The sequence below is a fragment of the Acanthochromis polyacanthus genome, chromosome 7 (genome assembly GCF_021347895.1).
Source record: "Acanthochromis polyacanthus isolate Apoly-LR-REF ecotype Palm Island chromosome 7, KAUST_Apoly_ChrSc, whole genome shotgun sequence".
Taxonomy (NCBI): Eukaryota; Metazoa; Chordata; class Actinopteri; family Pomacentridae; genus Acanthochromis; species Acanthochromis polyacanthus.
This window is the reverse complement of record NC_067119.1, coordinates 27,674,929-27,747,017: the sequence shown is the minus strand read 5'-3', so window position 1 is coordinate 27,747,017 and position 72,089 is coordinate 27,674,929. Positions and strand designations below refer to the sequence as shown.

Sequence of the window (72,089 nt, the reverse complement as noted above, 5' to 3'; positions counted from 1 at the left end):
GTTCAATCAAATGTGTTGCATTTGAAAGCACTGAACCTTGAAATTTGAATTTGTGGTTCTTCGCTTTTAACTAGAAACACAATTGAATCTGCATATCTTTCCAGTGATACGGTAAAACACAATAATGAACACAGCAGGTAAAGCTGACTTGTTGTAAAGCTGCTTTTGCTATTTTATAAAAAAAAAAAAAAAAGAAGCTACAGCCACAAAAACCGGAGGAGGAAAAAAAAAGGAAATCACAATTATAGCGCTCAACTGACCCACCTGCCATTAGCAAGATGAATTAGCTGGGTCCATGCTAGTGACAACAGCTACAGAGGGAAAATGATCTTGGTGCCTCATAGACCTGGGCTCCCAGACACCACCAGGAAGCAGACAGGGGCCGCTCGGACCCCAGAGACCCACAGAGAGAGAGAAATAAACAAGATAAACACATTTACTAAGGCTGCGATTGTGTGGAAGAGTGATAGGGGTTTACTTCTTGTGCAATAAAATAAATTATGCAGCACACTGGTGCATAGTAGCCACACTGGTATATTTCCTTCTGAGGTGATTCCTAAAGCACACTGAAGCTTAATGCAGAGAAATGTGAAAAGTGTCAAGAGGTTTTGTTGAACGCAAATGTACACAGCATTATTTGAAAGATTTTACCAGTGAGCTCATATTTATTTTTTCTCTTGTTTAATCGTTATCAGGAAGTGCCAAGGACTCCTATGTATGTAGCTTTTCACAACATACAGTTACTGTGTCTGTGTGTGTGTGTGTGGCTATAAAGCAAGCTTCTGCCAAGGCTGCTTGAGGACTCTGAGACTAATAAAATATAGAGAGCCTAAGATAATAGCTAGATGTAGATAATATTTGTCAACCACCTGCATACAAGAAAATCCGCATTGGTCCAACATGGAGTATAATGTTGTATATAAAGTAATGTTTCATGTCTCTAAAGAAAAGTGGCTTGATCCACTTCAGCACAGTGGTTCCTAGTTAGATTCATTCCTTATTTATTTTAAGACTCAACAACTGAACACTGAAAGATATACTTTCAATAAGGCATTTTGATTGCATCTTTAGTTTGACTCATCCTGCCTGGTAAATGACTAAGTTTAGTTTGTAACTCAAAATTTGGGTTAAAATTTGTATCCAAGCCCAAGGATGTTAACCCTGATGACATCATTCGGGTCATTTCTTCAGGCTTCAGACTGCTCCTTCCACAGAAACAAAAAAATATTAGAAGTTAGATTAAGTGAACTTCATGTGCGAAATGAATTTAGGTGCCGGTGACATCACTTAAAGTGTTACTAAGGGATTGCTTTGAGGGCCAGATGTGCACCACAGAATGTGTTTGACGATGCTCGCCTTGGGCATGTTTTGCACATCATTTGATTAAAGTCACAAAAAAGCGCAAAAGTCGTGATCAGAAATCTGTTTTGGTACAAGATACGACATCTGCAGTTCTTCATGACAGCATTCTTAAATGGTCAATATCTGCATGCTCATCAGATTTAATGGCCAGAGGTGGTAGAATGACTGATGGCATGTAAAATATGACATCATGCAAGTAGGCAGCTTTCTTGAACTCTGCACCAGTAAGGTCACTGGTCTATGAATGACTTCCCGAGGTTTCAGAATGTCTTTCTTCCTTGTAGCTCAGTGTCTTCCTCCCCGTCCTGCATGGCCCTTAAAGCTCAGCTAAAGCCTTTTCTCATACTCCCCTTAATCAATAGTTGAAGACAGAGGCAGAATGAATGTAGAATGTGTTATATTTTTTTACTATTTCCACTCAAAAGAGCTTATGAATGCTCAAATATTGTGCGCTGAAATACGATTGAAAACACAGCGTGTGTTACTTGCCTCAGTATGGCATCAACTGATTCATATGAAAGACTAAGATATATACATTTCTTTTTCTTTCTTGTTTTTTTCTTTTAGCAGTGAATGATTATACTGCACTATATTTTGTGATGCCTAATGTACATTTAAAACACAGGATATTTCTGCTTTATTTTCATATTAGCAATGCAAAGACATATTCTAGTGAGCTGCGTAAGATTAAAAGTCTCATTCAAGTCTCTGTGAAGGAAAACTGTGTGATGGTGTTTGCCAGCTAAAGCTCTGGTTGCTGGACAAATATGTCCTCAGTATAACCGCCTCACATCTGTATTTGTTCTGCTCTGAATCATAGGTGGCCCAAAGCTGTCTTGATAAATAGCTACTCCAGGCAAGTATGGTGTATGCTCTCTGACACTATAGGTCACATAACCTTGTTGTTGGGACTAAGACTAATGCAATGTGAAGTGTCAAGTTATTATACTGAAACTAGACTGTGGAGCGGAACCTGAGCCACTGTGGTGATAGCAAGTAGGTGAAACAAGGCAAGGTGAATGTAAAAAGGTCATAAAAGGATGAGATACTGAGCAAATGAGAGGGTATGGAAGGAAAAATATTCAACACTAAGTGGGTCTTGTTGGAGGTGAAAAGGGGCACTGAGGTTCCTGCTAGTCAAAACGTAAATCATAATTGGCTGCTGCGAGCTGGAGCGATGCAAAACACAATGCTGACTTGCTAGTCGCACATGATGCCAGGAAGGGAATGTGTTTGTTTATTTCAGGAGAACTAAATAATGCAGTAATAATCCTCCTCACCATGTCTCCCGAGCAAATGCCTCAGCACCTGTCAAGAATTTGCAGTATGTTGTCTATTGAGAGAGTTGCAAGAAGAAAACATGTTATTATTACAAAGCCAAGTAAACTAAAGTAATTGTCTGCAGATGGCAAAAACAAGCCACAGCTGTTAATACAGTGTGAAACATAAGATATGAAATATAAATGTAGCAGCGAGGGACTGAGAACAAACTGCATCAGACCAAAAGCTAATGACTTCCCATTAAACAATGTAGCCTATAGCTACACTGCACTAGATAGTACACTCTGGATGGAAAATGTGCTGTAAAAATTAGTGGTTATTTCAAGTAATTACCAGAATCGAAGCAGCTGGGTGGTGGATTGCAGGTTTGAATCGATTTCAATAAAATTACAACATTTCACCAACTTGTTATATGTATTTTATAATGACATTGTGCTCTGTAAATTATCATAAGGAGCATGACAGCATCTCAGCAAAGCTATCAAAGTTAGTTTTTTTTTACAGAGAAGTGAATGAAAGATGTGTCATGCTCACACATCTATTCTCTAAATATGAGGCTAAAGCCCAAGACAGTTAGCTTAGCATGAAAACTGGAAACAGTAAAATGAAATAATGTGTTTGTTAGTTGCCTTGCAGTTTAAAAACAACAGAAAGCTACTGCGCCCAACAGTCAAAATTAGTGCAGCACATAAACTACAATTCATTGCATTTTTTTCATGTTTTGGACACAGCTGGGCTAGCTATTACCCTTTATTTCCAGTCTTTATGCTAGCTCATGCTAAGCTAACTAGCTGCTTGCTGTGTATTTAGCAGACATTTGGGAGTGTTAAACACAAATTTTACTGTGGACCTGTTTTTGCTGCTTGTGCTTCTTTGCTCAAACAGCTATTATATCAAGCAAGTAAAAGACACACCCAAATACACATCATAGAGTTTGACATATTTCAGTGGATTTTGTACACAATCTTACTGACTATATTTGAAAGAATACAGTCTGAACCCACTATCTACCTCTTACTGTATCTGTTTAAAATTTATCATATATTTAACCCTAAACTTAAAGATCACTATCAAGATATTCAGACTAAAGTACACTGACAATAATGATGTGTGAGTACATGTTTCACACCCTCAAAAACTAAAATGGCCATTTTATTTATAAAACACTTACAGTGAGCCACAAGACATGGAAATGTATAACACACTGGGCACCCTGGTAAACCATGCACCAAGGCTGGTGCCCAGCACAGAGGTCAGGGTTCGACTCTACCTCTTGCTTAATGTCGTCTCTACGAGTAATGCAGAATCACCATAAAAAATCTTAAAAATGAAAAAGACAGAGGAGAACACAGAGGCAACATTTACAAGTATCTTAACAGACTGTAAACAGTCATCTGTTTCTGTGCTGCTGGAAATAAGCACTCCGATGATGGGTGAGGTCGAGGCTGGATTATCCATATATGGGATCAGACGAGTGCCGGAGGGAACCAAATGATTAAGACAACGACTAGATCTTTCAAACATTTGCCATGTTGTCTATAGATATTATTTACTGGAAGAAATGCAAACGTATGAAAACGAGTGAAGAATGATCTCAGGACTAGAGCTGGCCATCGGATGTAAACTAGTTAGGGTAAAGGTTTAAGATTTAATTCAGGACTTTTCATGCACAAAGTCAAGACAGAAAATGTTTCTATAAAATGCAGACTTATTTATCATCATGTGTAGATGGCAATGCTGTGTAACACTGTGGTTGATGTAATCCATCCTACTGTGTACCTGCAGCTTCACATGAGTTCTATTAGATTCATTCAAACACTTCTTTTATTTTTGTTTTTCAAAAGCAATAAAAAAAGTGCTTCATACATGTTGTATGTGACTTAGAATTTTAATCATTTTATAGATTTGTAATGAACAATAAATCACTATTCTGTTTTCTTCACCTGGTGAACTGTGATCATTCATGTTGATGTAATTGTTCCTTTAGTTATTGAAAGGGTTTTGCATGTAATCCCCATATAGACGGTGATTGATAATGGAAATATTGATATTTAGAAAATGTATTGCATTGGATGTGAGCTGCATTCACATTTTAGCATTAATGTAAATGCTGCTATAACATTTGCAAGCCTACATCCATCTGTAATGGCACAGTTTTTGGTTAGGTTTCACATTTATTAGCAGTACATGTGGTGCCCATATGCTTTATAATTTCATGTCAATTCTATAGTCTTTACAGCCACAGTAAGTATCTCTTCAAGTGTGTTCACCTCAGGGCACCCCGCTGAGTTAATCTGGTCCTGGGTTAGGCTTAGATCCACATAGTGCAGCTTCTAATTTATGAGTCTAGTTGTACTAATAGCTTAACAAATAACTGCTTCAGTCTGTTTGTACGCGTTAGCAGAGGCAGACCTATTGCTGCAACAACTCCTGTTTTGCTGCAGCAAACAGTGACAAGGGTGAACGATTGGTTCATCCGGGTTGGAGACCTCAAATATAATCAAATAGAACTCAGACTGCAGAGCTCCTTTAGTAGCTCAACACGACTCCGAACACTCGAAGAAGCTTTTGATAATCTTTCTCAGCATGTTGCCGTCCCTATTTTGAATCATCCCACCTCCGGCATGTGCAAATGTAGCAAAGGATATTTAACGGAGCATTTTATGTTTTAAGAAAAAAGAATAAATAAAAACATCAGAGGCGTCTTGTCGGAAAACATGTTGTCACGTTAGGTAGACTTGTCACTTTATAACTTTTTTAAAGCTTGCAAATGAATTTACCTTGTTGTCTGTATGCGCATTCAATGACCCACTTGCCTAATCTTGAATAACAAATTGGTTCAGCCGCTTTATCTTTTTTCCAGAAGCTGACAACAGGCTTGTTTGTTTTTGAATGTCAGGATATACATCCAAGTAAAGATGAGGAGACAGAGACTAGAAATGAGACAAAATCCTGGATGGTATGCAAATGCAGGGCTTTAACATTATTTTTAATGTGTCTTTGAGTCATTTGGAGATCAAAATGTTGGCTGCACCAGCAGTTACTGTATTTTTATAAAAGTAATTATTAACTTAAAGACTTTTTCTGACATTCTGACATGAAGGAGGAAAAAAATCTTAAGGATTCAAGACAAATTCCCAAAGCACATTCTGCATATCATTTCCAGTGGCATTTATGGTAGCCTTAATATTACTAATATCAGTGTGTTATTTTCAGAAGTCACACCACAATTCTTCTTGCCACAGCCAATGCCAATGCTCTTGATTCTGCATTTTTTCTTCTTCTTTCTACCTTGGCCTTCAAATCAAATCTAGCATTTTCTATTCCTCTTAAAAGTCATACAATTTGCTACTGGCATTCTCTACCAGCTACTAGCTGACACATACACAAAAAAACCCAAACATTTGTAGTAAATACCTGCAGCTTTCAAGAAATGTTGTCCTTAAATTTTCTACTCTAAGAAACGAGTGTTTCAGAATAGCTGATGCATACAGGTAGAGAAAGGTCTCTATTGTACACTGTTCTTAGGACATATGTTTCACTTTTGTGATGATATGCAATACATATTTTATTATAGATATGAAGGAAAATTAGATGCTATAGTAAAGTAAAAATAAAACAAAACTGCACCATTCAAAGTGACCTTTTATTGTGGGCAGTCTAAGGCATACCTGTGCACTAATCATGGTGTCTAATCAGCATCTTGATATGGCACACCTGTGAGGTGGGATGGATTATCTCAGCAAAGGAGAAGTGCTCACTATCACAGATTTAGACAGATTTGTGAACAATATTTGAGAGAAATGGTGATATTGTGTATGTGGAAAAAGTTTTAGATCTTTGAGTTCATCTCATAAAAAATGGGAGCAAAAACAAAAGTGTTGCATTTATATTTTTGTTGAGTGTATTTATTAAGCAACATAAGTAGTGAATTTCAGGGCTGAGTTTTGCCTTGGAACTGCCGTGCACTCATCACAGTGTCAAAAATACACATTTAGACAGGATTTTATAGGTAATAGACTGAAGGATGAGCCTTTCAATATTATTATTTTCTTTAGAATTGGTTTTGAGTTCAAACGTGTGGCTGAATAACAAATATTATAGCTTGCCACTGTGCAGAGTAGTTTTGCAGTTTTGAGCAGAACTGAATCTAAGCCTTGTAAAAGCATGAGCAAATTATTTTCATGAAAACCACTACAACAACAAAACCTTCTAAATATAGAGAGATTCATTTTGGGGTGTTTAAGCAGTGAAAGGAGAGAAACTTCAAATTGTTTACATCCTTCTTTACTAACTTACGGTCTTCTTGTTCCATTGCATTTGTTTGTAATATACAGTTTAAGCAGTTGTTGGACTCTACTAAGGTGACTACTTGTTTCCAGTCTTGTTTGTGATATTCATGGACAGGATCTGTCGGCTTTTTTGCAGATGACATGGTTCTATTGGCTTCATCAGACTTCAGCACGTATTGGGGCGATTACATCATGACGCAGTCAGAATGACAGTCAGCACTTTAAAAACTGAGACCATGGTGCTCTGCTGAAAACCAGTGGGTTGCTTCCTCTCAGTTGAGAATGAGTTGCTGCTGTAGATGAAGGAGTTTAAGTATCTTAGGATTTTGATGACAAGTGACGGAAAAATGGGCAAATAATGAAGATGGACAAATGGATTCTTGCATTGCCAGCAGTATTCTGGGAGTTGTACTGAACTGTCATGGTGAAGAGGAAGTAGAATTCTCCGTCTACCATCAGTCTATGTTACAACCTTCACTCATGGTCATGAGCCCTGCCTAGTAACCAAAGGAATGAGACAGTGGATACAATTGACCGGAAAATGTTTCCCTCATAGAGTGGCTGGACTCAGCCTCAGAGAAAGGGTAAGGGTCATTCCGTGTGGTTTCACCAGATGGTGGTTGCCGCACCATTTTCAAATTAGTCCTAAATTTGTATGCCATTAGATAGTCACTAAAGTACTTTCTGTGCAAAATTGTAGGCCTGTAGCTCAAATAGTTTCTGAGTTGTAGGGGTCTGAAATTTTCAGAATTTGGGCTATAAAAAGCCTCGCCAGCGTTTTTTGGTGCAGCAACACCCTCAAGGAATATCTGGTCATTTCACCTGGAATGACCCGAAAGGAACTCAAACATCTGGATGGAGTTCGGAGTCATTGACTGACATGATTGAAACATCTGATTAAGATGTCTACTGGGTGTCTTTTTCTCAAGAGTTTCTGGTCCAACTGGGAGGAAATCCCAAGGTAGACCCAGAATTCAATGGAGAGATGAAATATCTCATCTGGCCTGGGTCCACCTTGGGATCCCAAAGGAAGAACAGAAAACATTCCTGGGGAGACTGATGGCTAAAATGCCTGAGCAACCAGTCTCTGGACCTAGTTGAACGTTGTAGTTTTTTGTTTGTTTTGCGGTTGAGTGTACATGTGCATCCACATGAATGCTTGTTATGGCACGTTTTCAGCTTGCATTGCATGACTACATTCCTGCCTTTATCGAAATGTTACATACATTAAAATATTTGTTTCTTAAAACACAGTACAAATTAACGATAAATGAGGCCACAAAGGTCCAGATGTAATCAAAAGCAGATGCTGCGCCTCTATAGATCAAACAGATTTAAGAGCAGGGTCACCACAATCAATTTTACATCACTATGCTTCATATGAAACTGCACTCCATACCATATGCTGCATCTATCATCTGGTGACTTGCACCTGCTCTGTAAGTCATGTAGTCCAGTGAATTGTGGCATGTTTTGCTCAGTAATGACATCTCTAGGAAGTCAAATTCTAAAGTTCCGAACTCTATATAAGGGCAGCCACTGATTAAATGAAGTTACAAGATGTGGTTTGTGAATTTGTAGTGTGTGGTGTGTATGTGTACGTGAGATGGAAAGAAGCAGCTCGTGTTTTTTTTTCCTGCTTTCTATTTTTCTCTGACTTGGTGTCAGTGTATTTGAGCAGCACAAAGGCAGCCCTTGCTTGCTGACGCGCGTCTGCTAAGAGGTAAGGCAAACATCTGTCTCCTGTCACAAGCCTTCACGTGGCTGCTTTTGCCCAACTAGCTATGATAAGCCACCATCAGTTCAGACTACATGCGATCTTAAAGCAATCTTGCGGCACCAAAATGGGTGAACGCGTTGAAATGAAATTGAAAATGGACTTCTAAAGATGTAGGGAGAGGTAGGATCAAATGTTAATTAACTCCACTGTTTTAAGCTCAAAGGCCACTCAGGACTCATCTCTTAATAGTGGTCGGTGCTGCTGCAGAGATCAGTGCAGCCGGTCTATGGCCCATTATACCTCTGCTCAGTAAATCAAACTACTGTATGCTACTCTCAGGCTCATGTCTCTTTCTGAGCATCTCTCAAAGCAAGTTGTAATGAAGCATTAAGCAAGAATGGTGATTATTAAGTTAACCAGATTTTACATCCAAATTCATGAGAATCCTGAATTTTCTTTTCTAAATAAGCCACAGTAAACTCTTAAACCTATTTAATATAACTCTCGGTAAAACTCGCTTTTGTGTTTTAAAGCTAGAGTGTTGAATGCATCAGTGTTGCATTCAAGGCCTGGCCGAACAAGTTCACAAAAATTTGTCTGTTAACCTGGCAGAGTTTTTAGTCCAACTTCAGAGCTGGTGTACAGGAAACAGTGGGTTTTATATTAACTAGCAATGACGGGTTGGACTGAGGAACGGAGCAACAATAGTGACAGAGACAGAGACGGCAATAGCAGCTGCAAATGTGGCAGAATAACAGAGGAAGCATCTAAGAGCTCTGTCTGAAAGAAACTTGGTGTTCAGACACAGTCTAAGAAAAAAAGAAAGTGGTCAACAGCGAGGAATCCATTATAAGCACACATCGACAGCATTTGTGTAATTACTCCTACTTCCAGAAGGGGGAGACACAAGCTCCGCACTGCAGGTATAAATAATTAGCTGGTTTTTACTGCTACGCTTACCACAGCAGTTACATAAAGCAGATAAAATATTAGTGCATAACTGATATAATATTACTTTGCTATTACCTCAGATGTTCAAAGGCACACACGGCAAGTCTCAGCGCGTTAATAGTTCTTGCTCTCACATTACTGTTATATGACATCAATAAAAACACTGTTATGCATCTATAAACTTTTCATCTGCCTTTTAAGACAAGCAGTGTGTTATTTCAAGCTGTTGATTCAAAATAAAAAGAATTTAAGCCACCGCACATTTTAAGTCATAAATGTACTTTGAAAAAAGGTGTGTGAGCGATGATAATGATTACAATACAGTAAAACACAGTTATAGTAATCTTAAAAATGTAGGTTGACATTTTGTAAATCTTAGAAAATACATAAACACTTACATTATATGTGTTATCAACAAAGAGGTGTGTTTTAATACCTGTAAGCTAAATCTTTGGAACCATCCACATTAGTACTCAACCCTTGAATTTAGAATAAATCAATCTACACACCTAACAAATCTGAGTTTGGATGTGTGATGTTGCTGCTGATCCAGAACAGAAAACAACGTAGTGGCTGTAAACACTGAATCTGCCTCTTAAAGTCTCTTCATTAGGTGTAACTTGTTCTCAACACGTCAGATTTCATTTTAAAAACAGGGGCAGGTGAACTTAATTATTGACTGTACATGTTGTTTGATGGGTGTGTAAATACACCTTGAATGTATAAGCTGTGGTTCCTCAGATCAGCTTTCACAATATCTCTCTTTCTGGAACAGTCTTCTCATGCAAATTCCAAAGAATTGCAGTTGGTTTCTATGTTTCCTCGTATTGCTGCAATCTTTGATCAAGGATCAAAGCTAAAACCTTTTTTATATTGTCTTGGACTCCACTCAGGCTGATTTATTTTATTCACTGAAATCACATTCCTAAGTCTTCCAGAAGGTTTAAATTATTCCATAAAAACTAAAGTGAACCGCATAATGCTTGCACACACTGCTTATGTTTCAGGGCAGTTGTGTGCATGTAGAGTCACATTTAGGAATGAAATATAGATATACACCAGGTTATGAATTTCTGTTTGAACGTCCTACCAATTTAATTTAGCGAGAGTGTGATGCAATTACAGCTTTTTACATTTTAATCTAAACAATCACTCTATTGAAATACAGTGTAACATGGGTCTGTGAACAATGCACCATAAGCAATAAATCAAATCGTGACAAAATTACATTTTATATTTAATCTAATATGAACTCTACCTTAATAATATAAATGATATCTTTCTCTAATTTAATTGGCACTAGCTCGGTGCCTATTGCTAATATAATTCTGGATTTCCATATTTAATGATGCATGCTTTTCGTGGTGAATTTTACTTAGAAAATGTCGTCTTTAATGAACCTTAGAAAAACCTCTAATAGGCATAATCTCAGAAAATGTAACTTCTTTATTTAAAAGGTTTCGCAGACCAATTTCGCTGAGTGCAGTGCTTAAAATCAAATAGTTGAAGCCTTGAGGAAGCAAATGTATGTATTTGTAAAGGTAGAATGAGTACAGCGCCACTGGAATGAACTGCATATGCTTCCATAATTCCTGAGAGCAGACATTTGTATGCATATGCACAGTCTATTCTGTCAGGAAAAAAATGGTCCCCATTGCCATTGGGGAAGCCAGCTTAAGTGGATGCACTAAATGTGGAATAAAAATCACCTTTGCAATACGATGATAACAAAAATAATGGCATGCTTCTTTTTGATTCACCTCCAAGTCAATAACGCTCTTTTAAAATTCGTTTTGGTGAGAAAAAGTAATGTATCTCCATTCATTTTGAAATCTGTGGCACATCTGGATAAAGATATGATTTCCAGAGAAAGGTGTTCAATGAAGTTCTGCACTGGTTGAGTGGACAAATATGCTCTCCCGGGAAACCGTCTGTGCATTGCGTTTGAATTAAACTTGTGCTTTGCTGTTACATCTCTTTTCTTCTTCTCTTCTTCTCCTGTCTATCAACACTCGTACGCAGAGATTTAAAAAATGAAGATACAAATACCACATGTGCACGCTTGCATGCGCTCGTGCAAAACCTTTAAACCTGAGGCTCATCATGTGTGATATTCTCTACTTGGTGAACACACTGCGTTCAGGCGGTTTTTACATTGTCGAAAATCCGGGGGGGGGTGTCCATGACAGAGACCGAAACACCGGACACGAGCTTAGGAGGAAGACAGGGATGAAGAACTCTGCTGAGAAAATGAGAATAAATGGATGTCAATTTCCATGTGGAATTGGTAACCAATGATCCATTAAGGCAGCCTTTCCACAACAGACAGACAAAATAGCCTGAATTAGAAGTGCCTGACATTTCAGTTAATTGCTCTAACCATGTCAGCTCCACAGAAGCTGCAAACCAGGTTAAGTCCTCACCCTCCACCCACCATGTGAGAAACACATTCATGCATTGTGAATAAATTATGTGAGATATTATCCTGGATTTCTATTAGATTTGGAGCATTCTTATACCCTAAAAACACACACCAGCGCGTTGTCGTATCATTGATGAGAGGAAGGAGCTTGCTTTAATGGCTCTAAATTAATACCAATGGACAGGTGCAGCCTCCTTGCATTAAAATGTATCCATCGCTGGCAGTTTATGATGGAGAAAAGTGCCGAGCTTCTCCTCCCCACTCGGCAAACGTTCAAATGAACACGCCTTGTTGTCATGAAAGCAAAAGGTTTATTCATGTTTGAAATTACACAACTACCACAAGGAAGACTTTTCAGTCCAGGGTGTAGTCTGGTTAGAAAGTAACACTAAACATCTTTAATACATTAGAATCACTGCCACAAATCATTTGTCATGACTTTTCAGTTTCAGAATCACATACAATAGAAAAAAGAGAAAAAGAAGTCTTGAACCCTGTTGAACAGAGCTGGAAATTTACAGTTCTGAATACTGAAACCTTTATGCATTACAGTTTTTATAGTGATTTTTTTTCTTTTTTTTTGCATGATTTAGTAACAAGATGAGCAACATTCAAAATGTTTTTTTCTTCTTCTTCAGTATTTACAACAGTTTTACTGTTCGGTGTTAATTTATCAACAATGTTCACGCACCCCCTCGTAAAAGCCACAGACCAACAACTTCTCAGCCCCCCTTCCCCGTCTAGTTTCCCATGGTATTAATATTGTTATCATTTTCATTTTTTGTATTTTTGTCATTTTCAGTTGCACCGCGGCAACGTCATTTTATTAAAAGATTAAAATATACATTAGATTACATAGAGAATGAAGAGTTTACAGTGTTACAAGATGTAATCAAAAATAACTACATAAAAACATTGAATAAGGGCCAAAGAAACTATGGTGGTGATATTGTTTAGAGGTAGTAAGTGAGCACTCTAAGCTACAGAAATGTTGGAAATTATTGGTTTCTATGAATGAGGTAATAAAGCTGTGTATTGATTGGTGGGATGTATAATTACTCTTAAGCTATATTATGTACAACTTTTCCTGTGTAATGGGGCCTGCTCCTGTGTGCCAGGACGGAATGATCTACTGTGGGGGGATTTGTTGATTTCCATAAGGAGTACAAAAAAAAAATGTTTACATATGTACATACTAAACATCAAATTATAAAATATGGAATGGTGTCATGTTATAGTCAAGCAATCAATTACACTTCTTTATGTTCCAGAGTTTGAATAGTCATTTCCTTGTACTAATGTATACAGCTGTAAGGCAAAAATAAATCTTGAAAGTAACTACAAAGCTGCCATTGAGCTGTCAACAGCAGCATTGTTGAGTCGCTGGACACGACTGTGAGCACATTACAGTCGAAGAAACAGCTGCTTTAATCTATGCATTGTAAGAACGGAAGGACAACCCAATTATCAAAATGGAAAGTGGTAACTAAATCAAGAATCAAACAAATGGGCATTTAAAATGTCACGAAATGTCGCGGAAAAAATACACGAGTGTCATCGAGGATTTGGAGCTGAGAGGAGATAATTATCCTGAAAGTTTACTCAGTAGCATCTGAGGGCTGTTTCTATTTGTACATGTGTTTACCCCTACAACAAACAAATAAAAGCGTGGTGATTACACTTGATTTATGAAGACAGAAAGAAAACACTGCGCGATCAGGAAACACTTGGTGTTCATAATGGAGGATGCAATTTGCATGTGTGCGGCATGGTCGTGGGAAATTTGAAGGTAGAGGAAAACCAATCTCTTGTGAAAAGTTTTTTTTTCTTCTTTTTTTTTTACATCCTCTGCAGTTGGTCGGCCAGTTACAAGGTCCATGCCCATCTCTAGACAAAGATGCATTAATAGTGGATCAATTCGAGGTATCGGAGTGCACACTTCCAGGTCCTTCTGTTGGAGATATTACAGAAGACGGAGTCGTTGCATCTTGCCATCCTCCATTAGCCTGGGACACAAATGGGAAAAGGTTAAGATTACAATCACATACTCTGCAACACGAGCCCAGTAAACTCCAGACACTCCCAAAATAGAAGGGAAACGAAGAAAGAATGCATTCTGGTCGCTCTAATGTGTCAGCTGGTATTAAAATGTTGCGGATGCGGTGATGCTGTGTGATTAGTCCAGTCTTTGCATTACAGTAGCATCAGCAAAGAGACTCTCAGAAACAAATTTGTCTCGTGTCCCGACCAATGGGAGCAATCCCAGAAATCAGTGTCTAAGCAGATTTCAGCAGCGACCGACAGCTTGTCGCTACATATTCTCCTGTCAGTCAGGAAGAGGGAGGGCTCGGGCCGCGTGAGGTGGGGAGAGCTGAGTGAAAGTGACAAGGCAGGGCCTCTCCAAGAGAGCCAGTCTTAGCCAGCCTGACTTTGCTTTGCTCCAGGCGTGACCTAGCCTTTACTGGATCCCTCTACGTCACCACCAACAAAGCTAAAGGTTAGTCTATGCGAATATATCTACAAGGCAATTTCTGGGTTATTAAAAAAAAAAAAGAAGAAGAAGAAAAAAGAAAGAAATAGGAGCCGTGCCACAATTTGTTGTTCAGCGTATTTTATTACTGCATTGCTCTTTTGTTCTGATCCTCATTTTTCATGTGTTAAGGTTATCCAGTGCTGTCAGTTAATGTTTTAGCAAGGATCATACTGAGCTCTGGTGAGCCACTAGGCACAGGTCTACACTGCACATGGAAGTGAGAAACCTTGTGAGAAAGTGAAAAACACTTGATCCTGCTAAGAGTTGACATGTCTAAAGAGCTTATAGCAAGAAGGCTACAGCAAAGCCAAAATGACAGCAAACAGCATTGAACGCTGGCACCATTTGTTTACATGAAGCGTGTTAATTTTGTTTCACAGAATTCTTTTTTTTTTAAATTTTCAGTTACCTCTCTGTAAATTTAATACCTTATTTTGATGCTTAAGCTTTAAATAATATTAGATGGTGAATATGCATGCATTTTACCCAAGAGGCATAACAATATAAAGAGAGCAAATGCTGCGGTTTTGATACAGTGCAGGGAGAGAGAGAGAGAGAGAGCTGTCTGATAGCATTCCTCCCTCTCTTTCTCGCTCCCCCTCACTCTTCATCCTCTCTCATCAACGAAATTAATCTTTACTCTGATAGCTCCAGATTATGCGCTGCTTTACAAAAAGGCGCCGTATCAAACCTCATCAGGGAAGATGGAATTCATGTCTGGAAAAGGCTGCGGGCGATCACATGTTCATATTTTATCATGAAGATAAGTCTACGGAAAATTCTGTGAAGCATTTCAAAACAGCCCAAAATGCAACAGATACGGTGCTGTGAAACACCCGCTTTTTTCCCCCCGTCTCGTTTTCGGTCCGAGTCAAACAAAGTGTTCAAAGACATTTATTAAAAGAAAACCGGTGATCTTATTCCCCTGCTGCGTAATGGGCTTTATTAAACGCAACTTTTACTCAGATCAGGTGACAAAGCGATAAGATACAGTCTAATATTTCAGTGCATGTGCTTTGGAACGCTCATGCCAGGTTGTATAAAGCAATAAACTGCACTTATTTCATTAAATAAAATTAAAATGTAACCATGCAGAATATTTTAAAGATGAAAAACAGTGGCAACAAATTTCACACTGCCTTTCTCTCAACATGTGCAACCCGTAAATAGCTCTACTTACATTTAGGCCATGTGGACTATACATTGTGTTTCCCCCCAGAGCATCATTGTATCCTGCCGTCTGACTGATAACATGGCGCAGGGTATCCACCTGAAGGGACAGACAAGGTGGACAAGCTGGTCAACCGGGTGTCTCACAGCAGTCCAACACTTAGTGTAAACATGCTAACAAAAGATACTTACTAGTGTAAGAATTTCTGAGTCAGTAAGTGCACTAACCAGAAAATATAGATTTTCTAGTGAAGAACAACAGCTCTACTAATGCTACAAGCATGCTTAAATCTATCATTTTTTCCATAGTGGCTCTGGACTGATACACAGATTAAAACAATAATAATAATAATAATTAAAAAATCCAAAATATAACTGAAAATAGCATTACACATACACTATGGTTGCTTTAAATGAGTGCTTTATTTTATTTATTTTTTACCTTACTGATTAATAGGCATAGAGTTTTTTTCAAAAGTGCATGGAGTGTGTGCTGGTTGTGTAGCTGCGTTAAACTCACAAAATGGAAGACATCAACAACAAACAATAACAAGATGAGACAGGAAGATAGCAATATAGAGTACAGAAAAAAGGGGGGAAACATAGTACCAAAAACCCAATACCAACCCAAGAGCTCAAGTCAAAGCCAAATGCATTCACAAAATGTTTTGGAATAGTAACCAGGAAATTGCTTTGCGGCATGATAGCAGTGGGGTGGGATTATATTTTGGCTGCCAAAATATTCCATCCAAAGCGAAATAGTCAGTAAACACTTCAGGTCAATCGGATGTTAGCGGAGACCTCACTTGGTAATTTGAACTGCCCTCGCATGAGCAGCGTGTTTTCATTTTGTCTTTCTCATTTTCTGTTTTTGGTTTGTTGTGCTTCAGACTGCACTGTGGATGGCTCAGTACACAGGCAAGACAAGGACAGCTCTCTGCACTGGTTGTCAGGAACTGCCCCTGATTGTTGATCCTACCTGTGACTGTACATTGGCTCCGACTTGTGCCCCTTGGTAAGAATCCCCATTCAGACTCTGCATGCTCAAGAACATGTCCCCAGAGTTTGGGAGGTTAAAAGAACCTGAAGAACCTGGAAAGGGAAGATGTAAGTAGCTGAATACATGAGAGGGCTATAAAGGGAGAGCACAGACACACACGCAAACTCACGAGTAACGCAGACACACAGTCTGCATAAACAGACCCAACTCAAGCAGACAAATACACAGAGGAAAGACTCCCATAAAGCAAGCAACTACAGGGGTGAAGGAAGGGAAAGCAAGAAAACCAAACAGAAGAGGACGATATGCGGAAGGACTGGAGGTCTTTGTACGAATGCGGTGAACACAAATGAAATGAGCATCACATGACACAAGGGGACCGGTTCTATATGTGGCTGGTTGCTTTAGCTCCCATTTGAACCACATCGCCTACTTCCAATCTAAAAGTTGGCAGGGAGGTATCACATGGTAAATGACAAGGACAATAAGAAGCTTATGAAAAGACCAGTACCAGTAAACATGTTGCTTAAAAGAGTGTTTTTGCTCTCTGCAGAATCCAGCTGAAACTCTTCATCTTTCATCTGGAATCCTGGGTGCAAGAAAAAGGGACCACTTCATAAGCTTACCACATCCCGACGCAGGTCAACCTAGTCCAAACTCAGCATGACATTACTCATTAAACTGGACTAAACATGCCCATTTAGGCTCTCTGCTTTTATACGATTCAATATGAACTGCCATTTTGATATAATATCACTTTAGATAAAATGCTCCCAGCAATTATGTTTCACAATAAAAGCTCTACCATTCAGTGGGACTACATACCATTACATTACAAATGACAGGAAGTTGACAGAAAGTCAAGGGAAAACAAATCCCATGGCATCATTGTGAATTCTCTCTCTCTCTCTCTCTCTTTCTCTTTTTTTATTTTGCCAAAAATACATGTGTTCTCGGTTCACAAGTCAGGAACGCTCTCTTTATGCATGAGTTTGCTTGGCATCAACTGTCTTATAGACAGGAGACACTGTGATCCCCAAGCTGGGAGCAGAGCCTGTCACTCTTGCCTGTGTGAATGGTGCATGAGAGAGTGTGGCAGGCAGGCAGCGGGTTAAGGGCTGAGGTAGAGGGCAGATCTCTCTCTCTCTCTTTTTTGTCTATATGCAGGAGTGCCTACCGGAGTTAGGTGTGGTAGGGGAGTTGGCCTGGCTGTTCTGCACTGCAGCGGCTGCAGCGTGTGCTGCATTTACAGCAGTCTTGGCGGCATACAGGTTGGCTTCTTCCTGAAACTTGCCGATATTTTTCTTGTACCGGATCCTTTTGTTGCCAAACCAGTTGGATACCTGTGTGGAAGAGCAGAAGGAGGAGGAGCAGAGGAGTCAGACGTCAAGCAGCCACAGCACCGTGCACTGAGCAGTGTGATTGTTTCAAGATGTCATGTTTGGGTCCATCAAGTACCCAATTCCCAGCCCCTGCAGTAATGTCCGCCGGGTACACAAGCTAATTAAGCCATAATCAGGAGCCACTTGTGTCTTCTCATGGATGGGAGCATGACATGCTCTCAGATCTGTCTCCTGACAAAACTAAAACACAAGGGGCTCCTACTGCATAGACAGGAAAGTCAGTGGATTATATATATTTCTCATATTAGCACTGTTTGTTAAGGATATGAATTTTGACATTTCCCTTAGTGAAATATAAAAATGTTCATATTTTATTCTCTAGAGATTGCTGAGAGGAACAAAATCAGTGAGTTCAGGAGACTGACACTTTATGTAAATACATTTGTACAATTACTTAAATGATTAGGAGAGCTGTAAGTTGTTTATCAAATATAAAGCAGCATGTCAAAATTAGTAAAAACACTGGAAATACTGAAACATGTTGCATAGCTTTGTTAATTGTTCATATCTGACTAAAAATTTTACATGATTCATACCATCGCATAATAAATTCTTAAAAAAATACTAAAAATAAAACATTAAAACAGCAATAAAACCATTGTGTGTGGATGTGTGTGTGTGCATACTTGGTGATTTGGAAAAGCAACTTTTGTTTACAATTATCAAAAACAAGTGTTAGAGGGTAAAGACCTGCAGACATGTGAAGCAGTAAACACATTATTGTAGCAGTCAGCGTTAACTGATGTGTTAAACAAATCTCTGTTTTACTGAAGTAAAGTGAAACTCTAAAGCCACAAGGAGGAACTGAGATCAAATTAAGGTTAGAAAGTGGGTATATTCAGATTTAGAGCAGTTGGAAATGTTAATTTTGTTGAATTGAAATGATGACATTCAACATCAGACGTTGAAAAGTTGTTTGAGGGGTGAACCTTATGTGTGAATGCTGGCTCCGCAATAACAGTGGAATAATAATGAGATGATGCTTGTTTTTAATGGTCCTATAAATTAGAGTGTCTTGTCGCTGTGCTGCAGCCCCCCTCTCAGGCCCTGCAGCCCACGGCTGGACCAGCCAAAGAGCAGCTGCCCCTAATGACGCTTTATTTAATTTCCACCCATGTGCTTAAATTTTAATATCCCCAGCAGCCCGCCAATGCTGTGGCGTAAAAACTGACTGGATTTGCAGGACATCAGATCATTTCTATCCTGCACGTCTCTGTGCTCTAAATCTTTAATATCTAGGCAATTAAAATTAATGACCATTCAGGCGAGGCCCACTGTTGGCAGGGTTTCCTTGACATCAATTGTTTGATGGGTTTACCTAGAGGTTAAACTAACAAGCAAGGTTTAATTGGAAGCAATGAAAGCCCTGGCCATCATCCTTTTTACTTAACCTGCTTATAGTGGATTGTAGAGCCAAAGACGATGCAATATTCTCGCTCTTTTAGACAGCTCACTGTATGCCCACAAACCCCTGAAAATCATAGAAAATGTTTTCTAACGCTCATCGGTCTGTTTAATTTAACAAAATGTTCACACAAACAGTGTATTAAACAGATCTACATTTATTAAAATGTCAGTCGTAGCCAGTTGTGGTGCACATGCAGGCATATTTTATCATGAAGTGTGACTTAATAGATAGAGACTATACACTAGTTTAGATTTCACCACATGATATTACTTTCACTATTACAGGAATGATGCAAGCAAATGCCGCAGTCAAATATGACTGATTGTTTCATGAAATATCGACAGCTGAAACATCAACTTCTACAAACTTTTTCTCGTCTCTGTAGAGCATGACCGTACTCTACAACTAAGTGATGTTAGAAGCCTGGACAGACTCAGCAGCGTTGGCATCAAATATTCTTGTACACCCACATTTCTCTCCTGTCCACTGGACTCTGGCCTTAGTCATTCTTGGGTTCAGCTAAATATTGAACAAACGCACGGCACTGTAAGGTGTAGAGCACAACCCAATCTACAGAACTAATTCCCTTTTATCTCGTAGCAGGTCATGCATTCAATTGACTCCTATGTTTGGTGAGAAACAGGTTGTGAGACTGAATTACCTGACATCAGCTGCCACAAAGGCAGAGATTGTTTAATGACCATGCAGACTGCTTGCAAGGACGTGCCATTGCCTTCTATGCTGCCCACTAGAGAGCCTGTGGAGCTGTGGTTAATAATTCAAACTGTTTCACCCTATTTCAGGTCAATACTATTCTCTAGTCAGTGCATGGCAACGCACAGACCCTCCATGATCATATCTGAGCTTATACTGCCCCATGGTAAGCCTTAAATCGAAACACAAAGCTGTCACTAGGCTGCATTAATAATAAATAGTTTGAATATTGAAAAGTGTCACTCAGAAGAAAAATGGCTCCACATTTAGGCAAAGTAAATTTATCTTTGCACTTGAATCGGGTTTAAACGTTGAACGCAGTGTCCCAGTCACACAGATTACATCAAATGTGGCCTCTGAAGCATCGGGAAATCCTGATACAAACCACAACCATCCAATGCCATACCGTCATTGCAATGCACATGCAGAGTCGCAGAGGAAATAAGGTGCTGCATTTAGAGACCCACTTAGGTAATATTAACAGTGTCAATACATCATTGCACTTCGGCTATTTGCTATAAAGAAACAGGACTTGGCAATCAAATGAAAAATACGAAACAGAAAAAAAAGCATATTTCTGAAGAATTTTATTAGTTTCAGGTTGTTGCCGCCACATTTTAAGGGCATTTGAAAAAAACGTAATGAAACGCTGCATCTGAACTGCAGGAATTTGCGTTTGTTCTCGGGGGAAGATGACTGTGCATCACATACATTTTAAATGATCCCTGCGAAAATGACGCAGGGTATTTCATCAGCGATGATGTATCGAGCAAAGCTGCAGAGCGATATTGGCATACCATTCACAACGGATGGTGTTTACTTAATGAACTACTTGTGCAATCAACAAAGCACCGCAAAAAGAGTTTGGGGGTGTTTGAAAAATTACTTAGCCGAGCCCTCAGTGTGACCACAGCGATCCATTTGCGATTCTGAAAGGTTGGCCCACGATGAGGGATAACATACTTACGGTGCATGCGGCATTATGTCAAGCCTCTGACTTTGTTACTCACTTAAAATGAGCCAAAGCACTAAGAATAAGTCAATAAGAATGTCTGCCATGGCCTGCGCTTATCGAGGAGCACGCCACTAATGGGGCCTGAGATGAGTTCAAGTGAATTTTTAAAAGCCCTCTAATTTCTGCATAGACTGATTTGTTCTCATGGGAGCTGCTACGGTGGCCTGTTTTGGGAGGCACTCACTCAACAAACAGAGTGGAGCTCCATTTGTGGAGGCCGCTGGTCATTCCTCTGACCGCCGTAAAGCACAGAGTGATCACGAGGTGGGAGGGAGGTAACTGAGCGCAATTTGAAGATTGAAAAAATAAAACCACACAATTAGTCAACGCTCTACAACAAAAACCAAAAAAAAAAGATAATGTGGCAAACAAGAGCCGAAAAAGTAAAATTACATGTGACACATTTGTAGACACATAATATGGTGATAACATGGGTGTAAGTGTAAAAATATGAATCAATCAAAAGTAGGCTGTGGGCTTGTGTGACTTAAAGGTGGGATGTAAATGCTGGAACATCTTATCCACTCTTTTTTTTTTTTAGCGTAAATTCAAACTTTAAATACTGTATTTATAGCATTAGCATTGATCCAGTAGTGTGAGGGAAGGAGGTTCTGTGCAGTGGAAAACTGTGAGGCTATTACATACATAAACAAAGGAGGTACAAAAAAATGAAAACAGTGGATCAGGAGAAGTTATGACATACCTGTGATACTGTGATGGTGCTTCCCACCCCCTGAAGGCAAAAAAGAATGGGCTTTTACAGTATCTGACTCTTCATGACTACACTCAATATACCCCTCATCACCCCCTCCCCACACAGACAAAACACTGCAGATTATTGTATAGATTCATGTTTCTCTGATATTGTGTCTCATGAGGACAACCATAGAACAATAGAGTATCAAAAAAAGCCTAGATAGTAGTCACAATCACAGCAGAAAAAGAGAGCACAGGATAATAATACTTTGGATGTGGGGGTTAGGTGTGAGAGATATTGCCTTCAGGTTTGCCCAACGAAGAGGCTATGATATATATAAAGTGGGCAAGTCGCATCTTTAAGTGTAAAAGATAACTGTGAATTAGCAGACTCCTGCAAGGTCACTTGAAGAGCAAACTTACAAATAAATGCCCTGTATCTTCCGGTGTTTTGGAGCACCACACTTTAACTGCTTTTTCTTAAAGTAATGGATGATGCCATTTTTTTTTCTTCCCAGCTTATGACCTGAGCGACTGACCAGGCAACAGAGAGAGCACACATGGTGGATGGGAATGAGAGGGAAAAATGGCAGGGGACCCAGCGTTGGGGGGGTTGGCTAAGGAAGGACAGCATAGTGCTTTGATTGAGGCTAAGATGATATAGGTCTCCCTTCCCTGTGGCCCTGCTCTGACTGACTGGGACCAGCCTTGACTGAAGCATCATTAGGCAGTCACAATGTCAAGGTTAGCAAAGGACATTGTGTCTTGGTGGTGTGACCTACGGTAACTATCCCTCTAGGCTTTAGCCTTTCCCACCTTGATTACCCACCAGCTACTGTTAGATGAGCGCTACCCACCTGGGAAACCGTGATGCTGCACTTCTTGGCCAGCTCCTCTTTAGCCTCCTCGCTGGGATACGGGTTGCTGAGGTGCGAGTAGAAATATTCGTTCAAAATTTCTGTCGCCTGCTTGCTGAAGTTTCTCCTTTTCCGCCTGAGTGGGGAGAAAAACGAGAGAAAGGCCGAGCAAGCCTATTAGTGAGACCAGCATTAACTCATCCATTTGGGTTGCACAAATTGCACAATCAATCTCACACATAAATGGTGAAAATAATGAGGAATGGGCTCTAAGGGCCCTCAGGAGCAGAATATCGTGTCCTGCTCCGAGAGTCTCGTCAACACACACAAAAGAAAAGACTCTGACCAATAAACTGACAAGCACACGCGCACAAACAAACACACAGAGTCACAAAACACATACAATGTTTAATTTGGTCTGTTGGTCTCCAATCTCCAGTCCAAGCGTGTAATGTGTAGAGTTTAGTGCAGCGGATGGGTGGGCTTCGTGATGGAGCGCAAAGCCCAGTCGGAGTGCATCTCGGTACATTATAGAAATCATGGCATGCACAGTTGAGCATTGTTCCTGAAGTGCCACAGCCCCAGGGATCTCCAGCAGAAACAAGCAAACTCTAACGAGATCTGGGTCCCCTTCCCTCCCAAGGGCACTACTTATCATGTTGTTGAGCATTTGCTTATTTTGCCTTGTTTGCTGTGCTTCACACAGGCAGTGGGCAGCAAATGTGCTTCCACTTGGTTTGTTTGGCCCCAAACTTGTGCCGCTCTCCGCCGAGCTCCACACCGCGCCACACTGTTAGCGATTAGAGTAATCCACAACACCTGCTGATGACCTCCCCTCCATCCATTACACACGACTCGGCCCTCATTTCATTTGGTCTTAACTGCTCTCAGGTGTGAGGGCATGATTGTCTTGAAAATGGATAAGGCATGGAACACGGACACGATTAAAATTATGCATCTTTGCAGTATTCATACTGTGTGCTGTGCCAGAAAAGTGGAAGAAACTTCAGGTCTAAAAATGACCTCGCCCACTGGATTTGCTTATATGGGTCATAGAGAAGCAACAAAAGCTTCTAGACACTTAAACACGCACACACATATAGATTCTAAACACACGATTCACTGACCTGGCATCAAGGAATCTGGAGCGCAGGATCATGACAGCCTCACAGGTGCTCTGCTTCAGTTGCATCTGGATGGAGCTGAACTTACGGTGGATGATTCCCACCATGCGTTCAATCTCTTTAGGAGAGATGGGCCGCGTGCGAGACTGTTCCCTCAGAAGGTTCATCACATGGGTAGTAAATTCGTTGCATGCCTGCCAAGGAACAGAATGACAAAAACAGCCAAGATGAGTTCCGTACATCAAGTTTTATAAAACTTCTACTGGCTCCTTGACTGATACGCCAAAGTTGTCTATATTATTCACATATTAATTGAGCTAATTACATGCGAGCTCTTAGTGTGGTGAAAGCTCCAACAAAGTGCACCGTCTGCATATGACTTTGATGACATAATAGGTGAAGTCATCTTGGAGTAAATGCAGATTTGCAATTTGGCTGGGCCTCAATGCAGAGTGAATTTAAACAGCTTTTCGTTAAACCAGTAGTTCATACATGATTAATTAGAATAACTCATTTACGTAGTGCACACTTTAGCTCATTACTCTGAGTAAAATTCGTTAAGTATTTACATTTAGATAATTAAAACCTGGAAACACCCTTAAGAAAGATGCATTTACTCCAGGCGAAGTGTTGTGTGCCCCCGCATACCCACCTCCTCTCTCAGAGAGCACGGAGTAAATTAGTCTAATTTACCTCACCGGCTTGCTGAGGCATCACTGTTACACCTTCTATTTTCGCCCATAATGCCTCTGTGTTTAATGGCAGGCTCAAAGTGCTAGGTGAAGGAGCTGATCATACTTTCATTTAACACAGATGAATAGGGCACTCCTTTGGATCTCTATAATCAACTAGAACTCAGTGAAAAACGCTGCAGTTTTTTTCTTTCAAGCTAATAATACATTCTCACACATCTTACATATTCTCTGCAATTTTCTTCATAATGTAAGAAGTAAGCTGAGTGTTGAGAAGCTGTGTGAACTATTATGTACAATTAAATAGGTCCATTTTATAGTGTGTTGAGATTTATAGCAGCCGGTAGTCACATGGTTATTTAAACCTTTTAGTAGTAAAAGAGAAAAATGTTTTAGCTATTCTTCTTTTCCTGGAGGTGTGCTACTTCAAGCAGAAACTCCATCTTGAAGCAGTTCTCGGGAAGATCTGGGATTGCGAAGGGCTCACCTGTTCGTATTTCTCCAGCTCTGTGTGGTAGATCTGTCTGATCTGGGTGAGTTTGGCTCTGTAGTCGGAATGTTCTATGGAGTTGTCGGCCGCCCCGCCCGAGGCCGCGGCAGCAGCTGCGGCGGCGGCGGATCCACCACCTTTCTCTGGTCCTGCCACTCCCTCTGCCAGCAGCATGTTGTCTAAGCGCATGAGCTGGGGGTCTGGAGGGTCCTCCTCCTGGGCACCACGGATGCTGAGACCTGCAGCAAACACAGAAACAGGGACACAGTTGTCAAGACTGAAAAAATATCACACTATTAATAAAGAAACACCCAGACTGAATGGGTAAATGCAATTAAATGCATGATGTCTGCATTGTCTGCCATACTGTGATGCTTCCCTTGCAGGTATGAACCGAGTGCCTCCTGTGTATGTGCTGCGTTCCTGTCGCTCATGTCTATGCCTGTTCTCTTTTATTTACACACTGCGCTGCACACTGTGTGTACGGGAAGGCTGACATGACAGCAACATCCATAAACTGACAAATGCTCAATGGTGAAGTGGCACTTCTACTCTGTGAAAGGATGCTAAACAGAAAACTATACCTCTAGTAAGTGTCTCTGTCTTTGACACAGTGAATGCTGGGAAACTCCAGAAAGTAACTACCGCTTGCCTCATTTCTATCGGCTTATAAGTTTTCAATAGTGTACTATTTTACAGTTCTGATTTAGCAGTATTTTTAGAAAGTCATAAAAATGTGCGAGGGGAAATAAAAATCTACATATGGCAGAATGAGTGCAGAGTCAATTCTATGCAAAGCGCTCATTCATGAATTCTGTGTTTTGTTCTCCGATCCTGCTGTTTATTTCCTCTGGTTTTCTGTCTCGCCAGCCTGTCAGCAAGTCGTAATCACACAGCAGATAGCGTACATGCACACCTGGATGCACTGGCAATGCAACCACAATGGCAGGCTTTTTCAGAGAGTAAACAAACAAAAAAACACTGCGGGTCAGAATTACAATGAAAAAAAAAACACGCTCAAGCAATTCACTCTAGTAAGTGGATAAAAATGTGGCTCAATGGGCAGTAAATACCGAGTGGCTACTCGAACGTTATGATTACCAGAGTTGTTTCAATTCAATAATCCCTCCCGCAATTCAGGGATTTTCAACAGCTCATTACAGCTTCATTAAGATATGGCCAGCCTCTGGATTCTAAATAAGAAGATTAGTGGCTCTATTGTGGCAGCCAGTAGGCATGCAATCAGAGAAGCCCTTTTACCATGCTTTGACCGACTGACCCTGCGCACCATCCACCGGAGTAAATACTAGAAGGAAAACACTCCTTTTCCTCTTTATATCTTTCTTACAAACACAATCCTGGTTTTTTAAAAAAAAGGAAACATATTGTGGCCACTTCTCTGATGTTTTCATCTCTGTTGGTGTTTTGTTCGACTGCAGTGCCACTGAAAAACAAATTTGCCTCTATTTATGGATCGGCTGGCTTTGAGTCTTTTAGGTGTAATGGTGTGAGAGGAGTGGATGAATGTGGCTATTTGTGTTGGAGACATTGAGATGCTGGACAAGGCTCCATCAAGCTTGCAGAGCCAAGCCATCCATGTGGACAATATGCCGCTGCTCCACTAACCCTCATCCACATCACACTGCATTTGCACAACTCCACCCAAAGCTATCGTTCTGGACAGACTCGACTGTTTCTATTCCAGTTTGTGCAGCACGAAACAAAATGGCACATGATTCAAATGCTGACTGACCAGATGCCCGGCTACATATCTCAACATGCTCTAATAGCTGGTGGTTTGTCTGCCACAACGGTTCATATTTTCCTAATTCAGTATTTACTCCCACTCTCTGATTCAACACAAGCGCAGCGGGCTGCACTTTCCTTTGTGCTGCGGGTGGTGGTAAGTAGGTAGGCACGTTTTTCATGTCAGGTATATTAAATATAACTCTGGGACGCAGCGTACATTTCCACACCAAACCCAGTTGTCACTTTCACTCCACTCACTCTATATCCAGGGGAAATGCAGCTGAGGGAATTTACAGGGCTTTTCAGCTAAATGGGCATAAATCACTGGTTTCATTCAAACTAAATAATCACAGGCCATAAAGAGCTACTTGTCTCTTACCATATATTACCACAAAGTTCCTGTGTGCAATAGTGTGGCCATTCACAGCAAAGGAAAACAGAGCGAGACATTAGAAAGTGACATGTAATCCTGTTAGTCCACTGACATGTGGAGTGGCCGTGACATTTTTATCATACGTGTCCATTTCTATTTGGGAAATCAGCAGGATAAAAATGATTACTGTGCTGCTCTGAGAAGCAGACGGCCCTGCAGGAGTCCACCAGGGTGTATTTGTGCCACAGCAGCTCTGGCTGGTCATTCATAACGCACGTTGGGAGGGATGGCGCGTCCGTCTCAAGCCCATAAATACTAAAAATTAAAAAAAATAAGAAACCATATCTCTGTCACGCTGTCTCTTTCGGTGCACCTTTGTTGGAGGAGCTAAAGATTGCGGATTCGCCGCCTAAGCTCGGCATCATCACACAACTTCCACAATATAAGCTCGGGCGAGATAGTATCTTTAATTTGCTGTGTGGTTGACAAATCTGTATAGTAACTTGCAATTCCACAGTCACATTCTAGCACTGCAATGCTGCTTTTCCTGCTCAAATCTTTATCCTGTTTTTGTCTGACGATATGGGTATTAAAACAAGTTTGGGCACCCGAGTTTAGCTTTAATCCACCTCCACAGTCAAAGTGGGATTAATCTCAGTGCAAAGGGAAAGTGCAGGAGTCGTGTCACCTTGGTAAAGCCTGCAAGCAACAGGAACTTAAGAATGAAAAATCTATACGAGCTCCAGCTATTTCACAGAGGCCTGATGAGGATGCCGGCTCACTTAATTACCAGAACGCATTTAATGATGTAAAAGGAAGAAAAAAAATCCAAAATTGTAATAATAATAATGTCACATGTCCTTAATCGGCCTCATTTGTCATTCAACAATACAGGTGGGGTAGGTGGGGAAAAAGCGCTTGCATATATGATTGTTCCTCATTTCTCTTCTGTGGCCGAGACAAAAGGAGACAGTGTGATTAATCCATCGCTATCAGTCAGGGGTGGTTCTTCTTTTCACTTTTTACAGGTTTCACCGTCGTTATCTGATCCGAGGAAGTAACAAATTTGACAGATAGAGACAATGCAGCCCTTTTCTCTCATATACTCTCCCCTGTTCTCTGTTTATAATCATTTCCGGTTCGGGGCTGTTGTCTCGTACATCATTCCCTGCTTGAAGCCCTGACAGTGATCTGAGCACTGCCTCGGGCCGCTCTCCTTTCCTCCCACCTCTTTTTCCCCTTGTGCCCTCTTTTATTCTGTGGGCTTAGCTGACCTTTGGCCCGCTGCTTGTTTACTCTCATCACTGAAGTGCGAGCAGGAGAGCCATAAAGGCAGAGCCCTGCTGGGTTAATGTGGCCTGCTGAAGAGAGAAGGGGTGGCTCTGGGCTTCACCTCATTCTGCTGCACTCACTGCACTGTCAGGCGGCAGACGATGCACTGAAAGAGCAGCGCTTCTTGCAGATAAAGCCAGGCGTTTTCTCTTTTTTGGTAACATTTTTCTTTTGATATCTCAATGCTTTTGTTTTTATTTTTTTGAGATAGTAAAGGATTCTGTGCGGCGGCCTTTCGACTCTGTTACTTCCACCGCTGTTTCCAAAACATCCTGTTCATTACAAGTATCCCTGACCTCCTGCGGCTCCTCTCCCACCCAGTGCCTCCAGTGAACGGCTCCGGCCACCTATCGACACTCTGTTCATCTAATTGCATTGATCTGCAAAGGTCTCCCAAAGCTAACTAATCGAAACAGAATTTATTTTCTGTCAATATTTGCAAAGGTCATCTCTCTTAAAGCTGTGGAGCAGACAGTGTGAGGAGAGCAGCGTCTGGGAGGAGGAGGAGGAGGAGGAGGACCATGGCATCTAGCCTGTTACTGAGGCTTGTCCAAGGTGAGTTTTAACTCGAGCTTGGCACTCAGGATCCAGGGCTTCTAATCCACCGTGTTATTAAAACCCGCTGCCAAAGCAAAACACTAGAGACTACAGAGGGCTTAGAGTATCCATTTCACAAAGAGGCCAGTGTCACTACAGCCGCGTTCCACGTCTCCTTTGACTTCATATCATCTCCTTTGTCGTGGCGCCTGGATCAGTAACCTTCAGCTCCAGAAGCAGGGAGCTGGATCAAATTACCATTGAAAATCTTTTGTTCTGACAAATGAAACATAAGGATCCTCTTTCATCGATGTTCTTAAAGGCTTTTTTTTTAAGGCTGGCCTACATCCACATGGCACAAAGAAACTGAGAGAATGCCCGCGGGCTCTCTCTAGCATGTACAGTAATTAACATGCCATTAACACATTAATACACATTAACTATTCCCAATGTTAATGGCAGAGTAATTACCATACCTGATACCACACTGTGGGGAAGCCAAAGCACATTTGCCACTTTGTGTTTCACTTTCTTTGTTGAGTGAGCTGAAAAGAATAATTGAAGAAGATGGCTCAGTCTGCTTGCCTCCACACAGAAAATATCTGCATGTGTCTGGAACCACGTCTCTGACCCAAATTTTAAAAAGTACAAATTCTGTAGCTTCTCTGATTTTTACCAAAAAAAAAAACAACACACACCCGAAAGGAAGTGCGCTCTCATAGTAAACCGCTAAGGATTGGTTTTAGAGGTGAGGCTGAAATACTGGAGGGGACAAAGAAGCCTGGTGATTAAATGCCGGGTAAAAGAAGGCAGGGAACGGGCCCTAAACTGGGGAATCCCTGTCTGCAATGATGATGTATTTCCTCCCAGTGCGGTGAGTGATAAGCTAATCAGCCGCGCTGACAGTGAAGTGTTACAGCCCCCCAGTGCTGGGTCAAGACTTCTCCCATCATACACCACCAGCACACACTAAACAGACAGCGCATGGAGGTGGTGGTGGTGGTGGTGGTGGGGAGTGACAAAAAGTGGCTCTGGTCAGAAAAGAAGATCTCTGTCAGTTCAGGTAGCCTTTGTCCCTCGATGATGATGATGAGGGACTCTTTCACCCCCCCTTCCCCTCCCCACCCTTTAAAGAGGAGGATGTGACAGCGGTGGGGGGTGGGGTGGGGGGTGGAGGAGGTGAGGGGACTTGCCACTCTCGACCCACGACTCCAAAGACGTGCGGGGGAGCGGGGGTGGGCACGGGGGTGGGAAAAGACAACCCAAACAAACATCTTGAAGACATTTTGCCAGGCACACCAAAATTAATCACTGTCCCACGGTGGCACTGACATTTGTGGGAAGTGACACACAACATGACAGACTAGAGGGAGAGGATGAAAGGAGGCTGAGGGAGGGTGGGAGGGCTGGGTAAACAAGGGCCACTGTCACTCGCTGTGATCATGAGTGCATGTGTGTGTGTGTGATGTGTGTGATGTGTGCGTTCGTGTGTTTGTACGTGGAAGTGTGAGTGCCCACTTTGTTTCCTGCCCTCTAAGACTCGAAGTGGGCAAACGGCCAAGTGGTGTAGTGATGGCTGACCAGGCCTGGCGGTGGCGGCCGCACGCAGCGGTTGGGGAGACTGGCCAAATGAGTGGACAGGACCTCCGCTACAGATCAGCACACTGACTGACCCTACAGGACACATACAGCATGGGGCTTCAACATGGGGCTCACATGGTTCACATGGTCTGCTAGTCACAGAATGAGCCACAAACACAGAGAAACTCCCGTTATCCAGGCAGACATCCCAAACTTACAGCGAACATAAAGAGAAATATTCTTAATATATTAGTCTAAACATATTTGAAACCCTGCTCCTGACTAGCACTCGGAGTTTAGATCAGTTTGGAACCGTTATTGCACCTCGTGTTTCAATATTTCATTTGATCCCCTCTATATTGTGTTAGCATGTTTTGCTTATTTCTTTTCTTCAGTTTCATTTTATATTTCATGTATTGATGGTCTTTAGCTGCTAGCCTCAATTTGCTGCAAAGGTAGGCTGATTTGTTATTCAGACCCCAAGCAAATAATGCAAATGTGGCACTGAAAGCCACTTATGAAATACCCAAAGGCAACTAATCACTCCTCCTCTCGTTCCAGCCTTTCTGCAGCCTCCTAATTAGAAGATGGAGATTGCATGAAACCAGGTCACACAGCAGGTCTTGTACACACCGATAACCAGGCAAATACGCAGGCAAAACTTCATCCAGACACCAAGCCAAGCATGCATTATTTTAAAGGCTAGAGGTGAAAAAAATAATGCTATTCAGGTTATTAATCCCATATATTTCACTGTATGCTTCCAAAGAAAGGATTTAGGCTTGAAGCACTTTGTGTGTGTGTTCTGTATTTGTGTGCTTCTCGGTGTGTGTGTGTGTGTGTGTGTGTGTGTCTGTGCATACGTTCATGTCTGCATGCGTGCGTGTGAAGGCTACATGCTCACATAAACAAAGAAACGGCATTGGTAGCATACAGCCAACCATGATCCACTGCCAGAGAGATTATTCTTTGCAGTGCCTTTCCTGCAAGAGAGTTGACAGTCCATCATTTAGATTTTGCAGTGTATCCACGAAAAGGCTGCACTGCCTGAAGCAGAAGGAGCTGCTCTTTCCTTCAGTGTCTTTTATAGAAGAGAATTCAGCTCCAAATTGTAAAGCCAGAATCCGTTGCTCGATGTGGTAGCGTGTAAGGACTCTGCTATGAGGCAACTGAGGTTACGCCACCGGAATAAGACCGCGCTTGACGTGCCGATTCTCACACGCCGTCTCTTGGTGAGGACTGATAAAGCTCACAAAAACACATCCACCTCCAGTATTTTAGGCTGAATGTACATGAACATGAGCGCTGTTTCTGGAAGCATCCCGAGTCTGAGCCACGTTGCAGGTTACTGCTAGGTCTGCAGAGTGCAGTGCGAGGAGTAGCTGGGCAGATCAGGTCCGGGCCAAACAACAGCTTGTGACAGAAGCAGGCCAAAGAGGATGTTGAGACATGCAGAGACTTAACAGGCAGCCGGCCTGCCATCCACTCTTTTTCAGCTCTCCTTATACTCAACACATCACTTCGGATTCATCGCAAGTGTCTCTCAAAGAACACGGCAAGAACAGAGTTTCACATTTCCATAAGAAAGGAGCAAAATAACTGTGGCATGTTCCTGGCAAATGAGTGAATGATTGCTGGGAGAATATCATCTCCCTCATTTCATTTGACCAGCTCAATAGTCTTATTGTACACCTACAGATGATCTTTCACTTCTTCTTCTTTTTCTTTTTTTTTGTGCGATACCCTGAGAACAAGGTAGCAAAAAAAGGTTATTTGGTGCTAATTATTCCCAGCATGTACTTTACACACCATTTAATGAGTCAGACTGGAGGTGTGGCCATTGGCTGTGACTTGCTCGCCCAGTTATCCAAGATGAACCGTTCAATCTCCCTCACGTCACCCCTGTCATGTGCACCAGGTCCCCCTCCGCATCCAATTCCCTGCTTGGGCTTCACTGGAGCAGAGACAAGGCGCCACTGAAGCAACACAACAGCTCCCGTAGCGTCTCCACACATTGACGAGGGAGGGGTAGAGCTGGGAGCTCGCTCTCATAATTACAATAATTAACAGTTGCAGATTTAATTGGAAGGGAAGGCATTAACAGGAGGAACATTGTGGTGGCGCGTGCAGAGGGAACCTTTGCTGCGAGTAGCTTTTGTCTTCTCCGTACCTAATGGTGCCTTGGCTGCGGTTGGCGAGTGCTGACACAACACAACACAACACAACCGAGCTGAGGGTTCAGACGGTGGGGCTTGTCAGGACTCAGACTGGAGGCAGATAATTAGGTGCCAGGTTAATGAGAGCACAGGCTCTTGATGGCATTTGGTTACTGTATGTGGGCAATTAATGACTTTGTTTTTGTGTTTTTATTGCCCACTTGAGTGGAAAACATAATACATTATTCACCTCAGGCCTGTGTGTGCTGTTTGATGGAGTAGCGGTGACTCTGGCTAAAGAATCTGTTCCAGTCACTGTGGTGAATGGTTCATTCAAAACAATACATACTATGTGGAGTTGCAAAAATGTAATCTCAGTTCACTCATGGCTACTGCGCTGTATGACCTTTTCAGAGTGTATTGCCTCATGTCATCAGCAATGATGGTAAAAAACTCCAAAGATGTCAAGCAAACGTTGACGTTGCAGGTCAGGCGCAGGACAATGTAGCCACAAAACACGGCAGAACAAAGAAACCGAACCCCGTGGCCATACGTGTTCAGTTAATTCAGCGTATCGCATTTCGTAATGTATTTACGAAATTCCATACCCCCTAGAAAAGCCCTGCTTTCATTCTAGAGGATTTATTGGCAATGAATCCACTGAGAGGTCTTTAGACATTCTCTTCTTTTAGCCCAAGCGCTCGACGCCTCCTATTTTGGAGTTAGTTGTTCTCCAGCCTGTGGTGGCCAATTAGAGCGCTATAAGATAAATGGGCACCCACAACTTTGATGTCCATCTTTTTAATAAGCTTTGGTTAAGATGACATCTGTGTGAAAGAGTTCAATATCTTCACAGTGGGAGAGAAAAGAGGTTTATTCTAAAATGAAATATCATGTAAATACTGCTGGAGGTTTAGGCTGGGTGGGGGGATCATAGTGTCGGCTGTGACTGGTGTTGGCATTCATTATCTTCCGCTACAGTCGTGCAGATTAGTCAGCGAAAGATGATTTTTAGAGCCTTGTGAAATCTGTGCTTTTATACTACTGAATCAGCCTCAGCAAATACTGTTTTTAAATGCAGCATTTAAGCATAGTCGGAAAAAAGCTGTTTTTTACGCATTTGAAACAGAAAAATGTAAATAATTAGCCTAGATACAAATGCCGAAGAATGAAATACAGCAGTAATAGGGGGGAAGTACAGTGTAACAATCGCCAAAATGGTGTGGTAATAAAATGGTGCATGAGTCTGTATGAATGTAAGAGAGAAGGAGAGGTGGAAAAAGAGCATATATCTAACGTAGCCTGCGGACGTGCTCCTTTATATGTGTGTGTAACTCAGTCAGGAATAATGTAAATGTCTGGAGAGTCTTAAGACTGAGCAGGCCCGTATAAAAGCACCCTGTTTCAGGCTAGTAAAACAAGTCAATAAATACAGCGGAGAAGCCGGTGCTGTCTGCTGCACTCTCCTGAATGAAAACAGAGGTGAACTGCTTATTTTCAGTCTGGCACCAGAGGTTGACAGCGGCATTATGTGCGCTCATACATTCTGACTATCACTCGTCACAAGCTATATCTGTCAACATTACACTGAAGTGCATTTTAGATGTAAAACAAGCGTTCGCCGGGAGGACTATTTATGACTTGATGCGGCCAGCTGCTAAATGAACTAAACGTCTCCTACACCAGCGGCTGACCACGGTTATGATGTTTTCCCAAAGACTTTTCTTTCTCTACCAATCCACCGGTTTGTCTTTTGTGTTGATTCTCACAGACAGAGCAAACACAGAAGTATTACACGCTGAGCCTCCGCAGGTTGGCACTTACTGTGGGAGGAGGCTGAGCCAAATGGGAAGCCAATGACACAGACTCGCACAAAATGGAAACACCATTAGGTAGGCAAACACTTCACTGCGATAACTGCTACCTGATTACAGGAGGAAAGCGCAGCCATGGTTCTCCTTTTTATTTTTTTTCATACTGTGTCAACACTTTGGGAAAGCAAATATTTCAGTGACTACCCTCCCTGCGCTTTAATCCATATGGAGCATTCTGTTTGTCACCACAGATGTTACACTCCCAGGATGGGTTTTTCAGAATAGGAAGAACTGCTCTCTACAAGCAGCGCTCACCTGCTCCGCGCTACACAATGAATACACAGAGGTCACACACCATATCACACCAGGGCCAGCGTCAATCCTTTATTAAATTACCTAGCTATCTTATTTTCTGTCACCACGCTGATATGAGGGTTATCTTTTTCATTTATGTAGCGGATTTTCAGGGGATTATGCATTAAAGATTAAGGGTGTGTATACCTAACACCTCAGCACAACAAAATGCAATACCTCAGACAGTGCATGGCTGATGTGTGTAAGGAGGTGGTGCTATAAAACAAATCTTCGGCAGCCAGAACCGGACAGGGTTTATTCTCCTCAGACAATACAAGCTGTGACTATACAGAATGTTTCGACCCTAAAATACTGTGGTAAGCAATACAAATCCCTTGGACAAAATGAAATGTATTAAACATGTGGATTTCATAAATCTCCCTTTCCTCGGTCTGGGTCAGAGGTATATTCACTGTAGAGCTCAGCAGGCATTTTTTCCCCCTGCATTGTTACTCGGAGTCGCAAGTGCTCCGAGTGCTTTCAAAATGAATGTCAGCAAAAGCTGCACGTGTACGGCAAACAGCAGATCCTCACAGTAAAATGGTTCAAATCACTTACCCCTGCTACTTTATAAGAGTATTACAGTGGTGTAGGGATTTAAAGGTCTGCTACAGAAATATTACAGCCGGAATAGTGAAGCAGGAGCTACATTATGGATGTAAAATGCTCCAAAGATGAACAGTTCTGGATAGTTCTCTGGGTTGGCTCCACACAGCACAGATAGCGGAGAGAGGGGGGGGGGAAAGCCATTCAGATTCAGGCACAACACTGTTAAACACCCAACTGGGATCCCTTTAACCTTGAGTAGCATACCAAAGGTAGAAGCAGCCTGGGGCTATGGGGGGACTGGCTACCACAGCTCCCAGTGCCATGCTGTTCCACAGTGGGGGCCCAACATGGCCAGATTGCCAGAGAGGCCAGCAGAGGTGGTGCTACAGAGTGAGCCGGAGCCGATCATTCATCTGCTGCCGCGTCCATTATCTATTTGTTTTGTTTTCCAAACGGTTCTGTTCTGGTAACCTCGCCGAGGAGAAATAGCACCCGTGTTCACCTTGTGGGTGTGGGAGCATCTGTTGGTGGCTTGTTCATGAGACATTCCTGCTAATTATTTAGTGAGCTTGATGGATAATATGTGATCATTAAAGATCAGAAGAGCTAAGAAAAGGGACTAATTATCATTGCTCTGTGGAAATAAATGAAGGACTTTGGAACAGCAAGTAGCAGGGATGCACAATTAAATACTCTTCTTTTGTACACTCTCGTTTTTGGATTTGCCTCAAACTAGAAGCTAGTAAACAAAGTATGAATGATGTATGAATGTTATACATAGTTGTGCGTTGTGTGGGGGGCCAGGGAGGAAAGATGAATAAAGATGGGAGATAAATTAGTGTGTGAAAAGGATATTCTTTCCCTGAAGCTCACGTTACAGCTGAAGCAAAACAAATAATGAAGCCTACAACCTATGAGTCACTTCAGTTCCATTGTATAATTCAATCATTTTTGTGACAGCTGACGATTACTTCTTCATCACATAAAGACAGATTAAAAAGTTGTCAAATTAAATATTAAAGAGGGACTGCAGGCAGCCGTGAATTTTTAAAGGAATAACACAGATTGGAGATGAAATGAGGCACCTATATGCATATTTTATGCCATAAGGAACGAATGCATATATTTTCCTCTAGGCCACCTACTTTGTAATAAAGAATAGTGAGAGTATAGATGTGGTAATGCAGCACAGTGGAAATGATATGAAAGAGAAATTGGTTTTACATAATGATGTCAAAAGGAATATGGCTCTGCATGGTCATGCGGAATAAAGATAAGATTCTCTTTCTCCGTGAGTGAATATTTTGCTAATGGTTTCTTCATTTCCTTAAAGAATAAAGAAGCCAGCATTGTATGAACCTTGAATGAGGTTTCTATTGAATGAAGTTAACATTTATCTTTCAATAGCAGCAGAGATCTGTTGAAAATACCCATGTGCGGCGGAGAATGCTGAATGTAAAAGCTTTGTCATCTGTTGAAATAAAGAGAAAGTGACAAGTGACAGTATCTGCTATCACATTTTCAGCAGGAGGAAGGTTTGAAGGGGAGAACAAAGCCATAAAATGCAATGCAGAGAGGGGTTAAATCTCTATAAAGAACAGAGAGGAAGGCTGCATTTCACTAAGTCAGCATCGATTGGAGTAAACAATGACTGATCAATACACATATAAAAGGCTCCTTCTAACAAAGACTTGCATGTAGATTTCATATATCATATCTCAGGAACGGCGGATGTTCTCTCAGGCCTGTTGAATTAGCAGCACTGCACCTTTTTTAATACACCATTTTCTATTCAGCACTGCTACATAGATACACTCCTGTGCCCATACACACTTACTCATGCAATAAGCATCATTGTCACAGAGCCTTCCTTTCCAAATGGTTCAACCTCCACCATCTGCAGGCATTCCCAGACACACCGCTTTGAGTCTGCCATAATGATGCATGACTAAGTACAGTTAAAGTGTTGCAGTCTGTTGGCAAAAAGCAGTCAAGCACTTTGCTATAGTGTCACTACGGATAAACCATACAGCTGAAGGTTGACGATGGATAAAAGGCAGTGACAGGCCTAGTGATGTGACTCTGTGTGTGTGTGTGTGTGTGTGTGTTTGTGTGTGCGCCAGTGTGGATTCACATGTGTATGGGAGGTTAGAAACCATGGCACAGCAGATTTGTAAGTGTACTTAACTAGGATGTGAAATAGGGTTGGACACAGTGAAATAAAATGCTGTGCTGGAGTCTGTTGAAACTGGGACACGGTTTAAAAGTTATTCCTTCTGCCAATAAACAGGCATCTTCCTCTACTGCTGCGGTTTTACAGGAATCGCAGCCTCATGGGTTTGCTAATATCTTTTGTTACACACATTTCTCCAAATTGTTGCTCGTCGGCACAATATAAAATTGTCAGAGGCAATCCCAGAGCATTATCTGAACAACTTTCTTTGACGTACTGGGACTGTCCTCTGAAAATCTTCGTATTTTTTAAATTTAAAATACAGAAGGTTTTTAATCGGGTAAAAAGAAAACGTCCAGCCATTGCAGACCACTGTTTATTTGGCTTATTTAGCCATGTAAACCCTATCGTTTTGGTGAATTTAACAATAAGGGACTCAAGCCTCCCTCTCAGCTATAAACCAGTCTCTCCCCTCATTTCACTGTCTCCTCCAGTAGGCTTCAGAGTAGATATTCAGTGTACAGTGAATACAGAGGAGACAAAGAACTCTCCATTATACTGTACTCTGTTTGCCAAAGTCTTTAGTGTCAAAACGCTCCACAGACTTTGTTGCTGCGTTGTCGGGTTCACCGCTGCAGCTGCTTTCATGTAAATGATCTTGAATGTTATTTTCTAAAGAATGCATTTTAAAGAGAAATTCTCATTTCTGCCTCTGCATCTTGTCACAAACCCTTTTCTCTTCTATCTCCTCCCCTCTCTCCCGCTCCCTCCTGCCGCAGTCGTAGACTGCATAATTGATGCAAATACTGTCACATGTGTCAGGAGTGGAGGCTCTTCTAGTTTACTTCTGTGCTACATTTTATCGGAGAACATTAAGTGGAGAAAGCAGCCTCATGCCAGGGGTGGAAAATCAGCTTGTCAGTGGTCTCATTCACAAAGCCATTTCTTCGGGATTGTTTCATCAAGGTGATTGAGAACAAAAAGTACGGCAGCAAATTCCAGCTTATGTTTAGGAGCCCTGCCACATACATTATTTATATTTGTTGCCCACCCTAGTCTCTCCAGCCATCTGAATACATCATTGCCTAATTCTCAAATATTTCTTCAGATTCCCTCCTACTTGCGCAAAATCCTTTCCACATCAACCACGCCAAGCCATTAGGCTTGTAAAGCATGCTTTTTGTGTGTGACACAGACCTGAAATTATAGATAGCTGCTTTCAAGGAGTGCTAGGGCATGATGGGAGAGCTGTAATGGCTGTTGAGTGACTGGAGTGCAGTCAGAGACAGAAACAGGATTTCATTTACAACAACGATACAGGAGGAATTATGTAAAATGGTAACATTCCATGCCATTTAATGAGCCATATTCACTAATGTCTAATTCTATGGTCTAGCAGTAATAAAACGCACCGCCTGCCAGAGCTCTGCTGCTACACTGTTTCTGTCTATTTCCAGCTCTGTATGAAACAATGGTGCATAACAGAACAGGCAGACATTTGCAGTTCTTTACCCTGCGCGCTGAATGCTCTGCCTTCAGACAGAGTGAGGCGCTTGTCTGCTACCCTTTCCCCTCCTCCTCCCTCTCCTGTGCTCTCCCTGTCCTCTTTTTTTCTGGCCCTAGTCTGTGCCACAGATTAAGTGACTTGATCCTGCAAACATCTGAAGAATTCAGCTCCACAAAGAGGTCAGACAAAGGCCAGGGGATAGCCTTACAGGTCCTCCTCCATTAGCAGATCCACAGAGGTGTCATCAAGAGGGCTCTGCAGGCAACAAAGACGCCTCAAAAAGAGCAGATTGATGTTTATCTCTGCGCTCATTATTAAAAACTTTGCAGCCTGTGTCTGCTCGGACATATGACGTTTGAAATTAATGAGAAAAACTGATTAGCCTTCCATTGTGCAAATGTTTTGTGATAAGTTGTATTAGAAAGTCCCACATTCTAGGACTGGAAAATGGAATCCTACATCTTTGCACTTTGTCAAATCTTCACAGTTTTTTTCTTTTGCAAAACATTTTTTTTTTGCACAAACAAGTTCTCACTTGTGAACTGCAATACTCACGCCAAGTAAGCTGCAAGTGCTGACTGTCTCTTTGTTTACACGTCTCTTGATACAGACAAACAAAAATACCCCATATTTTTCAGGCAATAGCATTCACAAAGAATATCTGGGGCTCCTAGAAAAACATTTCAACTGTAATAAGCTTTCTCCATGAGAGTCTGAAACATTTCAGAGGGCTCCTTTGAAGCTCTCACTATGTTGACTGTTCATATATAGACAGTGCTTGGAAAGCCTGAGCGCCATATCGCTGTAACCTCTCAGTGCTTCTGCATTAATAATTAATTGCCAATGTGAGTAAACACCACTCCAGATACAAGAATGCCCCTAACAACACAAACTCTGCTGCTCCCAGTTAAAGCTGTACGCTCAACAAATTTAGCTGAGTTTGCGGATACATGCTAATTCCACATATGTCTTGTAGTCTGCACACATTACGGAGGAAATTCGAGCGGGGGTCGCATATATTCTGAATGTGCAATTGAACCTTGTTTAGCATAATTTCCTTCTCTTTCTGCAAAACCTTCACACGGGAGACGTGATTCAAGCAGGTGGCTCTATCCTTCATGCAGCAGACTCCCATGTGTAGTCAGACCTGCTCAGGAGGAGATTTGGAGGTGTTGCTCTTGCGCAGTTACCCTTTAGCTCACAGGCAACACGCTGTGAGTTTACACCTAACACAACCTCATTTATATTACTTATAGTGAGGAATGTATGTGCGGGGCCTGTAGAACATGCTGACCTTGTCACTGTTAGCAGCATCTCCCTGCGCCGGTGAAGAGCCTGTTCAGGTATTGTTACCAAACCACTCAGTGGCTTCCCGCTCTTTTGTCATACATAAAGCAGAAACTAAGGGTCTGTGAGTGTGGCAGCAGAGCAGTTGCTCATTGAATGGCTGAACAACATAACATGCCCATTGAGCTCTGATTAAAAGACTTTATTACATATACAGCATAAGCTCATATCACAGCCAAGAGCAATATCTGCTTTTGAACACCCAGCTTGCTTCTGAATACAAGAGAAATGAGAAGCTCTTTAATATATAATACAATGCATTCACTAATCATATTACCAGGGCTGTGTATGCATCACCAATGAGCCTTATTTAGCTTTTGGTGGTGGAATATGATCAGCTATTCCGAACTCAGGAGCAAGGAGAGCGTCTTTTATCTTACTATAAATCCTCATTATTTCTAATAGCACTTCTGAAGGCTTAAGAGTAGAGCAGAGCATGTTCTCTTTATTCTTCAGTCACTGACAGACATGGCCAAGCACTATGGGTTAATGTAATATCACAGTTGGATGCCTCCTCAACTCACTTACATTCCCTGTTAGCTTAAAAGTCCTTCTGTGGAGAAAAAAGAAAGAAAAAGTATGCAATGCATGAAAGGAGGCGACGATTGTGCGAGCACATAATGGCAGAGGGCCCGCGAATTATGCCGAAAAAAATCACCTTTCAAAGATCCCTTACGAGAGTAGGTTTGGCGGATTAAAAACATATTTTATTTTTCTTTTACATTAAGCAATGCGTCATTCCAGTGTTTTAAAATATCATCTAAAGAAAACAAAAGACTGAAAAGAAATTTCCCATCTGTGCTATCCATGGTCCCATTTTGTTGTGCAGAAACGTTGGTCTAAGAATAGAAAAATGGACTGTAAAAAGTCCATGGTTCATCTACTGAGACTGGCATATCAATTAGGATTGTGAATAAGAGTGTAATTGAAAGCAACAGGAGCAGAAAGAAGCGGAAATTCATCAAGGCAAGCATGGAAAAGCACAAATGAGTTCCGAGCGAGACACAGAGAGCCTCGTCCCCGTTCTTGTGCTCTGTCTTTGCCCAGAACAGATCCACCTAATCTCTCCCACAATTACCAAACAATGAAATCAGCAACCAAACAACTCTGCCCGCTGTAGTTTCCTTTAATAATTCTAACCAGGCTAATTGTTTTATTGGAGGTACAAATAAATATTTCTCGGACTGTCTCTCTTTCCAGCCACAGTAAATTCATAAACTTTGTGTTAGCAGCACATTGGGTGCTTAAGTCTGCGGCCTCGGGGGCCCTAATAAGTGGTAAATCTAGTTTTATATAAGTGAGAAAAAAGGAGCTCACTATGTAGCACTAACCAATTACTGTTTGCTCATCAGTCACAACCTGTTGAAGTGGTTCATCACCTCTTAGCGTGTAATTTTGAGCAAACTAAGAAATATTGGTGCCGTCGAGGTCAAAGGTCACCTTGCTGAGACTTTTATAGGGAGGTTTTATTAGGTGTGTCGCTGCTCTGTGAGCTTGTGATTGCTTTCCAGGGTCTGGCTCACTGGCCAGTAGCATCTGTGTCTTCCTATACTCTTATCTCTGCTGGCAAGCAAACACACCGATGCGGGCCTGCCATGCAATCACTGTAGCATGGCTCCACTGTCACTAAATGGCACGTTCTCTCAGCCCCAGTCCTCCCTTTTCCTAGGCACGGGCTTCTCCAGCTGCAGCCTAATTTCCTGTGACTTGCCTAATTACTGTAATTAAGGATTAATTGCCATTAATTATTCACACATAAGCTCATCGCAAATCATGGGGTAAATGTCTTATGAAAGCTGCCATACAAGCCATGTATAAACACACTAGGATGCTCCAGGCTGCTGAATCGATCACTCAGCCCTCCAGCAAATCTCCACGCCACACTTAGGAAAACAGCGATAACTCTCCCCAAAATCAACAGCCCATCCAGGTGATGGAGGAATCAATTCACATGCTTTATTCATCTCTGCTACATTCGGGTTGCCTCCAATAGTGCTTCCAGGACTTTCAAGGCATGAAGCAGACAGAGAAAAGTGTGTGTGAAATATGCTGTGAAGAGTAACTTTTGATAAAAGGGTGCGATGTCTCGAAAGACAAGATAGCGTACATAAATGCGGCGGAGGATGAGGGAAAGTAGAGGCTAATTCTATTCCAGTCTACTTCAGACATCTTATCCTTGATGTCCGCAGCGTAAGAATGAGTCCATTAAATCTGCTATCTCAGCAGAGAGGGAAGAAACATGAAATTCTGGTGGAATTCGTCATGATTAAGGTCACTCCCGGAAAACCGGCCGGATATCTATTTGTGTGCCACTTTATTCTTCATTGTTTCACTAAATTTTTAGGAAGTTCACTTAAATCTGAGCGATTGATTTTAGGTCAAGGAGAAACATGCCATTAACCTCTCCTGGGAGCAGCTTTAATCTCACTGATGTCTGGGAGAGAAGCTCAGTCATAGCATAGGCAAATATTTACACTTGGCACTACTCGGACAATTCCCAAGCGTTTTTGGGGAAATACTTTTTAAGACTTCAGCGTCATAAAATCATAATAATGGCTATAATGTAAATCTGCTGAGCATGAAATGTCTTCCAGGGACCTGCATGCAAACAGTATTTAAAACGAGACATTTTTACAAGGCTTTAAATCAGCAGTGGAGCCATGTGCTGATAGAGAGAAAAAATGAAGAAGTAAACTGTCTGGTGGGTCACATGAGGTCCTTGCGAGACCTCACAGTCATGCCACAAACTCGACTGTAATATACAAGACTGACAATTATTTGCTGGATCCTGGTGAGGTTTCTGGAAGCTGCCGCCTCAGCAGTGACATTGCGCACCACATATCTCCTCCTCAGTGTCTTTCATTCTATAAACATTGGTCACTGAGTGAGAGGTAGATGGGATGAAAGGGGACTAATTGCTGGACCAAAGGCAGATGTGGAAGATTAATGCAGGAAACCGCTTCATTTTGGGGGCATAAGTTTGTGTGTTTGATTTAAACATTTATGTTAATGGACCTTCTGGCAGCTCTTTAATGCTCTACAGTCTCTTGTAAACAGCCACTTTGCAAATCCATCATTGGGCCATCCTGCAAAAGAAAAAAACAATCCAAGCTGCACAAGGAGAAGGGAATAGATAACACTATTCCAGATCAAGACAAGGGGATAACAAGACTTCAGACATACAGAGGCAGCTTGAGCCAATGCTGGCAAAATTTCTCCTGATCAGCATTCCTGCAGCCAGAGTTTAATTTATAGAGCTGAGCCAGTCCTGTTTTATGCGTTTGTTAGATTAATGCGCAGAGCCATACTTTTTTACTGCCATAGTCTTTGATCAAGTTCAATTTATTGGGATTAACCTGAGGTTCAAGCGTAGTCTGAGATCCATTTCGAGTCATTATGCGAAGCCTCTACTTTCTCCAGCTGTGATTGGGTTTAGTCCTCATAATTAAGCGCAAGTTTAAGCTGTCAAATCTGTCCTCCAATTATGAGAGTTTCTTTAATGACCCTTTGCTATAACATATTAATTTCATCTTATTTTGAACTAACTTTCATACCTTTCGACTTTGCCCCTCAAATTAGCATGTGGTAATTGTTACCTTATAAGCAGCGCAGTGCTGTGATAAATACTACTTTTCACTTAGACACAAGAGAAGTGCCTGATTGTGGCTCGGTGTTAATATGGCAACGTGTTGTACAGTCGACGTGTCACCGCTCCGTTTGTCAGCATGTGAGTTACAAGACCCCACTGCCTGTGCAACTTTCAGCGGACCCTGCTGCCCACACATTTCACACTCCCACCTCCCCCTGTGTGACACCTCCCAGCACGCACATGCATCATCGCGTCATTGATGCCTAATTGATACTTCCCTATTTATTGTCACCTTCCCTCTCCTGTCAGCTGACTTGGCTCTCTGCGTCGCTTTGCATTTATGGACTCCCGGTTGCCTTGATCTCAGTAATTAGAGTTTATGTGCTAATTGGTGTAAATACAAAGATGGGAGTTGCAGGAGAGCACTTCACACCGCAGCTATAAATTGTGGCTCTGATAAGTGTGGGTTGTAGTGCTGAAGGGAGAGCAGAAGTGTCTCTAGGAAACTGATATTTCTGTCACCAGCCCTCGTCCTTCCTTGCGCTTTCAAAGTGCAGCGCGGCTCGAGCAATATTTAGACAGATTAAGACGTCGTCGCATCTTCTGGCTTTCACAGTCGCATTTACCTTTGGATGTCAAATGTCACATCTACTATTTCAAGACCAAGTTGTCAACCTAATTGTCAAGACATGACGGTGTTTTCCAGTCTGGATTATATATAGATATATGGTTGTGAATTTCCATCAGATCTGCAGCTACTTAATTCAGTTGGAGTAATATTCAATCAAACAAAATATATCCTGTGTATCTTTTGAAATGCCAAGTGTGGAATTACTTGTAACACCTAAAATAACCAGAATCATGGCATTTATTTTCTAGTGCCTTCTTTTTTAAATGTGGTATCTTTGGGTATAGAGAGATAATGCTTTGCCTCTTATGTGGATTGTAACGGAAACTCCATCCTCAGAACTAAAGATGACTGTAACTTAGGACTTTAGTAATAAGATGAAGAATAAGGAGAACAAATATCATGTTTATGGCATGACATTGGATGGTAAAATAGCTAATACCAGAGGCTACAAGGCCTTAGATGGCTTTCATTTTGCTTTTTATGTATTTCTATTATCACAAAAGGCAACCTGTAAGTGTAAACAGCATATTAAGTCAACAGCCATTAATTATCTTTAAAGTATAGCAGTACAGCAGAGGACTTTACTTCAGAGGGCTGTAAATTGAAATATGGGTGGAGCGTTATAGCTTCTTAGGGAAAAATCTCAGTGAAATATGATTTTAATCTGTCAAACTCTACGCTACCTGCTCTTAATAGAGATCAAATCATTTGACAGCTAAAATAACAAGAGTTCAAAGCTATGAGATCAAATAACAAAGAGTCTGAGTCTTCTCAGTACTGTATAATACATTTCTCAACCCATCTGTGTCAAAATGCTCAATTTCACTCAAATGTAACATAAAACTGTGCAGATATCAAAAGGCAAACTTTCATCCTGATTAAAATCGTAGTTCGACCACGTGCCTTTCACATGCAAACACACAGATGCATGTTTCTTTGCTGCCTTTTCATTTTCAACTTGGTTCTTTTTAAACTCTGTGTTGTCAGCAGATGTCCTTCCAACGGAGACAAAGAAAATGAGAGGGGGCTGGATATCATCAGCATAGAAATGAGCCTCCTCGATGCCCCTTCTAAGGCACAGCCACAGCGCCGCTCCAGCCACTGCACTACCTTTTCAACTTGCAAATGACAGTGTCACCAAATGCTATCCTTCCATCAATCAAGTCGGGGGGGTCATGAATATACAAAAGGCAAAGCGGAGACTGGCTGCCTCCCGCAGCTCTACTTGGCCCAATTATACAGGCTCAGCTTTCTCCTGTGAGCTTCCACTTTTTGTTTCAGTCTAAAGGGTACAGTCCAGGGCAGCCCCAGGCTTAATCAAGGTAGGTCACGCATACCAGACCTCTCAAGTGGACTGCAAATGCAAGTTAAATGTGGACACCAAATGTCATCTTTCTTTTACATCATTACTGCTAGGGGGCAAAGACAGCAGGGGTCAGTTCTGCACGCCTTTTTTCCGTGCATACTCTGCCACATCCCATGTACTGAAGTCCCCCTCTTTACCCAAACACAAGACCAGACCAGTAGGCCGCTGCAGTTCCCTCCTGTCCTCTCTCTGCTGCAGCCTGCTTGCCCCTTTCTTTACCCCAGCTGTCAGATCATAGTAGTGAATTAGCATTCTAACGGATACGCCTCAACCCGGGGATGAATTAGCACACAGGAGTAACTAATGACCTCCCTGCTGAAAGTGGACCTTATAGTCGATGGCACAGCTGATCAATACCACCGCTTCAGCTCAGCTTACCCTCTCTTCTCTCTTTTTTAGCGTTCACTGACATCCTTTTGCGGCCTTAGAACAGATATTAAAGACGGTTTAATGCAAAATTAAATCGGGGAAGTTACCTGCGTTTATGTTTATTAAAATAAAATGAAAAAATAGCCCAAAAAAATGAAATCATCAGTACACCCGAACGGTGGCTGCTGAGCACAAAGCACATTGGTCAATAACGTCTCATTGTTACGTATTCATTATGACAGAGAATGTAAACAACACAAATCCATGTGTTAATGTAAGTAATGGTAATGTTTACAGATAGCATCAATCACTGAATACAGCCATTGTGTTCTTGCTCAGTGTTGACAAAGTGTTGCAAGCGCTGACCAATCAATCATCTTATTAAAACCGATGATTCTAATTGTTTTTGATGAGTGTGGCACTGACGCAAAGGTTAGGACCATTTTGTTGCATTGAAAGCTGACTGACTGAACGAATGCATTATACATTTGTCAGGTAAAAGACAGTGATGAAGCAGGAGTTTTTTTAGTGGAACATTTAACAATTTCTGAATATACTAACCTCACATAATCACTCGTTTCTACCCAAGAAAGCGGAGCCAGTGTCACTTTATAATGTGAAAATGGCAAAAGAAGTGGCTGTCAATTTGGTTTTTCAGAATTTAAAAGCTTTTGAAGACAAATACAAAGATGAAAAAAAAGACAACAACAAGCAGCTTGGAGCACGCTTTGATCAGCTGCATTAATGTGTCAGCGGAGGCGCAGCAATCAAGCCACAATCAGTCTCAGAGGAGTATGAGAAAGCAAAGGGTTAATGTGGGCCTACGGCGGCGAAAATAAATTACTCTAAATATGTAAGTGGACGTTGGAATGGGCTCTGTAAGAGCAGAGTGAGTTTGGGTAAACCAACAGTCTGTCTGCTGTAATTTATAGACAGCTATGATAAATACTATTTGTCCATGACAGTCACATGAAATAATAAACCATGGCTGGCTATAAACATTACTAAATCCTGACACTATTGATTTATAATGTCTAACAGTGACATCAAACCAAACAACTGACAGAAACAATGCCAGGGCTTTAGGAGCAGTTTGTCAACTATTAATTCTGTCAAAGGGGGTTTTGCTCTAAGCCGAGGGAGCTTGTCTTGCAGTTGTCAATCCCTTTGCTGGAAATGACTGCAGCACGTCCGCGGGTAAGGGCCCTAGGCACTGCTCCGTTAGCCCTAATTACCCCCATCCCTGCTTTGGCAACGACACGACCAGCCTCTATTTAAAATGCATGTTAATTATGCAAATTATTAATTGGGCTGGTGCTTGAGGATTTGTGTTTATGCCCGGATTAGAGTTAATAACTGTATCAAGCTACGTTTTAAGCCTGACCTATGACAAGTAATGCTGAGGTGCTGAAAGGGATATTTTCCAATACATTACCCTCTCTTCTCTTCCAAGTCCATTCCCCATTACAGGAGGCTGAATAAATGACACACTGATTCTCCTAGCTTGCAACAACACCCAGTTTGGATCTACACGGTGCGCTGTATAACATCATCTAACACTGCTGCTCCGTGGTGCTTTGTTAAAGGATCTGGTGGAAGTGCAGCAGTTTATATTTGCTGGTAAGTACTATGCACACATACGCGCACACACAAAAGCAGACACCTAAACACACACACGCCGTCACATAAACAGTGGAGGGTCTTATTTCATGGCAATCCAGGACTAGCTGTCAGGCTAATTGCACACACCTGTGATGGGGGACCACACATGCTCTGTCACCACCTGCCATGGATAATAGTCAACAACAGTCTGAACTCTGGTCACCCAGTTCTCATCAAGTTCAAGTAGGGATCAGAGAGCAAACCCAAATGTCTTGTACGTCGTTCCAGTCAGAAAACCCTTTCAGCTGCAAGCATGCTGGCCAAAGCCTTCTTGTTTGTGGAGATTACATGAGGAAAGAAATATCTAAGCTCATCCAAATGTAACTAAAGACAAAGCTAGCAACACGTCACTCATGTAGCCGTCTTTGATTTCTCCATATGCGTATGTCCCATGAAATTGTGACTACATGCTCATTATGGATTTGCCCGATTTCCACTCAGTCCTCCACATCCTGCCTGAGCTTGCCAAACCTTCAGGAGCTGTGGGAGCGCTCCCTCAGTAGGGTTAAGCTTAAGTTTGTGTGCCGACAGTCATGCATGAACGAGGAGCTGCTACACGATACCCGAGAGGTATGAAAGGAATATCAGCTGCCAAAACTTTGGCACGAAAAGAACAGATAAACACTTCATTCATCATTGGGTTTTCTTTTCTTTAGCTTGTTGCATTATTTTGTAGGTCAAGACCCAGTGTATTGATATTTGACACACTGATTGAAGAACTGAAGATGGTTGTTGCTAAAAGATTAGCCTTGTACCACGGAGAGTTTTAACATCTGATATGATATGAAAGGATATTGAAATTTAGATTTCTCATAGCATGGTATATGCATACTTAGGGGATGCTCTATGTACGATTTAAAACGAATATCTATCTATCTATCTATCTATCTATACAAAGACTTAGAATATTATATTATGTACAATGGGTCTAGACAGTATGTGATTCATCCAGTCTCATCCCATTTCTGTCACCTGCATTTGAAATTCTTCAGAAATGGTTATTCAGATGCATTTTCCTAAAAATCCAACACACTTTATGATTAAACAATAAACAGACTACAGAGGGTGTCGGCCCCTGTGCCATCCAGTCAGCAGTCTTTCCACTTCCTGCCATGACTGAAATGGTTAAGGGCGCATTAAGCTGTTTTGCTCAATGGCCCTTGACCAATATAAAGAAGTACTGAGATAGCATGTTCTGATTTATGCCCTGTGAAGACATTATCAATGCATGTGAGCACATGCATGAACAGCAGCAGACGCAGTTGCTGGAAAGGGAAGTAAATGTAAAAAAACAAAACAAAAAAACAGATAGACCACAGTGAAAAATAAAAAGTAAAACACAATCTAGGAGACTAAATAAACGTAATAAAAGAGAAAATCTGTAAAATTGCAAAGAGTCTTTCCGTCTCTTTTCTAGAGAACCTTTTGTTTGTTGGATCTAAATTATAGCTTGATTAAAGTCTAACAGAGGGCTACAGTAAATCCTGTGTGAATGTTTGCTGCAGTTCCTCTAAAATGGGAAATATTGATCAGTATGATTTCCCTTGGTACTATAGAGCTGTAGAGGAAGAGTGAGAGACATTATTTAAGGGACATGGAGCCGAAGTTGAAAAAAAAGAAAGCAAAAAAAGAAAAAAAAAAGTGACATTATTGTATGTGCCTTGAAACATGGCTTAGTCTGAGTGGCCTTTGATGGTAAGGCAAAAAGGTAGTTCATCACTGTCTGCATGGGAACCAGGGGGGTGGTTGTCTTGTGTTGATTTTACATTATTAATTTGAGGCACACAAGGTCATTGGGGCCGGTATAGTCATGAGAACCAGTTGTTATCTTAACACAGCTGTCGGGCTGAATCTGCATTGACTGATTATGCCATTGATTGGTAACGCTGTGAGAAAGGAGCCTTTAGGATATCGCTCCAAATTCAGAGCCTTCAGCGCCAATGTGGCACCAAAAAAAAAACAAAAAAAAAACACCTCCTCAAAACAGACCTGATTATTTGTATTTTTGCAATCTCTCCTGCATTAACTAGCGCCGTAGCTGCAAGAGTACTGTATAACCAAGGCTCACACACCTTCAATCTGCTGTAAGCAAATCAAATGTAAATGTCAAATTGTTGCAAACATATGCTAATGCGGGGAAAAAAACCTTGTACGTGAGGGAGGGGGGGACTAAATAGAAAATAAACATTACAAAAACTGTGAAATCTTAAACAAAAGGGGGTTGAATCCTGAGCAGCTGGCATGGAATGAACTCTTCTGGAGAGGGAATGCCAGTTTCAGAGCGCCCCGAGCATCGATTTGGAGCCAAGGCAGTAAACAGCTTTTATCAGCAATAATGATGGCATAATCCCAGCTAAAGAGGAAAGTAGCATATGGTGCAAAGCTTACAACTGCAATCCCAACAAAGTAGGGGGGGGATTTTCATCACTTTGTCCACTTGAAAGACACTCCGCCAATTCATTTTTTTTTTCTTTTTAAGGATGATAATCCAAACAGTAAAATTAACACAACTTGGGTAAAACACAGAGTTTTCCCCCATCTGTTGACTCTAGGCCAGCATGATTTATGGAGCGATGCTGTCACATATCTCAGAAATGTATGATTGTGCTGCACGTGCTGTAATGTACGTGTTCTGGTACCTATATGCTTCACAGGGTGACAACTATTTCCTCACAAGCTACCAGAGTCACTGTGGTTCTGCACTGTGAGCCCACGTATACAAATGCAGTACGGATGTATACATAAAGACATCCCACAGAAGCAAATTAAAAACAAATTTCAAACAATGCATGCAGCTGCCACCTACACTGAAGTCAAACAATCTCTGCCTCGGTGTCTGTATTTCAGCTGTCAGCTTTATCGTATCCTCCATCATTAAAGCGATCAAGTTTTCCTTTTGATCAGACAACCAAGGCCAGAAGACAGCTCTTTTCCAGGAACAGTGTAATACTGCCAAGTAGCACTCCAGACTGGCTTCAACCTCTGTCATTGATTTTTCTCCAAGCTGTGACCATTCATTGTTTGTGACATTCTCCTGTCGGCTCTTTAACACCCTTCAACCAAATCAATTTCATATTTTTGTCAATGCCTTGCAACTGGATGAGCCAGATGGGAAGGGACGTCACATGATTTAAGATGTCGATTTTCTGGCAACAGTTTTATCTGCAGTTTTTACAAGACCTAGAAAGCTGCGACGATGGGTTTATTTAAAGATACATATAATAAAGGAGAAGCAAAAATAAGCGTTCATGCATTATCGTAAAGCTGAAACTACCAGTCATTAATCGATTAACTGATCAGCATCATAGCTAAAGCTTGTAAAGAATGAAGACTTTCTTTGTTTTACGTCTTGGTAAACTGAATATTTTTGGAGCTTGGACTGTAATTTTAGCTCCAAAAAAGCAAAATCAACATATTTGAACTTGTTAGTGTCATTTTTTTTGTAAACAGGGTTAGTGATTTATTTATAAGATTTCATTTTATTCATTCTTTTCCTTTTGTCTTCAGTTAACACAAAGTATCACAGACATCAGCACTCGGTGGAACCTGACAATTGTAGCAACTACCCGACATAAAATCTGGCCGAAGGCAATGTTACTATTGGGGCTGAGTGTTTTTATGCCACGGTATTGCTGGTTTCACATTTTCATAGCTATTTAAAGTCGCAGTAACAGTCATGACCACAAACCAAACAGCAAACCACTTTCCTCAACTCGAACAAATGAATTTATTCTTCGCCTCTTCATAAGCCCAGCAGACCATATGGCATTGCCCTCCATTAGACTCTCAATATCACACACTAACAATGACAACAATAATAGCATGGGTGACCTTGACTTCCCGTCTGGACTCTAAGAATAATATTTGATAGCAATATTAAGTGCAACAATAATGAGATGAATATTCCCCATTTAGTGTAGACAGCTTTAGGACAAATTCTGAAGGGAGAGCTGCCTGCTGCAGCTACATGCTGGTCACTCTTAGTTGTCAAGGCTGATTTATTGCCTCCTAGCTGTTCAATTTCACATTTTGTCCTCGTCATATCCCCGACTCATGATCATTCTGCACTGACCCTTGTAGGGCAGGCAGGGAATATTGATAAAACAATTATCTGCTTGCCGTTCATTTGATTTTCCATTTCAATTACGGATTGGAGGAGGCAAAAAGAAAAGATTGCGGCATTGATTTTTTTCCTACCTTACAACAGGAAGGAGGCAGGCTTTGATGGGATGCTTTGGTGACATGGAATAAAGGAAGGAGAAGTGTGTTCTAGCTCCAGGCACCATGCTTCTCTTTTGCTGCTGTAGAGGCTTTAAGCTTTATGGACCGTTTGTGAATTAAGTATGATTTAACATGGCCAAATAGTAGTAATTTAAAATATAAAAAGACATTCTGCATCCCCTTACTTTTAAATATCATTTTCCAAACACATGCATCCACTTTGACTAAAGGTTATCTGGTCATTGATGCTGACAATTCAAATATGATGAGCGTAATAGGCTTTCCTCCATGGGGGACCAGCATGTTCATGCTGCTGCTGACCTGAGGTAAACACTGTATGTGCCTTGCACTCTGGAGGCCAAAGGACCCAAAGGTCATAGCAGTTTGTCAGCGACACCATTCCACTCTCTTCCCCTTTCTGATGGTCTGCCACTGTCTATTTGTCACTCTAAAATGACAACACAGTTGCATCACACTTGTTTTTCCTGCAGCACTGACACAATGCTCCACCACCTCTGCATAGTACAATATTGTACTATGATGGAGAGCATAGTGTGGAGATGATCCGAGGCATATATGAGACAACTGCTGCTGTAACAGATAAAAATAAACTGAAGAAACGGTTCAACTGGGTGAAGGTGGCGTGTTAAAAGCAGGGTTTCATTACAGAAAGCCATGTCAAATGAATCCATTACTACATAAAATAAATAGATTCTTCTGTAAATGATTTGGAACATTGGTAATGGGTAAAGACCTAATGGGAATCCTGGTAAAATAGCCTTTGGGGAGCCTGGGAAAATCTGCCTCAGTGAAGTGGCCGGCTCTTGGCCAAAACCCTGTGTAGAGGGGAGGGGAGGGGAGGGGAGGGGAGGCATAGACTTCACAGAGATGACAGAAAATGAGAAGGAGAGAAAGACAGACAGAGAAGGGTGAGAGAGGGAGTGAGAACGCACTCTCAAGGAATCTCCAGCCGTGGACGATGTTAAGTTCCACTGTTGAGCATAATCGCGTAAAAATGCTGAAGACTTGAAAGGGCTGATGATAATGCTATTGCTGTCCAGTGATCCAGCACGGTCACAGGCAGCAGCAGCAAGGCACAGTGCTGTACTACTTCCTACACTGCAGTCCGCTTCGGCGCACACGGCGGCTCCCAGGAGATTTCACATGGCTGACCTTAAATAAGTTTGGCTTTGATCAAAGTTTAGTGTTAGCATGATCAGTCTGCTTACTGCAGATCAGGGGATCAGGGAGATGAGACCTGGGCTAGGAGGTCCTGGCAACAACTCCTTCCCAAAGCTCCAGTGCACCCTTCCAACACCGGATTATGTTGGGCAATTAAGGTAATGAACTGGCTAACGTAACAGCGTATAATGATCCTTTTTATCTCCGTTCTCTAAGGTGCCTCTTGTAGTTTATCTGACACATCTTTCTCTGTATCACTTAAAAACAGCTTTGCATTCTATTCTGTATCCTGACGGTTGGAGCTCCCAACGCAGGGATTGATATCACAGGTAATTCAAGACAAAAGAAACCCTCCACTGGGCTTGTCTGTGAGTAATACAGCCGGTGTTCAGCAGCAAAGTGAAACAGTGGATCTCTTGTTCGCAGTCTGGGCAAGCAAGGAGAGGCCAGAAGGAGAAAGAGTGCAAAAGCACCTGTGTGCATGTGCATTTGTCTGCACTGCTGTGAATACGAGTGAAAGCGGTCAAGGCCTCATGTCTCTCTGTGTGGCAGTGAAAGCCTGCATTCCAGTTCCCCCAATCAACCTCCCACCCCATCAGTGCACGACTTGTCTGCCTGCTCCCTTTTCATTTGAACACATTTTCTAGCCAAAAATTTCACTTCAATCTCACCTCATCTCTCCATACTACATTAACCCCTGGCAATTGCCTTCCAAATGACCCCATTAAGCTGTAATTGCCTCAGCAGGCCTGCTCCCTCGCTTGTAATTCTGTGCAGCGAACCCACCAGACGTTCCCCCGGCATTGTTTCATGTTCTGGCTCCCATCAGCCAGTTCAGATGCTGACCCCCTCCCTACTACCACCACCACCACCCACTACTCCCCACCTCCTCTCTGTCGTGGCCGGAGCTGTTGGTGCTCACCGCTAGCAGTGCCACTGGCAGCCTCTCCTCGTCTCCACAGTGAGCTCACACAGGAGGCGCCGTGCCCTCACTTCCTCCTCAAGAGCCAAACTCACTGTCAAATTACACAAGCACATACATTCACTACGAGAGGCCCTAAGCAAAATAAACCTCAACCTGGCTTTTTATTATGTCATTCCCTTCATTTCATAAAAATAGCACACACACGCAGCGCAGCGTTCCGTGCAACTTCTGTGCAAAGAGCAGCGGCAAAACAAAAATGCTTGCCATCAGTTCCTCTGCACGCGTCAGCCGCAGAATTAATTGTGGCATAATATTTGTATGTCAAAGCATCATTTCAGTCTTCAGTTGTCATTACGATGCTGTTGGGTGCAGAGAATACAGCCGGCGATGACACCCGCCGTGGCACCTCCCAGCACAACTTCACCTTTTCTGTTCCCACTAGGGAGCTGATGTCAAGACTGTTCAACTTTTTGACGAAGGCCTCCACGGATAACTAACGTGCAAATGTGGATAGGTAGAGAAAGCGATCCTGACAGTGATGTATTGCAACTAGTTGCAGGTGTCAGAAAGAAGATGCTCTGCCAGCCATTGGTGTGCATGCGCTGTATATATGCATGCATGCACATCTGGGCCCCTGTGTGTTTTTCTTAATGCACGTCCCTCTTCGCATCCTGCATGTGCATATTTGCATGTGCGCTTGCAGACGTTTGATGTGTGTCCATGTGACTGACGCCTCTAAACCTTTACATGCGACCTGGTATGGGGGGACTCAGACTAATAATCCATTCAACACTCCCTCCATCTCAAGCAGCACATCCTCCCTTCCACCCATACCAGACTGCTTAGCTCATAAAGGCTCCCTGCTCACACACACTGCCTCTGTCCGCTAGGCAAACCACAGCATAATCAACTTAACACCATCTTCAAAGCCTCTTCCTATTGTAAATTTTATTCATTTATTTATTTATTTTTTGGAACGTGAGCCATCATCTCCACAGTCACGTTACAAAACACACTTACATTAATTTTCTTGTCTTTTTTTTTTTTACACTGCAGCCCTTTGCTGTGATTTGAAAAGTGGTTTCTAAATTAATTCTAAGTCTGAGATCCACAAGCTTTCTCTGAACATGTGAACCTTCAGAAACGCTTCAGATCATTTCATTCTCTCGTTGCCCGTTTATTTAAATTCATCCTTTTTCCTAAGCAAATGTTCCCAGGAATATCAAGGTGTTTTTGTTGCAAAGCTCTAACTGATCCGCGGGGATTTGCTTCCAACAGCCTGTCTCTCCCTCGCCTTTCAACACAAAACTCCGCGCTCCAATCAAAATGAACCACCAGGGACCCCCCCCCCCCCCTTCCCCCCCCCCCCCCCTTTTCCCTCCCCCCTGAGCTACGCCTGCTCCGAGTGCTGTGATAGCAGCCTCTCTGCCATTGATCGCGGAGTTTAGCACAGAGCATGTATGCCACCGTTAGCAGAAAACAAAGACCTCTCTCCCTTTAATAGTGGCACACACCGTTAATGCACCTAACGTCTTCTGTTTCCCCGAGCCCCGAAAGAATGAATGAAAGAAAGCAGATAGCAATTAAAAAGGTTAACTAGGGTCCACATCTAGTCACGAGTCATCTTTTTCACACAAATCTTTTTACCTCATAAACAGATTGATATCTTTTGGGGAGGTGGGGGCGGCGGTGGCACATTCACTTGCCACATGAGATAAAAACATGCATTCATGTCTTACTTATAATTGTGTTCCAGGTTGCAAATCTAATTGCAGACACTGAATTCAAAAAGGAAACACAGCTTTATTGATCCACCTAACACAGACCAGGAGGATCTCATGAATTAGGAATGAGATAAATCACCATTAACCCCAGAGAACCCAGCTTGTGGTCGACCACTGACATACCGCACTGATCTTTGTTGGGGTTTTTTTTTTTTTTTTAAATAATCGCGATAATTCTTCCTGGCAACGTATAAATATAACTCTTCAATGAATACAGCATGTGTCTGTTTATTTAATCAAGGGCTGATTTACTTGTGACAGAGAATAAATTCTTCTATTTTCTGTGAGCCTCTATAAAATTGCCATCATTTTTAATTAATTCTTAATTAAAATATATTACACCACAGCTTCTACCCATCTCTCTTGATATTCTAACATAATCAATTCAGAACCATTTACATATCATTAATTAAAAGCTTTCCTCTCTCATCCTTAAAATCATAATAAGGGCCGATTCCTCATTAGTAACCTATAAGGGAGAAAATAACAATACAGTAGAGAATGGATGGCACATTCCACAGTGAGTCCTTTGTCTCCGAGTTTCTAAAAAGCATTTTTTAACGCTTCTCAATTGGATTTAGGAATTACTGAGTCAATTTTGTAGACTCAATGAAAATAAGTGAAGCAACACAGACTCTCTTAGTATTTATTTGTGCCTCAGTGCTGCCTGGAACAGTAAAACAAAGTCAATCAGTGTCACCATGCAGGTTGATTTCGCGCTAAATTCTGTTTAAACTGCACAACTAAAACACAGAATTTATCATGTCCAAATTCGTAACGAACAATACAGGACAAATTATAATTATATGAAAAAAGTTTTGTCATTTAAAAAGTTTTTATATTGTGCATATGCATTTGATTGTGGTTACCTGTGCAACTGAGATTAACACATTTTCTAAATAGGATTTTTTTTTTTTTTACAGTGCAGATGTTCAAACTAAACAACATGGTAATTTTCTATAAATAAATAAACATTTCTGCATGGATATAAAAGCCAGTTTAATACTTGTTGATATGCCATCAGGCTGCATTATTCAATTTAACCGTAAATTTGTGTGCATCTGCACAAACAACGGCCGCAGATCATTTATTATCCGGACTTAAAAGAAGCCAACGCGTTCATACTATCTTTCCATCTTGAGCTCTCTCTTAAAGAAGAGTAATAATATCACGTAATGATAGGTATTGTTATGCCGGGGATCAGGCATATCCTGATTTTTATCGCTCGTCTCTCACAGGTGCTCCGGCGTTACTTGTCAGGACTGCATGTCTGGGTCTTCCACATGTCAGATAAAAATCGCTGCACTTGGTGTTTCGGCAGCCTGACAGCAATTTATTTGAATGTTTTGTCACACTGGTGTTGGTGCATTTTGTGTGGGCTGCTCACCGGAATGGCAACAGCTCGTAGCTTCCTGACACTCTCAAACACAAACACACACATATAAAATCACAGATGCATACTACATGTCCTGCATGTGTACTTTGGATAATTAAAATCTGCGTATGGGGAAAAAAAAAACAAATATCTGTCCCTAAATTGATCATCTTCATTTATATCTAACACCCCATAAAGCAGGTGACACTACATCATTAGCACTAGCTACCCTTTTAAAAATATACTTTTCATTTACACCTCCATGACTAAATTCCCCACCCTATATGAGGCCAAAATAAAATGTCACAGCAGCTGGTAAACAGGCGACACTAAAGTGAATCCACCACAGCAGCCATAAAAAATAATCTATATATTCATATGTAAACCTACTCGTGCTGTGTTGTCTTCTACTTTTAATTGCAAATAGCATCTAAATAACACGGCTGACGTGGAGCATGTTAAACACAAACCTCACTGTAATCTTGTGATTCTCTGAGCTGACATGGAATATTCAGGAAGTTAATGAAATCCTCTCAAAGACAGGAACTCTATTTTTACACCATGATAATTAAAGTACGGCGCAGTTATAATTTACAGCCCTCGCTTAATTGCATAGGAAAAGTAAAATGAGAGAGGTCTACAGTACGAGAGGAGATTAAATGTGTGTCTGTGTGTGTGTGTGTGTGTGTGTGTGTGTGTGTGTGTGTGCACCTCTTCACTCGAGAGCAGCGAATATAAAAGAGCTTCCCGTGTGTCTGAACAACAGGAGTGTATCTTTTAGCATCACCCAACGTATCGGAGATTAGGTAATGAAATATACACTGTTCTATTTTTCTGCTACCGGGTCCTTTGACAAATCGAGTACAATCCGAAATCTCCATAAATCACTATTAAAGACAAGTATATCATCACCAGCGCATATATCTTCCCCAGCCTGACCTGTAGACTAATGAGAAAAGGCCCAGACTATCTTGTCTGATTAATTAATTCAAAATGTCGGCTGTTATTCAAATGTGAGGCTGGTGTTATTTGAATAACACTTGACAGCGACGCCTGAAGAAATAATTTCTGGTTTGTGAGGCTGCTGCGGCATTACTGATGATGGCTCATGGAAATGTTAGAAGCCGAGGAGTATTTTTCCCCTCTTTGCCAGTCCTCTCGCTTTCCCTCCCTCACCTTCTCAGTCATGATAGCTCCAAGAAGTATTTCATTACTTCAACCAAACCTTCCCCCCTCCCTCTCCTTTTCCTCTTCTTCACAATTATGGCTCTTACCGTTTTTTTCCACTGTCTGTCCTTTTCTCTGTGTTTGTATTCCCTCCCACAGCCAGCCCAGATCTACAGGGCAGCGCTTTGGCTCTGCAAGAGACATGCTGGCAAAGAGGAAGGTCATGGTTTTTACAACTGCAGCTCCCCAATGCTGACAGGCCGTGCTGCCAAAGTGACACACTCTGTTTGGCTTTCCCACGTTCATAGAGCTCCACAGCACTTTGTCTTTATCACGGAGCACGCCACACACACACATACACACACACATTTAATCAGCCTCAGAGTTGCATTTCCTGTTAGTGTGCAAAAAAAAAAAAAAAAAGATCACATGTACAGACATAATCACAAAATATCGCAGCAGACTGAAGTAGAAATTATCCTATTTCTGCTGCACTTTTCCTTCTTTTTTAATTTATTTAACATTGTAAAACCCTGTGGATTGGGGAAAAGGGAAAATAGACGCTGGAGAAAGAAAACCGTGAACGTACGTGCTAGGGCCTAGGGGCAGCGCACACCCCTCTATCGCTTCCTTCATCAAGCATGGATTCTAATCAGGGCTGGGGAGATATAAGACGCTCAGTCATTAAATAAATTAACTCTGCCACTCCATGCTCTCCTTCAGCACCCGTGCGAGGCCCGCCGTGCTCTGCATACTTACAGAGGCTCACCTTCACGCCACAAGCTAGCACGCCTGCCAGCACACACACACACACACACACACACACACACACACACACACAGGTTAAGAACTAAACTTGAATGCATCGAGAACGAGAGACACCCACACCTCCTGTCCCTCAACAAACTCCCATTCACAGAGAAAGCTTTTACATAATTGCATTAAAAAACACTCCCTCTCTGGACATTTCAGCTTTTTCCCCAAAAAATTTGCATTAAAAAGATACATACACGAGTGATAAACAATCTCTGAAACCCAATGTTGATTCACTGGGTTGGTGAGACAGCAGACATGAGGTTTTTTTTTTTTTTTGAGGATCTGTGCAGTGCGCTGCCATTCATCAAGAGGAAGCAAGTGCAGTGACGAACAGTAAGAGAGCTCAGTGTCGGCTCGGATCACTGACACAAACAATCAAAGCTGACACAGTCTTCGTATAGCACCTGCCACTCCGGCAACACAAATAGATCAATATGAGGGGAACTCATTCACTGTTTAAAACTCATATCCTTGCACCCACATCATCTTCCAGAGCACTGTGATGTAAAAAGTGCATGCTTAATACATATCAATCACTCTGACAGAGGAAATGCTTATTTGAGGAGCCAACGTGAGGCAAATACACGGTGTCAGCAGAATGCCCGTTGTCAAAACTTGCCATTTGAATTTTCAACCGCGTTGTGCAGAGACAAATGTCCTTCGAAATCCCTTACATTGCAATTTATATCATTTTAATGCGCGCTTTAATTCTCCATTACTTAGAGAGGAAGTACCTGGGAGGGTGGAAACACATTAGAGAAAGTAAGAAATGAACAGAAGGGTCTGGGGATCTCTCTAGCAGACACAATTAAATATTCATGTGTCTCCTCCTAGGACACAACAGATACAGATCATTATCATGGCAACAGCACACCACCATTTTGTTCACACGTTTGGCTCTGAATCAATGGGTGTGTGTAAAATTCTATATGAAAAGAAGGCAGCGTCACTTATTGAAGCCACTATTAAAATAAAAAGTGCTTCCTTTCAAGTACAAATTATCACGTCAAATGATCCTCACACGTGACAAAAAGTACGAATTGCCAGTGTGATGTGAAACCCTTAATTATCACAGTTGAAATTATGAGCCGTGGATCGATATCGTTGCAAAGGTGAGTGTCTTGTCTCGTCTTTGAGCCACATGCCATGGGACAACACTCCAGCCCACAGCGTTAGTGAATCATTCCAAAATTCATTACAAACGTTCGGTCCTTTCCTGCCTCCTGCTTGAGGAAAAAGCAAAAGAAGAATAGCAGTAATGTACTCTGGATGACCTCCACTTGAAAGGAGAAACCAGTTTTTTCTTTTTCTCTTTTTTTTTTGCTTTTCAATCCCCATCAAAGAGGAGCAAAAGGAGGGACAGCATTCCCCTGCTCGCCGTCATTAATCATAGCTTTCTGGGAGCAAGTGCATATTAATTTCTGTCATCCCAAACATCATTTGGTATTGTTATGCCACGGCTTAGTCCTCATTCACCAGCAGACGTCGGCCGTTCCTCCTGGTTTGAGGGAAGACAGGGCCTGTGTGGCTGTGTTTCAGAGCAAGAGGCCTTTATCCCTGGGGCTCTGACACCAATTAAGCCATTTCACCGAGAGACGAAAACAGGGCCCGCCGTTTCACTGTAACATGAGCCAGCACCTAGCTGCTGGCCCCTCGCCATCTTTCCATTACTTCAGACACAAAAATGGACTTCAAGGACTTTAGAAAATAAAAAGATGGTCTGCTTAGCAAATGGTCGGTACTTTACTGACCGCTGACGAAATTACAAAGAGGGGCATTTAAGTGTTTGCCCATTGATCACCAGCAGTGGCATCCTTGTTTCTCCCTCATTAGCTCCAGCGACACAGATATTTCAAAATTCTTTTAAATATATATTTGAATTCACAGGCAATATCAAAACAATGTGATATTTATGCCACGACTGATAAGAAAAATGCTCACTGTGCACTTCCTTTTGAATCTTTTTTCTCCTCCCCATAGTTGCCTTTTAGCAGGCAGCAGAGTGGAGCTTGTCTTAGGGCTACAGCAGAATAATGCAAGGTTTGTTATGAATTAAATATTAGAAATCTTAACACAGCAGCCAATAAGAATTATTTGCCTTATTAAAGCAGCAGAAGACGCTGATTAAAATTTCATTGCATTGCAGTCTTTTTCCCATTTCTGCCTTCAATATATCATTCTAATGTATGAAACGTGGAACAATGGCATCTGGAACAATGGGAAGAGGGGCTTTATTTCCAAGCTTGCAAATGAGCAAAAGACAGCACGGATTCACTTTTTTTTCTGTTTTTTTTGGGAAACAATCTCGTGTAAATAAAAGAAAGGTGACAAGTATGCATCGCTCTGCTTTTGTCACGTAACAAGACGCAGACTGTGTCAAAATATTCCGAATAAGATGCAAACATGTACATTTACTGTCTTCTGACTTTAATTCCTTCGTCACTGTAACTATGAAATTCCATCACCTGTCGGAGCATACACTCGCTACAAAAACAGACAGAAAAACAGGCAGTGTGTCTACTAAAAAGATGAAACACAGAAGAGACTGCTCGTGCAAAGGCACAAAAATACGAGCCAGAGCCGTATTGTTTTCAGTGTTGTTGCTCTAACAAATGACAGGTCATTTAGTTGTCCACATGTAATGTGTACAGAGTAAATGAACATCATGGTGTCTATTGTCCCATGAGGAAAACTCTTCCCTGAAACACTAGAGCTAATGAAATAGGGACCTATAAATAGCAGAGTCATTACTGAGAGAGGACTTGCTTTGCACCAGTCTTTCACTCTAACCCTTTTTACACTAATAACCGGCTCTATGGCATTACATAGACTCGGCCATCGAGTGACACGGTAATGAACATCATGACACAGGAGACTCAGGGAAAAGTTCAAGTTAAAAAACAAAGTCTCCCAGTGTTTTCTGGTTTTAGCTGTAAATAAACACAAATTAAAGAGCTCAAGTTCAGACAAGCCATTAAAATATAATAATGTGTTTTCATCTTCAGAAGCAGATTAGAGATGAATTTTATCTTTTGTATTTCATTAATGCGTGTTGACAGTTTTGCTTTTCTTGCTCCAAAAAATTACCTTGGAGGCACAAATTTGACCTTTTTTTTTTAAATATTCTGCTGCTGCCATTAACTTTCTTTTCAAATAGTAAAAAAACTTCATATTGTAACAAAAAGGAAAAATTTGGCTTAAGTGTGTCTGACAGGTCAAAGATCTTCTACTGTTTTGACAACAGCTCAGCTCCACTAATGCGTGGAAAAAAAAAATCTTGCTAACTCACGCCGACAAGACACTTATGTATCATTCTATTAACTCCATTCACGTCAAGCATTGCTTCAAATCGACACAACGGTGCAATCTGTTTCTACAGGGGGTCATGATTTGATCCACTCTCTTCACGTCTGCTTCAGGTTTATATTTCTTTTTACATTCAGCAACAAACAGATGCCACAAAAGGCAAGAGGGCCATGCAAAGAGTCTCCAACAGGCACGCTCCTACTGCTGTAAACTAATTTCAATCAATCCTTCCTTTTTGCATCCAAAGCAGCCTCTGCTGGCTGCCACCGCCTGAAGATAACTATTTCACCACCTCTGTCATGCCTAATTAACAACTCAGATGTACAATTCAGAAATTTCGCAATTAACCTACTAAAATATTGTTGGAGGATGCTAATTGTTATGCCAGTTGCCATAAAGACTCATTTGCATAACGTATGTGCAAAAAACAATTATGAGCTGTTGATCGCGCAGGAGCCCGCAGAAAACGCTTGGAGCGATGGAGGGGGAGAGAGGGAGACGTGTGCAAGATGGGTGCTCGCGTGTGCAGATGGAGGGACAGCACTGGATCATCGTACAGAGGAAAGAAAAAAAAAGAGAAAGAAAAAACAGATTTGAGGAGCCGTACGTGCAGATACCAGCCGGCACCGCTGCAGAGGCATCTATCTCCACAGCACAAAAGCATTTACCCTTCCAAATGAAACTGATATGTACACTTTTGTTTTTTTCCCTGTCCTCTTTGTCTGGCTCTCCTTCTTTTCATCTTTGCTGATGGGGAAATGGAGGGTATTTGGGAGCTACTTAGATAATAGCCACATCTTCCCCGGTCCCCCTTGCGCTTTAGAGGAGGAAGCACTAGTGGCCCTGCCATTGAGCCAGTCAGGAACCCAGCTGTGCACGAGCCATTCGGCACAACACTATCTAGTCACTGCAGCCGCATCACTGGGGCTCTGTGAGACAAAAAGCAGCCAAAGTCAATTGTCTCTGCTGCTGAATAGCTTTCTGTTCTCTGTCATGCATTTACTGGAGCTTTTTCAGGATGAAGAAAACCCGTAAGGTAGGAAAGGAAAGGGGGAAAAATATTTTTACTGCCCTAGTTTTTTATGGGGATTCTTTTATTATAGTTGCAACTGGCACAATAATAATAATAATAATAATAATAAATTAGTATTAACTCTAATAACCTAATTGGAAAGGGAAGGCTCATTAACTTTGTCAGGGAACATTGAAATTAATGTTCCCTGTAGATTTCAAAAATGCTTACCTCCTCAGTCCTAACTCTATTTACTCCAGGTAATGCTTTTAGTCTGCCTTGCATGTGGTTAATTACTGGCTCATCCTGAACTGTATTTAGTTAACACAGTCTTTCATAGTTCAACATTGCATATAACACAGACAAACCCAACAAACACACGCGCCGAGGCATGTTTCGCTTCTTCTGAGGCCAAATCAAATATGTGCAACAAAACGGCGACACTGGCTCGACCTGTGAGTGCAGTCCCTCCCTAATCCACTGCTTTAAACACTGGATCGCAGCGTTTATCAGCCTGAATCTGCCACGTTCCCCTCCCTCCCTCCCCTGCCTCTCCAGACCCCCCGTTTCTGAACCTGATGAGTCAAAGGTCAGGAAAACAACAAGTCAATACGCAGCCAAAAGAAGCGCCATGCAGCTGAGAGAGCTGTGGAGAGGGCTAAGCCTCTCTGTAGCACTCCATGATTTAGCCTGTAATAGTTTTCTGTAATCTCTTTCTATTGATTAAACCTCACATCAAAGAGGAGTCTTGCTACAGAACCTCTCTTTTCCTGGTCAGAAATACCATATGGAGGTAATCTTTCACCTTTGTTATTCTTGCCGCTCCCGCTGCTGCTGCTGCTGTGAGCCTCTCTTCCAAGCATGAGAGCAAGACAAGGGAGTAGCCAGCAGGATAAAACAAACCCAGCACAGAGGAATAACTGCAAAACTCATCTGAATGGCGGGCAATTTTCGCTCAATGCATGCATTGTCTTCACAGGCAGCCTACAGGGGGAAAGGTACAACGTGAATGCATCCTTTGTCCGGAAACAGTTAGAAGTATGAGAGATTTTAGCTCCCCAGATTTTATATTTGTACCAAAAGAAAAACATCACACACTGAAGGACAAAGAACTACACTTGCCAACCGAATCTCACATTCAGCTTATCTAAATGCAAAACCAAGAAAATTTGAGGGGGGAAAAAAAGCCTCCTGCTAAAAACACTCAATTTAGTGACAGGCAAATGACTTCATGCTGCCACTTAATCTCATTTCTTGCATAATGCTCTCTAATTAGCATATCAAAGTGAATTAATACTTCTAGGGCATTAGCAATGCAGAAATATGCCGTGGCTCTACAATAACAGTTAGACGAGTGCCATAAACTTCTAAACACCCTGAAAAGTCTTCAAAAATGTCTCGCTATTACTAGAAAATGCACTGTTTTTTTAAGCTCGCCTTTCCAAAAAAAAAAAAAGAAAGCAGAAAATCCAAACTGGGATCGTTCTCACCACCTTGATCACAGAATCATACGAAGCTCCCTATTCATCTGATCAGCAGACAATAAGTCCTGATAACGTGATACATGCGCGCAGTAATTACACTGATGATTCTTGGACCGCTTTCAAATTTATTATTAAAAGTCGTTTTCAGCCAGCGGTGGGCTCCATGGCGAAAAGACAGCGGTCCCATGTGCCATCTGAGCAGACATGAAAAGGGCCAAGGAAGCCCTGTGAAGGATGCTACAGGAGCCAGTGAAAGGCTCACTGTGTGCTGGAAAAACAAGCCGGTCAACAAGGCCACCAGACCAGCTGAGCTCTGTCAATGGCTAAGAGGGGGAGGCTGTGACTCTAAACCACAGGTTAACCATGCACACACACACTGTCTCACACACACAAGCTCGTTCTCCCTCTCCTCGTCTGTCTCATCTGCTTCTCACACACACTTATTCCCAAGCATCCTTCGCAAATGTACATATTTATTTAACATTTTTCTGTTCTATTTTGCTTTCTCGTGCGGCGTATTTCACCTTGAGGGCTTCAATCGCAGCATTCAAACCAGAAGTTTCGACAAACAAACACCTGATTAAACTAACTTGCAGGCTCGCTGGGAATAGGAGCAATATTTTAACACTAGTTTGAAAATAAAATCACCCATCTGGCTGCATTCTTACACCACCGTCTGCATGCTTTTGCTCTGGGAAACATTTTCACATCAAAGCTGAGCTACTGCGTGCTGTATGATCTGCATCTTCTGCTTTCATTGTCTCAACTCAACAGGCTCACGAGCACAGCAGAGCACCTCGGCTAGACTGTGGACCCTCTGGCTGCCCCTGCGGACGCCACCTGTGTTGGGGAAGTTCATAAACTTTTATGATCTCCTTCAAGCTAATTTCCTCATAAACTGCACAAAGGTCACAAATCTGACAAGTCATCTCGGGTTTGCTGCCTTCCTCCTTTTTTTCCCTAAATCCTTATTTTTCTTCAAATGAAAAATATAGTCCACGTTACAAGGAGAATAAAAAGATGTACAGCAGTTGTGTGTCTGTTCCACAGCAGCTTGTTTCTAGTTTCAGCAATTGGATAAAAACATAAATACATCACATAATAAACATAGAAACTGTTGGCTTTAAAAATGTATGATGTCTTGATTTAAGGATTTGAAGAGATGCCATTTATTACGTGTCTCGTATTTATGTTGGAAAAGTGTAGAAACATTATTCTGTCCTGACAAAGATGACTTTTGAAAAATATATTATGCTAATTTGGAGTTATAAAGGTATGAATAAAACCATTATATGTAATTTCAGCTGTTGCTCACATACGTGTGTGTAAGTGTCCACGCACATTAAAAGTTTTCCACTGTGGTCTTAAAATTTTGCAGATTTGATGCTTATAAAAGGCAGAATTTTTCTTCAAGGGTTTTCTTTTCAAATAATTTTTCACAATATATTTTGTCATTTGCATTTTACCTGGATTACCTGTGTCTATCTGTAGAAAAGGAGCCTGCATACAGATGCAATGCAATTACTGACTGAGAGCTCAGTCCCTTTATTTGCTGAAAGCGTGGCAATTGTTGTCAGGCTATAAAGCATGAATTCTGTGTGATCTTAGCTATGTAGAGCATATGCTGCGGGATTTCCCCCATCCTGTTCAGTGCCAGGGTGCTCAGGGTGAAAGCTGGAGCGCACTTTCTATTTAAAATCAAAGCAACCGGTGCTGGAAAAAGACACTCCTGCAGAGCATCTTCGGGGGGGAAAGGAATCTACCGACTGCAGCTACTGTGACAGCAAGCACTTACTTCTGCATGGCACAATGACATATTTAAAAAAAGTGATTGATTAATTTGGGCAGAGGTCCCCTGTAACCTGGACGCAGGCTGCCACCGGATCACTGGGAGGTAAAAACGCCAGTGTGACATTGTGCTGAGTCTCCAGCACTGCTTTTTCTTGGACTTTATAGTTGGATATGGTAGTATTTTGAACACAAAAATCTTACCTGTCTTTTCTTTGATTTCACAGAGAACGCTGAAGAGTGCTGGTTTCATTCTGTGACAGTTCAGTCCATGTTTCCTGTTTCAGTATAAGAAAAGATAAAATATTGAAATAAGTTCACTGATAAGTTCACATAAGACATTAACAAGTAAATGGATTATTTGAGCTACTAAGGTTAGTTGCCACTGGAATATTTCAGCCCACATGTCTGTCAGAAGTTCTCATTTTCTACTACATGGATAATATTTGCAAAGTTTTTTTTTAAACAAGACTATTAAAATAAATGCTATTTTAACAAGACTATTGATAATTCTCTATTTTAAATACTACTCCCATGTGCTTCATATTATAAGATATGGTATTTTTTTGACACCAGTTGTAGTTTTTCAGATGTATGAACATTTATAAAGGACATACAAACTTTTTGGCACAACACCTCACTCAGGCTCACTTCAGGCACTTTAAATAAAATGCTGTTGTTCCCTCAGTGGCAACTTTCTCATGTGTTAAAGCTTTGCGAGGCAATAAATAGACCTCAATGTAAGATTATCATTTAAGCCACTCCAGCAGCCTATTGTTATGCACTGGGGAGTCAAGTTAAGCGGGGCCACATCTCAATAAAGATGCGTTCAGCGTTTTTGTTTTTTTTGTTTTTTTTGTTGGGGGCGAAGTTAATAAAACATATAAATCAACCAACTTTGCTTGCGCCTCGTCCAGACTCTGATCAGTTATGGTCATTATCTGATGCAGAATGTCACCAATGTCTTGCTTTCTTCCGTCTCCGTCTGTCCCATCGTGTCCATGTGGAGGCGGCAGTGCCATGCCTCCTTGTACCGAGTGGCCAGCCAGACTGACACCGCCGATCGACTGCATGATCCGGGCTTGATCGTCCATGGTAGCCGCTAAAGAGTCTGTGCACTGAGCCACACAAATTGAAAAACTCATATACGAAATGGGCTAAAACATGTGCCGCAGACAAAAAGGATGCACGACTGTGTGATTTCTCAGCGAGCACACACGATTTTTTTCTTCTTTTTTGAATATATGTATAAAAAAGCACACTACAGCAGTGATGATTTAGCGTAAATCTTGTGTCCAAGTTCTCGCTGTCCTCTCGCTGCTTTACGCGCGATCCAAAGTGCCAAAACGCGTGGCTGTGTTAGTAGAAAAACGCATAAATCTTTTTCTTTCTGTCTTCTTCTTCCTAAAACTTCTTTGTCAAAATTGACGGTCCATCGTATCCCGCACCAATCCTCATACCAATCTGTCTTTTCTCGGGGCTTTGACGGCTGGTGTAGACAGAAACGCTCCTTTGGTGATCTCTCATTTATTAGCGCTCTTCATGGGATTCCCGGCGCATTTCCTCTCGAAAATGTCCAAATCCTCTTCGCGTAGCACCGGCGAGCAAAAATATCCAATGTGGAAACATGTAAACAAATAAAAAAAACACACACACACACACAACAACAACAACAATCTGAGGCTTTGCAGGTGTTGCCAAGTGTAAATGTGCAAGAAATGATTCCCGCGTCAACTGAATATTTGCTTACAAAAAAAATACACAATCTGCGGCGTAAGGTGTCCAAATGTGACTGTAAAAAAATATGAAATGTACAAAAAGAAAAAGTTGGGAGATTTCTGCTTTAGAAAAAAAAATAATGAAGAAGAAAAAGAAACAGCAACGGCGAGAAGAAATTAATTAGGATACAGCGCTGTATAAAGGCGATGCGCAAAAAAATATCTTGCCCTGCTGAAATTTATGAGCTCCAGCCTCTGCCTGTGTGTGTTTTATGTTGTTTGATGGCAGCGGTAGTGAGCGATTGACAGTGTGCCAATGCCACTCACTCAGTGCAGACGTGTCAGAGCTGGGAACAGGGGTAGAAAAAAAAATAATGAAAAAAAAAATACAAAATACGAAATGAAAATGCACGCTCCGCCCTGCAGAGGAGGGGTCTATATTCTTGTCACTTCTCGCCTGAACACCGAAAAACAAAATGTTAAGAGCTAGTACTTAGGATGGTGATTATAATGATGAAAGCACGGCAGAGTCCCCCTCTCTCTTTCTTGCAGCGGCGGCAGCGGGGTGTCCTCGTTTCCTCACGCGTGCACGTACAGCTATGTGCATATTCTCTAGCAATAATAAAGATTTAGCCCTGCGAGCGCACAGGCAAACACGTAATGAGAGTTTTTATACAGTTTGATGTAGAACTGCATAGTCCCCTGTAAGCCCCGGTTCAAGCCAGGAAAGCAGTAGACATGTTTATATTATTGGAAAGTAAAGCTCCTCGACCAATCCCGGCCCAGAATGACGAAGACTGACGATCCGCGGGTCCTATTACTGGCAGATGCATGATGCCGAGATCCCACCCACTCCATCCCTCCATCTTCACACCGCTCGCACAAAAGGATGGCAACTTCTGATTGGTCGTTGCCACGAGTGACATCCATTGCACAAGCAGGCGGCGCTGCTCCGTGCTCCTCCGCAGTTGCTATGGCAGCAGACAAGTTGTTGAGCTGGGTGCATGGCAGCAGATATACTGCGCACCTCCACAATAAGCAGCGAGATCACGGACTCACGAGGGGGGGAAAAAAGGAGGGAAAACGTAAAAAAATAAGAGGGTTGCTTTCAGTTTAAGGGAGTTTCACGATAACCATGTAGGAATAAAGAATGTCTCAGTGCAGATGGGGATGGGTTTTTTTTGTTGCTACACTGGAGTTTTAAGGAGGCAGCACATGTTTGAAGGGAGGATTTGAGCTATGAAAGGCCTCGATGCTGAACTTTATCAGGGGTTTTGGTTGATTTGATCCTGCTCTGTTGACCAAAACAACCACAGTGAGCGTCATTTCTCCCAAAACTTGACGCCAGAGAATAAATAAACAGCTTCTAAACAGTTTTGAGTAACCTATCCAGTTTGTCACTGAGCCTTAATAGCCAGTTCAGTTGAAAAAAGAGAGAAAACAGGGAGAAACCTGCCTAAAATCCCATCTGTTACATTTGAAATGAGTGCAACGGTCAGCAATACCCCTGGAAAATCCAGTTGGTAAATGTCTCCCACACTTCCCTTTTGTTTTAAAGTTCGTTTCATTGCTCTCCTTTCGAAGCTGGACACCGATGAGTGAAACAGGAGAACAATGTATTCTGATCTGCAGTCACCAGTGGTGTTGGAAACTCCAGTCTTTCTGTGAAAACTCTTCTGCTTTCAATGGCTTGTGGTTGATGCTAGTTTTGTTCAGCTTAGTCGTTAATGTTTGTTTTGTATGCAAAACATTTTATATAATGAAATGTTTTCACCTCTTAAAGCTCCATCCAGGACTTTGAGTGATCAGCATGTACAGATATTTTTGACCACATTGATATGAATCATGAATACATGTGTGTCAAAGCAGGTAAAGACAAATGAGGAAAAATATCAGAACTAAAAGGAAACAAACAAAAAGCTAGTCTTATGGACAACGTGGGTTTGAATTAGATAAACATCAGCAGCATCTCTGACATAAGCTTCTTTATGGTGACTAATTGGAAGTATATTGTTTGACAGTTACACATAGTTGTTCACTGTTGTGTCAATTTAACTGACTTTTCTCACTACAGAGCACTTTTACATAATGCGATTGACAATAAAACATTAGTTTCACCACATTTTATAAAATTTGCATTGCTTGTTTCTCATTATTTCATTATATTTCAGTATTCTGAGTTAGGTGCACCAGTTAGAATGTACTCCTGCTATCAGCCAGTGATGGTGTGAGATCCTGTATGTTCTTAACAGCCTGGATGTTCTTAAAGGTGAGCGCAAAGTCAAGAATAGTCTCAGGAAATGATTCATCTTCATGAGTCAGGACTGAGTGACTAGATTAATCTTCAGAAAAGGAAGAAACTTTCGGAAAAGAAATTAATTAGAAATCATTATCCGGTGAGTCCCTACTTAGAATAACTGTTCAGCTTTTGATTATTTGAACAGAATAGGAGAGGACATAAAGCTGCTGTTACCTGTCTGCTTTTTAGTTTGCAGAGAGGATGAGCCGAAGATGTCCAAGAAGAAGTGAGATAAAATTCAGTTTAATTATAATGCAATCAATTTGGTACATAAATTTGAATCTAAATATGCCAGTATATGGAATATCATTAGTAAACTCTCAGCAGTAGGGTTTAAAGTGTTTCATTTGAGGACATCACTGCTGGTAAAACAACCCAAAGTTTACTTGGCTGTAAGTAATAAATACTAAAGCTGGAAATCTTAATCTCACAATCGATTTCAGTATGTGAAAACAATACAGATTGTCTTTAGTGGCCTGTGTGGTTCTGCTCATTCGTTTGACCTTGAAGTATCGGAGCAACACACTCTTGAGTTTAGTGAATGGGAGTCCCAGGACCGCTGCATTTATCATTGAAATACTGAGCTGTCAAGTCACACTACATACCTGTCAAGAAGAGCTCAAAGGTACAGCTCCGGCTCCTCTCCTCTGTTGCAGTGCATGATTCTTCATTGCATTGCATAGCAGGCCTATTCGCCGTTGTTTTCAGCCATATGTCAACATAATTCATTTCCGTGTGTGACAGCTCCTTACAGTAAGACACGGTGGGACTGCTAGTTCTCAAAACCATGTTT

The 72,089-nt window shown here is 41.6% G+C and overlaps 1 protein-coding gene across 9 annotated transcripts; it reads right to left on the bottom strand.

Annotated features, from left to right (window-relative positions):
* Nucleotides 1-12,325: 12,325 nt before the first annotated feature.
* Nucleotides 12,326-69,732, bottom strand: pbx3b (pre-B-cell leukemia homeobox 3b). Of its 9 annotated transcripts, none has more exons than XM_022201310.2 (11): nt 68,177-69,732; nt 67,484-67,563; nt 25,128-25,369; nt 23,952-24,142; nt 22,825-22,960; nt 21,975-22,004; nt 17,909-18,074; nt 17,243-17,320; nt 16,711-16,823; nt 15,742-15,831; nt 12,326-14,034 (listed from the first exon to the last, which is right to left on the bottom strand). In XM_022201310.2, exons 1-11 carry the CDS (start codon nt 68,422-68,424, stop codon nt 13,942-13,944), a joined length of 1,467 nt encoding a protein of 488 aa, XP_022057002.1. In that variant the 5' UTR covers nt 68,425-69,732; the 3' UTR covers nt 12,326-13,941. The 9 variants fall into 9 exon arrangements, with proteins under 9 accessions (XP_022057002.1, XP_022057003.1, XP_022057006.1 ...); XM_022201311.2 differs by having other exon boundaries at nt 67,484-67,557; nt 68,177-69,731; XM_022201314.2 differs by lacking the exon at nt 16,711-16,823 and having other exon boundaries at nt 68,177-69,730.
* Between the last annotated feature and the right edge of the window lie 2,357 nt (nt 69,733-72,089).

What these genes read in the sequence shown, in the direction of transcription:
- pbx3b (XM_022201310.2), bottom strand. Translation starts at nt 68,424, where the DNA reads ATGAGTTTTTCAATTTGTGTGGCTCAGTGCACAGACTCTTTAGCGGCT. An exon ending in CTGGACGAGGCGCAAGCAAA is followed by an intron (nt 67,564 to 68,176) that starts GTTGGTTGATTT and finishes TTTCTTATACTG; the next exon opens with AAACAGGAAACATGGACTGA. An exon ending in TGAAATCAAAGAAAAGACAG is followed by an intron (nt 25,370 to 67,483) that starts GTAAGATTTTTG and finishes TGTTTGCTGCAG; the next exon opens with GTCTCAGCATCCGTGGTGCC.